Here is a 72,089-nt window from a genome sequence, read left to right as displayed (position 1 = left end):
TGATCATAGATAGATAATTCTTAGATTTAATCATTCATAGTCCAAATTTAACGTAAAATCAATTTGGTGTACTTTACTTGGATGATCAATAGGGTTAAAGTTCATAAACTGACATATGATAGTTAGTCTGATCATGATAAATAGTAACCCCTAATTTGGTAATCAACAAAATTAATCAATTGTCTTAAACTTAACCATAGAAAGTTGGGTGATTCCTATTCTAGTGAGAGTACATCTTATCTATTGTTTTCATTTAAGTTCTTTAGTTTCGTTTGATTAATTGAGTGTTAAAACAAGGTAGTTATATTAAAAAACAAAAACCCCAATTTTACTTTTGTATTACTAACTTAATTAACATTTGAATCATTTGATCTAAACCATTCTAGTTCCCTTTATTCGACACCCTTTCATACCTTCAACTATACTACTTCGTGACTAGGTATACTGCCTATTTGTGTCTAAGACGTTGAGATTTGATAGGACTTTATAAATAAAATAAAAAAACTAGTGCATAAATAAACACATCAAGTGTTTGATGTCGTTGCTGGGGAACCTTTGTGTTTAGTTCGATTTTTTACTTGTTAATTAAAATTTTCTTTTAGTTTAACTTTTATATTATTAATGTTCTAAAAATTGATGCTCTCGATGCTTTATTGATGAAGTAGAATATGAATTAAAGCTTGAAGATGAGGGAGATGAGGGATATGAATTAGAAAAAGATTTAAAGAAGCTAGGAAGACGGTTAGCAAGCATCTAGCCTGATGAACAAGAACAAACTAAGTTACATGACCTAGAGCTAGAAGAGGAGGAATTTAATCCAAAAAAATATTTGGAGGAGCTAGAAAGATTGCTAGCAGAAGGGTCAAACGAAGAACAAGAACAAACTGAATTACAGGAAGCACACCTTGGTGTGATCATTACCATGATGTGGACCCTTGATTTTCTAGATTGTTTTTCGAAGCCATGGGTGATGATTCCATCTTTAGCGAGAGGTCTAATGTATGATCCATTTCTAATGAGTGTCCAACTAGTTTCAAACCTGTTCAATTTTCTGGATTTTATAGATGCTCGCTCGTTTGGTCGATTTTCGAAACAAAAAGTCAGATTTTATGAAGCGGTCCAAATAGAATATTAAATTCAAAGAATGGATTGACATTGGCATTATTAGAAGTTTATTAAGTTGGGATTCCAGCTCAAGACTCGCACAAAAAGAAGCGCTTGTCGGGAGGCAACCCGACATTTAAATTAGTTTGCATTTCCTTTTTAGTTTTCATTTTTAATTTTTCTTTATAGATTTATTTTTGAATAAAAGTGATTTTGATGATTCTTATGTTTTTTGAAAGAGACTTTCAAATAAGAAATTGATGATTGCAAAAATGCAAAAGTGGGGTGGAGTATTAAGAGAAGAGAGCGAGAGGCATGACACATAAATAAGTGTGGGGTGCACATTCGACATGGAGCAAACTAGGGAGTCTAATGGGCCTTCAATGCTACATATTGGAAGAAATTGATACGAGGGACCGGTCGAGAAATTACTACTTATAGACTGGTCGATTAATTTAGTGATGAAGAATTTAGATTTTTCACGAAGACGCGACGCAAGCCTAGCTAACCCATAATGCGATTTACAATTACATTGTGACTGATTTTCCCAACATGTAGAATGTATCACGCCAATTCTCACTGTACGTCATGACGAAGATTTTCTTGCGATTGAAGTTCTAGAAACCACACTATGGTCTATTATTTGCCATGACATGGCAACGCCCCATAGAAACAATATTTTTCGAGCTTTAAAGCTTAGTTGTCCGCCTACTTTTACGAAATGAGTCCACCAATTTCAACAAGGATGTTTAGTTCAAGGAGTGTTCCAACAGATGAATTTAAGCCTAGTATCAACAAGAAACTCACAACAGTCAATCCAATCTCACGACTACATAAACAAGGCGAGTTTGTTCCTTTTCTCCCTCCTTATTTTATAAGCTTGTAATTATTTTTATACAATGAGGGTTATAATTTAAATGTGTGGTAGGGAATTGCAAAAAGGAAAACAACAAGCTAGAATGAAATAATATATGAAATAGCTAGATAAAAGAAACAAAAATAGAATGACTTGAAAAATGGTCTAACTTAGAAAAATCTAGAAAATTTCAAAATTTTGTTGTGTTAGAACTAATTTTTCTATTTTGTGTGGGATAATTTGATGTGAATTAACAGGTTTTGTTTAGCTAATTTATTAGAGTATATTTGTGGTTTCCCAATTCTAGTGAAATCAGGGGACAAAAACGCAAACTTGTGTAGTTTGAGGGACTTATTATGTTTTACATCATGTACTTTAAATATATCCAGGAAATTGGATGTAGTCATTGCACTTTAGACTACTACCTTTTACCAATAAGGGTTAAGGATAATTAATTTGCTAGTATTGTGTGGGATAATTTGATGCAAATTTAAAGGTTTTCTTTAACTAATTTGTTATAGTATATTTTTGGCTACCCAAATCTAGTGAAATTAGGGGACAAAAACGTGAATCTGTGTAGTTTGAGGGACATAATATGTTTTTCATCGTGTACTTGAAATATATGTAGGAAACTTGATGTAGTCATTGCACCTTAGACTAATACCTTTAACCAATAAGAGTTGAGGTTAAGTTCATTTTCTTAAAGCATATGTTTTTCTTTTAGGGTTTTAGCTTGAGAGAAAAAGGTGACTTATGAAAAAATAAGAAAAAATTTGTGAAAAAATAGAAAAAAAAAAGAATTTGTCAAAGGTTTGAATAAAAGCTATCAAAGTATGAAGATCTAGAAGAAGTGAAGACTAAGGCAAATTGCCAAGGGATTTTTGTTATAATTTTTCTATCTAGGTTATTTTATCATATGTATGCTTACGAGCTTAACAAATGTTACCATGAGGTTAAGGAAGTGTTCTAAGGAAGTATTCAGAGGGATGCAGAAATGAGTGTTGTTCAAAATAAGCGAGGAATGTTTATGAAGAATGTGAGTCTTTAGAACTTAGGAAGTATTTAGGATCTTTTAGACACAAATCTATACATTGAGGCGAGACATAATTTGCGATTTCAAATTGGGTTATTCTACATGATGTTGGTTATCAAAGTTTTGATATAACATAATAACAATCTAGTTTGCTTGTGGACAAGCAAAAGATAAGTGTGGGATATTTTGATATGACCATATTTAACTATATATTTTAGGCCATTATCTTAATATATTTGATTAAAATATTATATTTTAACTATATGATACTTAATTTGCTTGAAAATGTTAAATTAAAATTGAAATGGGAGATAGGATGCAAAAGGAGGAGAACAGAGCTGAAAAAGAATGTAATAGCAAAAAGGATGTTGTTGGACAGCTTGACCCCTCATCAGTGTTTTGACAATATCTATTGACTCGTAACTCCGATTGAGGGGATTCAAGATGATCCAGAAACTACACAAAATTTCATGTAACTTTCATGTTTGTGCCAAATTCTGAATCCCAGTTCTCACATCATGGCAAAGCCATTTCCACAACATGGAAAATAAAAAAATGCATGGACGTGAAGATTCCATCTTCAACAGAGTGGAAAGACCTTTTCCATGCCGTGGAGATGTTGAATATATAAAAACACAAGATTCCCAACCCTAACCAGTGTGTAGCCTTTGGCAGCTTGTATATACGAGTTTTACTATGTTTTAAAGTCTAAAAACACTATATGGGGTCGATTTTGAAGCTAGAGCTTCGATTGGAGCAAGGATTTGAAGATTCAAGAGCCATTGTATTGTGATCTCACTTTGGGTTTTCTTGATGATTGTGTTTCACAATCTGTTGGTAATAGTTTACTAATTATGTTGTAAAAACCTGTACTTTTAGTAGATGTAGATGAACCCTTGTTGATATGTTTTGATTTTGTATTTGATGGATTTTTGAAGTTGGTTTTTACTAGTGTTTGATAAATTGTATCCTAGCATGTTAAATTTTCAATCATTATTTCCCTACCTTCAATTTTTGCGTAGTTAAAAGGCAATTGATTGCATGAACTTGTTACGTAGTTGTTTATGATCATTAAATTGCTAGAGCTAGAGATTGACCATATCCTAGTATAGGTGGTAAAGTTAGTTGCTTAACTGTGTTAGAGAGCATTGTCACATCATAATATGTCCTTGATTGTTTTTGGTGATCATAAATAGATAATTCTTTCATTTATGAATTCATATTCCAAATATATCTTAAAATCTATTTGGTGTACTTAACTTGCTTGATCATTGATGTGCACAAAAGTACCCACTAATTTTAATAATTATAACCTAACTAACTCAACTAACTAAAATGCACCTAGGAAGTGTACCAAATTGATTTATAGAAAAGTTGGGTAAATCGGGTGTTGATCTCAGGGAATGGTTTTAACTAATTAATTTATCTACTATTAAATTAACCTAGTTTTAGAACAAGAAGGGGTTTTATCTGATTTTGCAAGACCAGACGAACTTAAATCACAAAATTCAATCAATTAATTAAAAACACTCATGTATAGTTTGAATCCACTTCTTTATTTATGTTTAGCTAATAATTATGGATTATCAAAGTTGGTCACCAATTATTATGTAATTAGCAATTCAAGTCCAAATTTACTAATCTTTTTACCAATTCATGAAATACCTTGTATGGTCACACATAAGCAGAACACAAAATTAGTTATTAATTACAGGTGAGCTATGTAAGATTTATCTAGCAAACACAATTATAGTCATAAATTATGTGCTCTAACACAGCTAAATTAGTTACTTTTATCACTTATCTAAGATTTTGGTCGATCCTAGCTCTAGCAATTCAATGTTCAGTAAATCACTAGGTTTCAAGTTCGTGTAATTTAATGGTTACTAAGCTACATAGAACATGAATTTAAGCAACTAAGAAACTAAAATAACATGCTAGGTAATGATAATTAAACACAAGCAATTTACCAACTAATCAAATTCAATAGTCATTGATCTAAAACATAATTCAGAAGCTTCATCTAGCTAGACAAGAGCTGCTAGATTCAGCTACTCATATAACAAGTAAGCAAAAACAAATCAAATTATCAAACATGTTCATCATTATCAAACTAATTAACTAATTATGAACCTTTACTCCTTTTGATGTTGAAAGGCTTTTCTAGAACTCTTTTTCTGCTCAAAATCGTCTCCAGGTAACCTTCCGATCAGCCAAAAAACTCCCAAGTCGTAATGGGCAATGGAATTTATAGTTTTCTGATTTCCCGAGTTCATGTCGTGAACCATAAGGATTCACGTCGTGAATATTGGATAAGCGTGTTCGAAAAGGACTCTTTCACCCACATGCATATCTTATAGAATTCTCCACTCATGCCGTGAATCATGAATTATTTACGTCGTGAGTACGTCTTTTGCTGATTTTTCCGTTCTTCCTTTCTTCAATCCTCTAAAGTTCCAAATATTGTCAATTCTGGTCCCTCACTTCGAAAATGCCTTACTTTGGCTACAAATTACAATTTATCCTTATAAGTATCATAATTCTATGCAAATAACCATGTTCATCTAGCTAGACAAGAGCTGCTAGATTCAGCTACTCATAGTAACAAGTAAGCAAAAACAAATCAAATTATCAAACATGTTCATCATTATCAAACTAATTAACTAATTATGAACCTTTAATCCTTTTGATGCTGAAAGGCTTTTCTAGAACTCTTTTTCTGCTCAAAATCGTCTCCAGGTAACCTTCCGATCAGCCAAAAAACTGCCAAGTCGTAATGGGCAATGGAATTTATAGTTTTCTGATTTCCCGAGTTCATGTCGTGAACCATAAGGATTCACGTCGTGAATATTGGATAAGCGTGTTCCACAAGGACTCTTTCACCCGCATGCATATCTTATAGAATTCTCCACTCATGCCGTGAATCATGAATTATTTACGTCGTGAGTACGTCTTTTGCTGATTTTTCCGTTCTTCCTTTCTTCAATCCTCTAAAGTTCCAAATATTGTCAATTCTGGTCCCTCACTTCGAAAATGCCTTACTTTGGCTACAAATTACAATTTATCCTTATAAGTATCATAATTCTATGCAAATAACCATGTTCATCTAGCTAGACAAGAGCTGCTAGATTCAGCTACTCATAGTAACAAGTAAGCAAAATCAAATCAAATTATCAAACATGTTCATCATTATCAAACTAATTAACTAATTATGAACCTTTAATCCTTTTGATGCTGAAAGGCTTTTCTAGAACTCTTTTTCTGCTCAAAATCCTCTCCAGGTAACGTTCCGATCAGCCAAAAAACTCCCAAGTCGTAATGGGCAATGGAATTTATAGTTTTCTGATTTCCCGAGTTCACGTCGTGAACCATAAGGATTCACGTCGTGAATATTGGATAAGCGTGTTCGGCAAGGACTCTTTCACCCGCATGCATATCTTATAGAATTCTCCACTCACGCCGTGAATCATGAATTATTTACGTTGTGAGTACGTCTTTTGCTGATTTTTCCGTTCTTCCTTTCTTCAATCCTCTAAAGTTCCAAATATTGTCAATTCTGGTCCCTCACTTCGAAAATGCCTTACTTTGGCTACAAATTACAATTTATCCTTATAAGTATCATAATTCTATGCAAATAACCAAAATATTAATAAAAATGTAAATAAATATTGCCTAAAAATGTGTATAAATATGACAATATCAAAATACCCACACTTGTTCTTTGCTTGCCCTCAAGCAAATCTAATTATTAAATCAAACCTTCATTACCAATATCACATAGAACGATCCAACTCAAGCTTAGCCATTATGCTAAGACCTCAACGCATGCATTTGTGTCTAAATTTTTTCCTAAGTAACCCCCCTCAATTATAAATACTCACAATCCTCATAAACACTCGCCAACTTCATTTGAACAACACTGATTTTATGCAACCCTCCGAATCCATCCTCAGAAAGCTTTCTAACCTCAAGGTATTTTTGCATAGCCACCCAAGCATACATAAAATAGATAATTACAACTTTTTAGAAGATACCACAATATGGAGCTCTTGAATTCATCACTTCTTGATATTTTGATCTTTGATTTCTTTGAATTCACCAATTTTATTGTAATTTTGATATCTTCAACTTTTGAAACTTCAGAATTTTTGATCTTTGATCTTCATACTTTGATACTTTTATGCTCCAAAATTCTTTAATTTCTTTACTTTTGGTAATTTCTCTCTCTTTTTTTTACATGTATCTCACTTTTTTATATCAATCAAAAACCTACATGCTTAAGAGGGGCGCTCAACTTCAACCTTTATTGGTTAAGACATAGCTTTCCTGGATACATTTCAGGTTTAGACTGCTAAACATATTGCATCCCTCAAACTAAGCGAGGTTGTGTTTTTGTCCCATGATTTCACTAGAATAAAGGAGGCCACAAATGCACTATAACGTATATTGGCTTAACTAAACATTTGAATTCTTGTCAGATCATCCTAATGAAAAACTAGCAACTTAATTTTAAATTATTATCACTAGAACTAATTAGATTATTATTGCAAACGTATGAAAATTTTAAAATTTCCTATAATTTCTAGCATTTTACTTTTTCGACCCCCTACCCCACACTTATTACATACAATGCCCTCGTTGTATACATAAACTAAATTAAAAGCAATAAAAGGTAGAAAAAGGAACAGACTCCCCTGGGATAGAAGTGGCAAGATCGAACTCCAAACATGTAGTTGACATGTGCATCTTGAATATGGAACTTCATATAAATAGGAACATGGACTTGAACTTGCGACAAATGTAAGTGAGCCAACAAGCGAAAAAGCAATGAATCGAAACTTCAATCTCCCATAAGAATGGTGTAAGTCTTCAAAATGTATAGAATAATGTGGGAAAGCATACGCTACTTTGTATAGTAGAAGAAATAGCTAGCATGAGCGTCATAAAACCCCAAATATAGTGAAAATAGGAAACTCACGACGTGAGTAATATAGGCTCACGAGATGAGGCCGCATGAATGCGGAATCTGGAATCTATAATAACGCAACTCACGACGTGAATAGTGTATGCTCACGTCGTGAAAACTAGGCGACAGAAAAATGAAACTGCCCATTCTTCTTATTACTTTTGGCATCCCATCCCAATTTCTAAATTGATAAAGACATTGCAGAATGCAGAATTTTTATGATTCCTTGCTAATCTCATCCTCTCTCTCGACTCACCCCACACTTATTTTTAATTGTGGGTCTCGACTCTTAACTCTAGACTTGTAACGACCCTTGACAAGACGATCACGACTCTTGACTTGACCTTACTCCCTTCCCAAGACTCCTTAGCAAGCTGTAATCATACAACCAAAAAGAAAATAAAAGTAACATAATAATCAACCAACAATTGTTCAACAATCCATACAAAGTGTTCAAACCAAACAACTAAAACGAAACAAAATAGAAACTAAAAACTAAAATAAAAAAACAAACTAGCGATTAATCATCTTCTTCTTCATCCCGAGCTCCACTAGTGCCTGCCCCATCTCCTCCTTGGCCTCGATACTCGCTCCACCTCGGGCAAATTGGGTAATGATACCCCAGGTGAGGAGGCTACTCCACATGGAAATGTTGCACCATATTCTCTACCGTCCTTCCAATCAAATTAACACTCAAAGAGAGCTGATCGATATACCCAACCATATCATCCCTAATATGTGATCCTACCATGGGTGCGGGTGGATGCACTAGCTGCCCTCTTTCTCCTCGTCCTCTAGCATTCCGTCTCCGAGGCCTTTGCTATGGTTCGGGTTGTTCACCCGACTGCTCACCACCCTCACCATCTGATGCCAAAATACCCCAGTGAGATCTAAAGTTCCTAACAACTCTCATCGTCTCCAAATACCCCATAGTAAACTCGTTCCCCTCTATGCAAGTCAAAGAACGAGTGATGCCGAGAGAAATGAGACCATAAGACTAGGCCAAGCGTGTAATAAAGTGCCCTCCACAAATAGGGCTCCCAGGACGAGAGCTAGCAGCAGAGTCAGCTAGAAAGCGTGCCAAAAGTAGGGAATGTTGCAACACACTCCCGGCTGCAAAATGCACCATAAAAAGAATAAATTTTGCTTTGTCACCTTGTCCCCATGCCTTCTATGATTGATGGTGAAAGTAATAAATCGGTGGAGTACTCGGTGCATAGGAGATCGAATGCTGCTCTCGGGAGATACTCCGGAGTTGAATGTTCCATAGGCAATACTATGCCAGAAAGCAAACCCAGTAGCACCATATTCATACCCTCTAGTTTCATCCCTCAAAAACATGGAAAAATCGGGAGTCATAGCCTCTTGAAGATTATATATCCCCACCCTGCAAGAAAATTCCATGAGGCTGCATTCCCGATACACACCCCCAAGACCAAATACCAAAGCTTGTTAATAATGGGGGTCGTGGACATTCTCTTGGAATGTAACTGTTGAGAAAAACTCATAGAAAACTCCTTATACACCTGCTCTTGGATGCGAAAAAGGTTGAGCCATCCCGAGCAAGTGAATGAATAACCATTTCCAATAAATATTTTGGTCAGAAACAGGGACATCCTATCTGTGAGTCCAACTTCCCTCAACCGTGTCTAGTTGATGCTAGGTGCGAATGCACTCTCTCAGTTGTAAGGCCACCCCAACCGATTGTTCCATCGCGTATATACATCCCGTGACATATTCGTTGGAAATACGTAAAAGGGGTGGAGACTAGCAACCCCGGTGAAACTTCTCTTCTGGGAGCCATAACTGTAAAAATAAACAAAAAACAAACCAACAAAGACATCTCAAAAGATTAGCATTAAACATAATTTAAAACTGTAAATATTCAGGATTCACGTCGTGAACCCCTAAGGATTCACGTCGTGAGTTCGTAAGCAGAAACCGAAATCGGACATATCAGGACTCAAATCAGGTCAACAATATCAATGGGGTTCACTGCTAAGGTCATTTCAAACTAATTACAAGCACATGCAGTAACGATTTAAACATTTAGGGTATCAATTTTTAATATCTAAAGAAAAGTAAACCCTACCCCTAAATCTAGCAATTATATCAACAATAAACAATGTGAAGAAGATTAAGTTACCTAGGATGATGAATTACGTAAGCACACTAAGAATATTGAGAATGTCGGCCGCAATCGCAAAGAGAGGGGACCAGACAACATGTTCACTTCGTGGGGGAATAATAAATGTTTTGGTCAAAGAGTTCTGTGCTCTGTAATCTGTGGTCCTGAATATTTCAGGATTCACGTCGTAAAACCTAAAAGGTTCACATCGTGAATTCAGTTTGGGCTAAAAAAACTGGTTCATTCCATTTATACCAAAATTGAATTGGACTAAAAAAATGGGCCATTTAATTAAATAGAAAATGGGCTAATTATGATATATTGTCCGTTACATCCTAAACTCGTGTCGTGAATCGTAATAATTCACGTCGTGAATACTGTAAAACTTTTATTAATTCCAACTTTGTTTATTAACTAGATTCTTCATTATAATCACTTAATTTTTGGGGACCTCACACTCAGTGTTTAATTATGCATATAGTGATTCGGATGATATGATCGATTTCCTAAAAACTAAAAATGCAAAAAATGAAAAGAAAGAAAATGCCTACCAAACTCGGGTTGCCTCCCGAGAAGCGCTTCTTTTGGAGGATTTGTGAGCTGGAATCCGTGCCTCCTACGTTGAATCTTCAGATGAGTCCACTATCAGGATCTTCTGCTCCTTGAAACGCCTCTTGTAAGCTTGCCCTCGACGAATATACGCCTTTTTAGAATTCTCCTTTTTAGCCTTGACTTCGTTTCAATCGAGCTTGCGTTTGATCCCTTGAATCTTCAATTTTTCATCATTTTTAAGCTTCATAATATCCTCCTCCTCCTTCACCACTGGGCTAGTCACCTTTGATGTAACCTCCTCTTCATTACTAGACATGTCATCATTTTCCTTACTCACCCAAGATGTTGGTGTTTTATAAGCAAACACCTCGAATACAAGTGGAACAGAAGCTCTTGGCTCGGTGCGCTTGACTTGCTGAATTGTTTAATTTCTTCTTCCATAAGTTTCTTCAATTCTGCAAGCTCATTGTCATCTTCAATATTGAAAACTTCACCTTGAACATCATATCCTTGGAAACCATCTTGTAGTCCAAAAGTTTCTTCTTCATCACCAACCCTCAACGTGAGCTTGGATTCTCAAACATCGACAAGATCCCTAGCAGTATTTTGTAAAGGGGGACCAAAAATGATGGGGACATTCACATCCTCTTTCATGTCAATCACTACAAAGTCAACTAGGAAAACGAATTTCCTAATTTTTACAAGGATGTCTTCTACTATCCCTCTTGGGTGAGTCACTGAACGGTTTGCCATGTGGATTGTCATATTCGTAGCCTTTATCTTCTGAATAATTAATTTTTGATAGAATGAAAATGGCATCAAATTTATGCTAGCCCCAGAATCGGCTAAAGCATATGTCTTCCAGTTACTTCCAAACTCACATGGAAGAGTGAGGCATCCAGGATCTCCCATCTTTTTAGGTATCTCTCCCAATACAACCCTTGAGCTTTGTTCACTTAGAATGACCTTGGAATTCTTCCTTAATTCTTGATGAGTGTCTATTATATCTTGGAGGAACTTCGCGTATTCGATAATTTTGGATAATGAATCAATGAAAGGGGTATTAATAGGAATACCCTTTATTTATTGAATAAACTCCAAATGTTCCCTTTCCAGTGGGCTAAGATGTGCTTGAGAGGGGAATGGCAAAGGCGGGTGATAAGCTGGAACAAATACATAATTCTTCTATTCAGACCGAGTCCACGACATGAGATTAGCGGGATCACGACATGAACTGGGTATTCCAACAGATTCTTTGTTTTTGAGTTTTGTCTTCTTAGGCTTTGGTTCAGATGGCGTTGGCTCCACTTCTAAAGCTTCTAGGAATTCATAAATCGCCTCTTCTTCAGTATCAATGGCCATGACGTGATATTGGGTCTTCTTTTCAGGAATTTGTGGAGACAATCTATTATTTACCAAAGTAGTAAGTTGACCAAGTTGAACTTCAAGGTTATTGATCGAAGCTTGCTGAATTTTTAATAATGATTGTTGGTCAAAGTAGCCTTCATCTTCATCATAGTTCTTTGATCCTCCATTGAAGTATCAGTAGCATCATGCCTTTTTTCTGAAGTTTCCATAAACTTCATTAACATGGTCTCTATATCAACTTTCTTCTCAGCTGGTGGTTGCTCTCTTTGGTACAAGCCCCGACCAGTTTGCCTAAATTTCTCTTCTTTTTGCTTCTTGTATTCATTGTAAGGCAGCCACTCCTTGTTTGATTTTCTCCAATCTTCATCGTATTTGTCCCCACTCGAATAGCAAACTTGAGCTTTCTTGTTTCAATGCTACATATGGGAAGAAATTGATACGAGCAAGTGGTCGAGAAATTAGTTACTTCTAGACTGGTCGATTCATTAAACAATGAAGAATTTATATTTTTCACGAAGACACTATGAGAGCCTAGCTATCCCACAACACGATTTACAATCATATCGCGACTAATTTTCTTAACATGAAGACCGTGACGCTCCATTTCTCACTACACATCATGGAAAATATTTTCTCGTGAATGATGTTCCAGAAACCACACCGTGGTCCATTATTTGCAAAGGCGTGGCAACGGACCAGACAAAAAGTATTTTTCGGGATTTGAAGCTTTGCTTTCCGCCTACTTTTACGAAACGAGTCTACAAATTTCAGGAAGGATGTTTAGTTCCAGGTGTGTTCCAACAGATGAATTCAAACCTAATATCAACAAGCAACCCACACCAGTTAATCCAATCTCGCGACTACACAAACAAGGCGAGTTTGTTCATTTTCTCTCTTTTATATTTTATAAGCTTCTAATTGTTTTTATACAATGAAGGAAGTGTATAATTTAAGTATGGGGTAGGGAATTAAAAAAAAGGAAAACAACATGATAGATTGAAATAAAATATTTAAATGCTAGATAAAATTGGAAATATAAAGACTTGAAAACTGGTCTAACTTAGAAAAATCTAGAAATTTTAAAGTTTTGTTTTCTTAGAACTAAGTTTGCTAATATAGTGTGGGATAATTTGATGTGAATTTAAAGGTTTTACTTAGCTAATTTGTTATAATATATTTGTGGCTTTCCAATTCTAATGAAATCATGGGACTAAAACGCAGAATTGTGTAGTTTGAGGGACATAATATGTTTTCCATCGTGTACTTGAAATATATCCATGAAAATTTATGTAGTCATTGCACTTTGGACTAATACCTGTAACCAATAAGGATTGAGGTTAAACTCCCTTGTGTAAGCATCTGTTTTTTCTTTCAGGTTTTTAGTTTGAGAGAAAAAGGTGAGTTATGAAAAAAACAAAAGAAAAAAAAGTGAAAAAAGTTGTAAAAAAAAGAAGAAAAGTTGTGATATAATAACAATCTAGTTTGTTTGAGGACAAACAAAAGATAAGTTTGGGGTATTTTGATATATATGACCTTGTTTAACTATATATTTTAGTCCATTATATTAATATATTAAAATGTTACATTTTTAGATATATGGTACATAATATGGTTGAAAATGTTTAATTATGGTTAAAATGTGAGCACGTATGCAAAAGGAGGAGAAAGGAGATGAAAAAGACAATGTAATAGCAAAAAGGATGTTGATGGATATCTTGAACACTCGTCAGTGTTTTGACCACATCTAATGACTCGTAACTTCTATTGAGGAGATTCAAGATGATCCAGAAACTAGACAAAATATTTGACGACTTTTGTGTTTATGCCAAATTCTGATTCAAAGTTTCCATGCCGTGGAAAAGCCATTTCCACGGTGAGGAAAAGCCATTTCTACGTCGTGGAAAATCAAAAAATTCGTGGACGTGTAGATTCTATCTTCCACAACCTATCAAGACCGTTACCATGCCGTGGAGCCGTTGAATCTATATAACACAAACTTTCCGACTCTAAATGACGTGTATCCTTTGACAGCCTATACATGCGACTTTTACTTCGTTTTGAAGTCCAAAAACCCTATAGGGGTCGATTTTGAAGCTAGAGATTCGATTGGAGCAAGGATTTAAGGATTCAAGCACTATTGTATTGTGTAAGGTTACAGCTTATGATCTGATGAGTCAAACACACGATACGCTCATAGATCATCTTCAGCGTCTAATACATCAGTAGCACCAATGTATCAAGCTTATCAGCGTCAGCTTACAGTTCAGTTATCAGATTGTAATATTTTATATATTAGGTAATGATACAGATAAGTATAGAATACATCATAGATCTGGTATCCTTGTGATAAGATCAGTTCTTAGTACAAATTAGATGCAATCAATTTAATCAAGGGATATACATGTATAGATTAGTATATATACAACATTAGGGAAAACCCTATGTTGAGTGTGTTGGGTTATGAGCAAAACATCAATCCTATGGTGCACATGTAAACCCTAAAGATTTGGATCTAGGTTTTCTAATGGTACTTGCAATAACCATTCAAAGCTTGTAGACCCTAGATCTAGCATACCAAAATCGAAAAACACATCTAATAAACAAGTTAGAATGTTACCTTTGATTTTATCTTGATAAACTAGAGCTTATGAGAAACTAGCATCCCAAATACGATGCCTATAATGAATCACAAACACCAAAGCAATTGGAGAATCTTAGAGAGAGAGAGAGAGGAGGTAATTTTCGGCTCTTGAATCCTTCTAGGGTTATGGTAGACAAAAAAGTGAAGCCAATGGGTCCTTTATATAGGTAAGCTGCTAGGGTTTCAGTCAAAACCCTAATTAGATTGCTTAGGCATTAAGGAGTCCACATGATCCTTCCAGAAGGCCTCCTATGGAAGATTTCTATGTGGGCTTCCCCCATAATTCATCCATCCCTTCCTTAGGGTTTCTCACCCCATATTACAATTATAACATCATTAAAATATCAGTCCTCTTAATTTAATTAATCTCTTTTGACCACAAAATTAATTCTTGACCAATATAAATTAAAAAAAAAAATATGATTTCTCCTTTCATATAATATATTAATAAACCATAATAACCTCTTTCTCCATTATTCATCCAGTCAAGTTGCTTTGGTGAAGGAACCCAAAGGGACCATGCTACCATTGGGTCAAGTACATACCAAATATAGTTATGGCTTAGACACCTAATCCAACAGTCTCCCACTTGGATAAGTCTAATAACCATAAATGCAAGTATGCCTTCAAAATCCTATTAGCAATCGTAGCTCTTAAAAGCTGTTGTCGAACTTTGATACGTCCTTTAGATAAGGGATCATATAGTACTCTGTTCTCAAGATATCGTGTGGACAATTACGTGGAGCATAGTCATACTTATTGTCCAGCAGTTTGTTTCTCGATCTCTGATCTGTATGACATAGAACTTAATTAAACACATCAATTCATTCCTGATCGGGCCTGGCACATAATTCAACCAAATCATCGAGGGGTTCAAGATATCGCTTTTAACCTCGTAGGATAAAAGGAATAGACAAACTTTAAATTATATTCTTGTATTGTTTACTCATCAAATCATCCATAACAATAACTTTTGATAACATCAAGTTACTAATGCGTATACCATTATCAATGCACAAGTAACTCGTAAACAACAAATCATATATCTATGTTTCAAGACTATATGATATTATTATCTCACAATCACTCGTGATTAAATTCCATGAAGTGACTCATGTGAGCGCGAGTTTAATCCAATACTCAAATCTTATTTCAAGTGCACTCATGAACGTTGCAGCAAACCTGTGTTATGTCTAAATGCTTAGATACTCTACAAGCCAATTCATGACAATCTTCTTTCATACCTACTTCCAACGTATGATCGACTGTTGATAGTTTAAATAAAGTTATTATTTAGGAAGTCAAAACATGCAAAGTGAAACAATAGTAACAATTACACCTTTATTTAATCATCAAATGTTATTTACAGTTTATCTATTACATGTTTCTAAAGCCATCTAATCACTAAAAATAATATTGTCCTTCAGCCCAATGCTCCTAGCATGCTGCAAGTGCTTAACCCTACTTAGTCCCTTCGTAAGGGGATCTGTTGGGTTATCTTATCACTAAAACTAATATTGTCCTTCAGCCCAATGCTCCTAGCATGCTGCAAGTGCTTAACCCTACTTAGTCCCTTCGTAAGGGGATCTGTTGGGTTATCTTCTGACGGTACCCTCTTAAACATGAGGAGTCACTCTTCTACCAGATGTATAATGAAATGATATTTTCTGTCGATATGCCTAGATCAACCATGATCCCTCGGTTCCATATGTACTCTGATTTGCACATTGAATCAGCTACGGTCTCCTTCTTGGAACTTTTCCAAGTCACTATTCCTCCATTTAGGGTAAAGACCCATCCCGACTGAGAGCAGAAATTATCTCAATCGGTCTGAAAATTGGTGTCACTATACCCTCACACCCGCAAGTCATCGCTCCCACCGAGGATAAGGAACAATTCCTTAGTCCTTCGTAGGTACTTGAAAATATTCTTTATTGCGGTCCAATGTGCTCTACCAGGGTTCTCTTGATATCTGCTAACCATGCTCAAAGCGAAGGCCACATCAGGGCGAGTACAACCCATAACATACATGATCGAGCAGATAACTGAAGCATAAGGCACTCGAATCATATCTGCTATCTCGGTTTCGGTACTCGGGCTTTGATTCTTACTCAACTTGGTATTGCTTTGGATTGGTAACTCCCCTTTCTTGGAATTCTCCATGCTAAAAGGTTTTAACACTCTATCCAAGTAAGTACTTTAACTAAGTCTTATTAGTCTTTTACTTCTATTTATCAATATCCTTATCCCAAGAATATAAGTAGCTTCTCTGAGGTCCTTCATAGCGAATCACTTCCCAAGCCAAGACTTAACCTCCATCAGGGTTGGGATGTCGTTTCCTACGAGTAGTATGTCATCCACATACAATACGAGAAAGCTAACTATACTCAAACTGGCTTTGACATACACATATGACTCATCCTCGCTTCTCAAAAAACCAAACTCTTTGACTTTCTCACTGAAACAAAGATTCCATCTGCGAGATGCTTGTTTCAATCCATAAATTGATTTCACAACCTTACACACTCTATTCGGGTACTTTGCATTCACAAAACCCTCTGGATGACTCCTATAAACATCTTCAGCCAACTTCCCATTAAGGAAAGCGGTTTTGACATCCATCTGCCATATTTCATAATCATGAAACGTAGCTATGGCCAGCATAACCCTTATAGATTTAATCTTCTCTACTGGCGAGAAGGTCTCATCATAGTCAACTCCGGGAGTTTGAGTAAAGCCCTTCACAACCAATCGTGCCTTATACGTGTTTACTTTCCCAACCATATCAGTCTTCTTCTTGAAGATCCATTTGCACCCGACCGTCTTACGACCTGGTACATTGTCAACCAAGTTCCAAACATGACAATCATACATGGATTGAATCTCACTGTCCATACCCTCTCTCCATTTCACGGACTCTGGGCCTGCCATGGCTTCCTTGTAGTTGTTAGGTTCATCCAAATTTATCAGTGTACTATCATTAATAAACGTATCACCCTTAGCAGTTATATGGAAACCATATAATATGGGTGGACCGTTAACTCTACTGGAACGTCTAAGAGGTAAGCACTCGTCAATAGGTTCAACAAGAGTTTCATCCTCGGGTTGAGCGCCAGTGTTAGAGGTTCCTTCGTCACTTGACTCTTGAAGCTCTTCAAGATCAATTTGCCTCCCACTGTCTTCTTGGCATACGAGTTCTCACTCTCGGAAAACCCCTCTCCTTGCAACGAAGACAACATTGTCACTCGGTCTATAGAAAAGATATCCAAAGGACTTATGTGGATAGCCGATGAAAATACACCGCTTGCTACAAGGATCGAGCTTGATGTGAGTCTCTCGTCTTACGTAAGCCTCACAACCCCAAACCTTGATATGTGCCATCGAGGGAGCTTTTCCTGCCCACATCTCATGAGGTGTTTTGGCAACCTTTTTAGTCGAGACTAGATTAAGGATATGGTCGGCAGTCTCTAAGGCGTACCCCTAGAATGAGATAGGCAACGAAACTCGACTCATCATGGAACGAACCATGTCAATTAAGGTTCAAATGCTCCTCTCATCCACAACATTCAATTGCGGTGTCCTAGGTGGTGTCAATTGCGAAACAATTCCGCATTCCTTGAGGTAGTCTTGGAATTCGATACTAAGATACTCACAACCTCGATCGGATCGGAGCATCTTTATCTTCCTGCCCAACTGATTCTCCACTTCTTTCTTAAACTCCTTGATAATTTCAAAGGTTTCTGACTTGTGCTTGATTAAGTAGATATACCCATATCTGCTATAATCATTGGTAAAAGTCACATAGTGCGGTTTTCATCCCTTATGGCGGATCTAAAGGGCCCACATACATCGGTATGTATGATATCCAATAATGTGCAGAAAAGACCGATTTTGTTTATGCTTTATAAAAATCAGAGTACCTCTTTTAATAAAAATGTTGCGGAATTTGTTCCCAGTAAAACATGATAAATACGTTATCAAAGCAATTCCGAAGAAAAGTATTTTTATTCATTGAAAAGATTGGGATGTCATCGTCAATACATAAACATAAGCATAAACGGAACTTATATTTATTTACACTAGTGGTCTACATCTCTTTAATCTCTCAGTGTAATGTGACATCATATCAACACCTGTGATATAAATAAACTAAGTGGTTCAGGTTAGGAAACCTGGTGAGTACATAGGGTTTTCAACCCACAATAATATAATTATTATGTTTAAACAATCAAACAATCAAGCAAATTACCCATCCCCATTATCTTCTTTACTCTTAAGGATCTATCCTAAGAGTCATCTATTCGTTTATTCCGAAGTCCCTTGCTTCTAGGGTTATAGGACTGGCACTAAATCCATAGCTTCCAATACTCGTTCGTAAAGCACTAATTCCATAGCTGCTATAGTTTATTCATCAGGTACCAAATCCATAGCTACCGGTGTTTATCTAATAGGTACTAAGTCCATAGCTAGCAATTCCTATCAGGTACTAAGTCCATAGCTACCAGTATTTGTCCAATAGGCACTAAGTCCATAGTTGCCGATGTTTATTAGGCACTAAGTCTATAGCTGCCAATGTTTACTCACATCATCTTTTATCTCTCATCTTTCATCTACCCATGTCATACCAACATATTCGTATATATAAAATACGTATACAGTTTAAATCATTCAAAACATGTATAGAAGTCTTTCACCAACATAGACACCAAGTATTCAGACAATATGCACATATAGCATGTAATTTATATTAAAATACTTCATATCTATGTGTAAGATGAAAAAATTTATGCACTCACTTGTTAAAGTGATGATTCCAAACTCGGGCAGCGCTTCGCTTTTAACGATTCTATTTTCCTTCGACGAAACCTAGTATTATTACCACTAGAGTTTAGTCTATTATTCGCGGAGACTAATTAATAGTCTAGCTATTATTACTATTATATAAGCGTTAAACAATACTTATATAACCCATAATAATAGCCCAATTACTTATTATTAGTTCTTAATAACGTTACTATAATTAAATAAAAGTTATATTAAAAATAGCGTAGGCGTAGCTCACTTGCAGTGGGTTTTGTAGAAAACCGGGCTTTGCTTGGAGCAGCATTCCCGTGTGGAAAAGCTCTTCTTCTCGGAGCCGTCGAGCACTCCGGGGCTTCCACCTCGTGCTAAGGAGGTTCCATAGGCTTTTCGGGGGGTTTCGGGGCTAGAGAGAGGTTCTAGAGAGAGAGTAAAAAGAAGAAAGAATAGGAAAGGTGTGAAGAAAATGAGGGTGAGAGAGGTTCTATTTATAGGGTGAAAATGGCTGAACTTGGTGCCACATGTCACCATCTAGTGGGAAGACTTGGGGAGAAAGCAATGGCCAAGATTGTGCCAGATCACCAATTTTCGCACAGCACACTTCCGACTTCTAAAATCCGTAACTTTCACATACGACCTCCGTTTTTGACGTTCTTTATATCCACGCGTAGGTAAAAATAAGATCTACAACTTTCATTTTGACTCCATCGGCTAATACATGACCAATCTTAAATTTAACAGTACGATGACATTATACTATTAAATGTCTGCGTAAAATTCATAACTTCTACATACGGACTCTGTTTTCGTCTGTCTTTTTACCTTTGAGTTCCTATTAATGAGGTCTTCAATTCTCATTCAGGCCGCGTAGGCCAGAAACCGCTCCATCTAAAATTCGAGTTTCGGGGTGTACACTACTAAGCCAAATCTTAAAAAATTCATAACTTCCTCATACGAAGTCAGATCTGGGCGTTCTTTTTTTTTGTACGTTCTCGGTTTAACAAATACTACAAATTTTGTTTAGATCACTAAGGCTAAAAAGTCCTTTATCTAAAACTCACTATTTACGTCTCCCGGTGTCGTGTTGGTTCCGTCGCGAAACTTCGACGAGTCATAACTTCTTCGTTATAACTCGGATTTTGGCGTTCTTTATATGTAGGGAAACCTTGTAACGTATCCTAAAACTTGGTTAAGATTATTTATTCTAAATAATATTTTGCCGAAAATTCGTTTTCGACCCTTATTATCTCCAAATTGACTAGCCCGGATCTATGGGCGTTACAATTATCTCCCCCTTAGGATGATTACGTCCCGGAATCATCAACGAAACAAGGCTCTCATGGTGACTCCATATGTTATCTCTTCATCCTAAGTCATAACTATGATGTTTCTTCGAACGAGTATCTAACTCTTAAACTCCTTGACTACAGGCGGTGCTTGATCTTGTATCCGCTCTTTATCTCATGTTTGACATCCAATCATGATCTTCATGTTCTTATGTGATTTAGTCACGTCGTAGTACTTCTAACTACAAGTTTCTTACTTTAACAACGATCACAATCCCTTTGACTATCTTCAATCTTCTGGCTTAAGTCGGATGTTACATCGAACTTGGTTCTCTGAACAACGTAACATACTCATCGTAGTCGGACTAAATTAATATGACCTTTAGGGTCGGAATAACAACAATCTTCTTAGTCATTACCGAAACAATGTTAACAACATGCTTGAATAAAACGGTATCAATTACTAGCTTCTTGGTAACCTTATGACTTTTCCTGATCCAAGCGTAAGTCCTGTGCTTCCGGTAATATATGCATCTACTACCTTTCACACCTACTCATACTCGTCCTAAGTATTGTCTCGCAGTTTTCCAAGTCACCGTGCAAGAAAATCACATAACAATTTAACACATTTGATAACAAAACGAAGGCTTTATTATTTTCTTGAAACTATTACATAGGTGTTCAAGTTAACCCTAGACTATGCCTCTAATAGGCTACATCATATGATTCTATCTCTTTGGCTACCTCATAACTCGATCTTCGGGTATGGGTTCCTCGTCCTTGGTTCCTCACGTTGTTTTCCGCTTCGTCGAGGATCATGTGGAATGCCCTTGGCATTGGTGCCTCGTTTTTCTTTAAGCAATTTCTAGACAGGTTCCCCTTGCCTCCACATCCGTAGCATACCTTATCATTATGTGTACAATCCTTGGAATAGTGACCAGTCCTTCCACACTTGTAACAAGTCACTTCTTTTTTACACTTCCCGAAGTGTTTCGTTTTACACTTCTCGCACCACTTAGTTTCACCTCCTCCTCCTCCTTCAGTCTTTGAGAATTTCCTTTCTTTGTTGGATTTTGAAGATCCTTCAAACTTCCGCTTCTCTCCTGCCTTATCTTTTTCTAGACCCTTTTCTCTTAGCTGGGTCTCTACGTTCTTAGCTGCCCTAACAACTGTTTTCAAGGTAGTTGCCATTTTGACCATTGGGCCAAAGTCAGTGGGAAATCCGTTAGCAAACCTATCAATCTAGGAGATTTTAGTAGGAACCAAGTAAGGAAATAGCTTCATCCTCTCAGTGAATGCGGTGGCATACTCATCAACACTCATCTTCCCTTTCTTTAGGTTCTGAAACTCGTTGTTTAGGTCTATCAGATCTATCTCTGAGCAGTACTGCATTTTCAGCTGTTCCAAGAACTCTTCCCATGACATCCTTAGGGATTCTCCTTGTGGCATCGTATCTGCTAATAGCTTCCACCATTTCAAGACTCCAGTTTTCAGCTGCCTTAATGCGAAGACAGTCTTCTGTTTCTCGCTACAACTGCAGCTCTCAAACACCATCTCCATCTCAGAGATCCTATCCATAATCTCAACCGGCTTCGGGCCTCCTAAGAGACCCGGTGATTTCGCACCTAATAAATTCTTGTACATTCCCTCATCCTTGTCGTTTCTCCTCTCCGGGCCATCCCTTCGGTTACCTTGAGTCCCCACTTGACTCACTTGGCGGCTGTAGTTCCCTTCCTCCGATTTCTCGGGAATCAGCTCGGGTTGCTCAATGGGTATAGTAGGTTCGTCCTTATTCGACATCCGCCTCATTTCTTCCCTATGTTCAGCTAACAGAGTCCGAATCATGGCTTGTACTCCAGCCATGGTGATTGGCTCGGGTACATCTTCTACTATGACATGTATTTGCTGAATCACCGGGGGTTGATTCATATTCTCATTTGCATTCACGTTTCAGCTACGGGTCCTTGCCATCTTGATCTGTACACCGAATAAGGTGAATCTAGATCTGTATTTAGGATTGACGTTTAAATCATCCTTATCACTCCGAAACGTTTATATGCTAGTTCTAATATCGTATTCGTACGTTTAGAATCTTAAACACATAAGGTTTCCAGATCCGGTCGGCAACAGACCATAGATCCGATTAAACTATAGCATAACAAATCATTTAGCACGTAAAAGCAATTTAGGCATCATTCCTAATGCTTTGATACCAACTGTGACATCCCCATTTTCACGGCCAGAAAAGACCGATTTTGTTTATGCTTTATAACAATCAGAGTACCTCTTTTAATAAAAATATTGTGGAATTTGTTCCCAGTAAAACATGATAAATAAGCTATCAAAGCATTTCAAAAGAAAAGTATTTTTATTCATTTTAAAACATTGGGATGTCATCGTGAATACAAAAACATAAGCATAAACAGAACTTACATTTATTTACACTAGTGATCTACATCTCTTTAATCTCTCAGTGTAATGTGACTTCATATCAACACTTGTGATATAAATAAACTGAGTGGGTCAGGTTGGGAAACCAGGTGAGTACATAGGGTTTTCAACCCACAATAATATAATTATTATGTTTAAACAATCCAACAATCAACCCAATTACCCATCCCCATTATCTTATTTACTCTTAAGAATCTATCCTAAGAGTCATCTATTCGTTTATTCTGAAGTCCCTTGCTTCCAGGGTTATACGACTGGCACTAAATCCATAGCTGCCAATACTCGTTCGTAAAGCACTAACTCCATAGCTGCTATAGTTTATTCATCAGGTACTAAATCCATAGCTACCAGTGTTTATCTAATAGGTACTAAGTCCGTAGCTACCAATTCCTATCAGGTACTAAGTCCATAGCTACTAGTATTTGTCCAATAGGCACTAAGTCCATAGCTGCCAATGTTTATTAAGCACTAAGTCTATAGCTGCCAATGTTTAGTCACATCATCTTTTATCTCTCATCATTCATCTACCCATGTCATAGACAACATATTCATATGTATAAAATACATATACAATTTAAATCATTTAAAACATGTATAAAAATCTTTCACCAGCATAGACAGTAAGTATTCAGACAATATGCACATATAACACGTAATTTATATTAAAATACTTCATATCTATGTGTAAGATGAAAAAATTTATGCACTCACTTGTTAAAGTGATGATTCCAAACTCGGGCAGCGCTTCGCTTTTAACGATTCTATTTTCCATCGACGAAACCTAGTATTATTACCACTAGAGTTTAGTCTATTATTCATGGAGACTAATTAATAGTCTAGCTATTATTACTATTATATAAGCGTTAAACAATAATTATATAACCCATAATAATAGCCCAATTACTTATTATTAGTTCTTAATAACGTTACTATAATTAAATAAAAGTTATATTAAAAATAACGTAGACATAGCTCACTTAAAGTGGGTTTTATAGAAAACCGGTCTTTGGTTGGCGCAACATTCCCGTGTGGAAAAACTCTTCTTCTCGGAGCCGTCGAGCACTCCGGGGCTTCCGCCTCCTGCTAAGGAGGTCCCATAGGCTTTTCGGGGGGTTTCGGGGCTAGAGAGAGGTTCTAGAGAGAGAGTAAAAAGAAGAAAGAATAGGAAAGGTGTGAAGAAAATGAGGGTGATAGAGGTTCTATTTATAGGGTGAAAATGGCTGAACTTGGTGCCACATGTCACCATCTAGTGGGAAGACTTGGGGAGAAAGCAATGGCCAAAATTGTGCCACATCACCAATTTTCGCACAGCACACTTCCGACTTCTAAAATCTGTAACTTTCACATATGACCTCCGTTTTTGACGTTCTTTATATCCATGCGTAGGTAAAAATATGATCTACAACTTTTATTTTGACTCCGTCGGCTAATTCTTGACCAATCTTAAATTTTCGCACATGCTCCATTAATGACTTGGTAGGGTGCAAAGTATAATTTCATGGAATAATATCATTTTCACATTTATAAAAACATTTGGTTACTTTATAGATCATTATACTTATTAATGAGGAATTAGTTGCCTGATCCTACCCATTCGGCTAATGACCCTCCACTAGTCAAGACTGCGGTGTGTAAGAGTGGATACCCAATAGCGGTCGTTTTATAGGGCACTTCCTTAAACTCCCCTTATAGAACAGCTTTATAAATGAGGTCTACTAACGTAAGACTAACTTTATCTTACACATATATATATAATAATTAATCTTATAATATTATAATAGTATAAGGGTTTAATTTTAAACTTGTAAAATTCTAGGGTTTGGAATTTAAATATTTCAAAATTAAAACTCTTAATTAAAATTTAAATCCCAAAGCTTGAGGGAAAGTTTTGAAACTTTTCAAAACATCTTTTAGATCAGCTTTGAAAAATAATTAAATAATCATATTATTAATCTTTATCACATAATTTGAACTAATCTATTTTCCTTACAAGATAATTCAAATCAAAATACAAATAATTAATCTTTATCAAATAAAACAAGTAATTATCTTATTTATGACAATTATCTTTCAGTTGCATTAGGAAAATCAATACCATATTGAAAAAATCGAATTTTATCAGCCAAAAACGTTTTTGGTAATTATCCTAATTACTTTTCAGTTAAAATCCCGAAAAATCAGCCATCTGACGACCCGACTCGCTGAGTAACTGATTGGACTCGTCGAGTTTCCCTGACCCGTCGAGTTCATCAGGTGACTCGACGAGTTCGTCATGCAGATGGATAATTTTTTGACTTTTCAGCTTTGAACAATTTAGTTATGCATCAAATACAAAAGAAAAATGACCTAGGCTTTGATACCACTGTTGGGTTACGAGTGAAATATCAATCCTATGGTGCACATGGAAACCCTAAAGCTTTGTATCTAGGTTTTCTAATTGTACATGCAATAATCATCCTAAGCTTGTAAACCCTAGAGCTAGCATACCAAAATCAAAAAACATATCTAATAAACAAGTTAGAATGTTACCTTTGATTGTAGCTTGATAATCTTGGGATTATGAGAACCTAGCACCTCAAATGCGATGCCTCTAATGAGTCAAAGAGCAAAACAATTGGAGAATCTTAGAGAGAGAGGGGTTAGAGGTAATTTTCAGCTCTGAATCCTTCTAGGGTTATGGTAACCGAAAAAGTGAAGCCAAGGGGTCCTTTATATAGGTAAGCTGCTAGGGTTTCAGTCCAAACCCTAATTAGATTACTTAGGCTTTAAGCAGTCCACATGATCCTTCCAAAAGGCCTCTTATGGACGATTTCTATGTGGACTTCCCCATATAATTCGTTCATCCATTCTTTAGGGTTCCTCAGCCCATATTGCAATTATCACATAATTACAATATCAGTCCTATTAAATTAATTAATCTCTTTGACCATAAAATTAATTCTAAATTAATTCTTGACCAATATTAATTAAATAAATATGACTTCTCCTTTCATATAATATATATTAATAAACCATAATAACCTCTTTCTCCATTATTCATCCAGTCAAGTTGATTTGGTCGAGGCAACCTAAAAGGACTATGCTACCATCAGGTCATGTAAATACCAAATATAGTTATGACTTAGACACCTAATCCACAGAGTGTGTGTTCGTGGCTTTATGTCAAGCGTCTTTGTAACAAATCCATCTTCTTGGTGAGGATAAAAACTCTTTCTTGGTGAAAGAACAATTTAGAGAACTTCTGTGTTATCTACTTTATGTTTATTATTTTTCTTAGATTCGTTTTACGTTTATTATTCATACATGAAGTGAATGCGATAGATAGAAACCATCAACTGGTATCAGAGTAGGTTTTTTGATACACTCAAGTTATAATGTCGATTTTAGTAAATTCCAAATCCTTTGGTCTCAACAAAATTCCTCCCTTCGATGAACACAACTTCTTTACTAGAAAATCAAGGCCATGGTGGTTCTTGAAACCATTAACTATGAGATAATATACATTGTTGTAAAAGGTCCCTTTCTTCCTATGTACCAACCCATGGTAAACAATGCTCATGTTGCCCCCCTGAAGCAAAAGCCAACAACGAGTTATGATGGCGATGACAAGAGACTACTCATTCTTGATGTGAAAGCCAAGTCTGCTATTTGAAACTCCCTTCTGTACCATGTGTATCATCTCATACATAATTGTGAATCACCCAAGAGATGATGGACACGCTGACAGTGGCTTATGAAGCCACGATGGAAGGCCAGGCTACGACCATCTATAATTTTAATCAGAGATACGATCATTTCTTTTCTTAACAAGGTGAGTCTCTTACCGAAACCTTCAATAGGTTTAACTATTTGGTTAATGATATACGCAGGCTGGGAATTGTCAAGCACTCATCACAGTTGGTTTTGAAGTTTCTCGATTCTCTTGGAAAAAGATAGGAATATCATGATGATGTTCTTAAGAACGGTGATAAGATCGATTCCATGGATCTGAATTCTTTGTTCGGTTATCTGCAAAATTATGAAGAGACCAAAGCTCTTTGTAAGGAAATCATGAAGGACTAAAGCAAGGAAAGTATGTTGCCCTAGTGTCTTGAAAGGAAGAAAAGAAGACCATCAGTGACTTATATATTTCAGATCATGGTGAAGAAGGTGATGAATATCTCACCGATAAGCTTGTTGCGAGCACTGCACTTATAGTCAAATGTTACGAAGAAAGCAGAGCAAATGGGGTTAGAAGAGCTCAATTCAAGGGAAGCATCTCACCGAGAAGATGTACTTTAGAGAAGAAAAGCTCGGGTAATTGATTAAATTGTGGGAGCCTTGATAATAATGCTAGGGACTGCAATGAGAATAAAGACACCCAAAGTCCTGAGAACTATGAAGTCTTGTAAAAAAAACTGGTAGATCACATGAAGAAGGAAAACATCTCTCTTCCTAAAGCCTTCATTGAAAAACAAAAGGATATTGAAGAATGGGTAGAAGAAGAGGAGTCTTCTGAAGATGAGGGGCTGAATGTCAAGGGTCTTAAGGCTGTTATAAATGATTCCCCTGATGGCATATGTGACAACAATGGTTCTGACTCTGGTAAAGGATCAATTCCAAATCTAGGTCAAACTTGGTACCTACATAGTGGAAGCTCTAGACACTTAACCGGTTACATGTCCTTCTTAAAATGGTCCAATATTAACCTTTGGTGACAATAGTGGAAGAGTTGTTACACGCGTTGGAACTTTTGAATGCAATACGATTAAGCTGGAGGACGTGTTCTATGTAGAAGGTCTGAAAGGAAACTTCATTTCCATCAGTCAACTTTGTGATGTTGGTTACAAATTTATATTCAACCGTCATGAGGGAAAAGTGTTTGATTATGAAAATAAAATAGTGCTTTATGCTCTGAGGGAGAACGATATTTATATGGTTTGATTTATCGGTTTAGACACCGATACATTATTTTTGTTTTATACTTGCTACTTTTAAAATTCTGAACATAAATTGCTACACTTTTAATTTATTTTTGGTTTGTTTGCATTAAATATTTCTTTTATTCTTTACCAAAGAAGTATACATTGTACATACACATTTTGCTACTAACATTGCCAAATGTTTGCTCTTCTCTTTCCTCTGTATGTGTCAGGACCTTTCGTTTTTCCTCTCAACATTGATCTTAACCAATTAAGATCATCATGTCACTTCTTGAATGCATCACTCTCCCTGTAAGAGCTAGTTAACGCTAACTCAACATCTTTTCGTCAGCAATTGCCCTCTTAATGACGTTGATGCATACGCTAATTTACATGTTGCTTCATGTTGTTGAGATTAGATGAGGGATAACTGTGCCAACAAGTGTTCTTCTGAACATATATTTCTTCTATCTTGAACAACCTATTTCGGCTGCAATGAGATGAAGTGGAGTTCCAAGGCCTGGCGCGACTAAACTCTAGAGACGTTGTCACTGCAAATCCATCCCCTCAAAGATCCAAAGGAATCTTCAACAACACAGTGATCCCACCTTCTCTTCCCCCAGGGATCTCAATGTATGGAAGCTTTGAGTTTTGTTTTGGTGACTCTCATAACTTATAGGTTACAAAGATTGGATCCTCTAACTTGTTGGTTACAAAGACTGGTTCAAGTTCGTCTTTTGTTTCCTTGTGAACATGAAGTTTGGAATCAATCTGCAGAACCTTAATGACTAAAGGCATTCTCTCTCCTTGTTTACTATGATTTTTTTTGTTTTTGTGTGATATGGTTGATCTTGTTTATTCTCTTGTATATCTGAAATTTCAAGTGGTGAATGTCTTGGAAAATGGAAGTGACTTAATGACTATTCAATTCCAAATATTTGATTGAACGACTCGTTATCTCCTTTCTGAAAAAGCTGCACGCACTTCTTTGTTTAAACTATTTTCTTGTTTGACTAACTTTTTTGTTTGTATTCTTATACTGTTTATCATTTTGTACCATTTTATAAAGGAATCCAATGGTGGAAATTTTGAGCCTAGTATGTATATTTTGACAAATCATCATCCCTAGAAGCATGTTGTTGTATATGACTAAATCTCTCAAAGCTTCTCATCAGCAAAATCATCTGCTGAGAACATTCAGTCCCTCCCTAATGTTGACTGTCTAACACTGGCTAGACTTTGTAAGTGAGATTGCCTGGTCCTAATAAAAAACTGATAAAAAGGTTGGGGTGTTCATTTTTTATTCAGTTATCTCTCACTATCCTTGTCCCCAGAAGCATGCTTGCCATATGCATCAAGTCTCATGTTCTGCTAAAGCATTAAGCCTAACCCAATGGCTTACCCTGATTTCATGGTCATCAAAGTAAGAGACACTTTTCAGGTCCTTAAATGACAAAGGAATGTTCATGTCCCTGGCCTCCTAGTTTGAGGTATGACATGGTACCATTATGAATTAACAGTGAATCTTTGATTCTAGATTGCAACTTACTCTATGATACGGAAGCTTAAACTACTTCTTTTTGACGTGTTAAAATGTTAATGATTCACACTAATTTCACCTCAGCGTGGCAGAAACAATCCATTCTCTCTTTTATCTTCTTAATAGAACTTGATGATTCACTATGTAAAACTGCACACTAATAAAAGTTTGAAAGTTTGTGCCGATGGTTAGTCTATGTACCGTAGACTATTACTTGCACCAATCTATTATTGTCTTTACATTCTTCTTTAAAGTTTTATGATTCAACGTAATGTACCATACTCTGATGAGAGCATGACAAATCTGTGTCGATGTGTATATCATTATCCGTAATATATTACATGCACCTATCCACTCTTACCATTTTTCTTCTAGTAAAAATGATTTATGATTCAGCATACAAAGTCACATGCTGATGAGATCATGCAATACTATGTCAGTAAATGCTAGTTTAAGCCCACACTATCAGGAGACATCACAATCTAACTAGACTGCAAGTTGAAACTATATTCTGCTCGATGTTAGTTGGTGACATCAAAAGGGGGGAGAAAATCTTGTTAAAGCTACAAATCTTGCTACTAGAACTACAAAAAAACACATTCTAAGGGGGAGTCGAGTCAAGTTGATGTCAATGTTCTCAGCTCAGCTCAAGCTCATTATATATTCGTCCGTTGTCTGCTGTAAATTTTTAATGTTTGATAAGTCATTCATCTTCTCAAGGGGAGCATTTGTTAAAATTGCAAGAGTCAAGATTTCATTCGTACTCTTAGGGGGAGAACGAGCCAAAAGCATTCCTCTTACATATAGAAGAAGTTTAGTTTTCACATCATCAGATATAAGGAGAGTGTAAGGTCACACCTTGTGGCACCCATGTCTCCAGGTATGAAGTTAATGATTCATCTATTTTAATTCAAGTAAAAAGGTGGTGGAGGAATCGTGAGTACGTTGGGCAATACATTTGGTATGCACAACCTACTCCTTGCATGCGCATTATCGAGTGATCCCCGGTGTACACTAGGCGTACCCATGCATATGCTGTGCATACTCAAGTAAGGGGAAAACCTTAATTTTTATGTTTTACCCCTATTTAAAGAACTTATGTCCCTCCAGTACGTTACCCTCTCAACCTCCACTGCCCTTTTAGTGTCAATCTCAAACCCCAGTCCTCTTGAGTGCATCTTTGATCTTACCTTGAGTGTTTTGGTGGTTTTGAAGAAAAAGGATGTTTAGGAAGAAGCAAAGGAGAAGAAGGAGCATGTAGATCTAAAGTTTGTGCACCATTTTTAGTCTATTGAAGTTATAACGTTTGAATCTTGATCATTACAATCTTAGATCTAGGTTTAGGGTAGAATATGACATCTTTTGGTCCCATAGCTTGGTTTCTTGTAGTATAAGCAACTCCAGGCCATTTAAGCTATCATTTTGGACACTTGGAAGTGTTTTAAGTCATAAAAATCAGATCTTGGTGGTTAAGATTTAATCATGGAAGTGTTAGTAACCATCCAAGCGAGTTAATGAACTTAATTCATGGTTATAGCCCTATCTGTACATGCAAAAGCATAAAGTTTGCATCTTTATGGCTAAAGACATTCTTTTAAGCTTGGATCTAAGTTTCAGACGTAAAGGCTAAATGTATTAAGACTTGGGAATGAGAATTCGATGTGTAACAATCGGTTCCTAGTACGTAATTAAATTATAAATTTTTGCACTTTTGTTCTGGGACTCGGTGAGTTGGAGGCCCCAACTCATCGAGTAGAGGTTAAAATTGGACGCGGGAAGAAGAACCTACTTGTCGAGTCGGATGCCCTGACTAGACGAGTAGCTATGTCTGGATGAAACCCTACTATTTAGGGTTTATACCCTATTTAAACGCCTTATCTTGTCCCAACCCAACCTCCATCATCCCTCTCAGTCCAGAAAATCCCTAACCCGAAACCCTAAAGCATTTGGAGTGTTCTTGAGCTTTTTTGTGTGTTTTGGTTGTTTTAAGCTTGAAGACAGAAGTATAAACTTGGGGGTTCCAGAAGAAGCAAGTAGATCCAGATGTTTTGCTTCATTTCTAACTCATTCAATGTAAAAAGCTTCAACCTTAACCCATCTATCTCCTAGATCTCTAGTTAGGGTTCATTTCCACATTTTCTAAGCTTTTATAGAGTCATACTCGGGATTTTGTTGTTCTATGAAGGTATGGCTTCAGATCTGGAACCATTGAGGGTTCTTATGGCATAAATGTGCCAACTTTATTGCCATAAGCACCCCATGCATCTTGTAGACTCCATTTTAGGGCCTTTTGAGCCAAAAACCCGATGCATGGACGTCAAGTTTGGAACTTTACGTGTATTATGGACCCTAGGAGGTCAGATCCTTATTTTGAATGCGTCAAGACCCACTGAAATCGAGTGTATATTTTTGGACATAGAGGGACTCGACGAGTCACTCATGTGACTCGGCGAGCCAGGTCAAATTTCCCACCAAATCCCTTCTCATAATGGACCATGAGTTGAGTTCAAAGAACACGCAGTCAATTGGACTCGACGAGTGTATGAACTAACTCAACGAGTTCAAGGCTATGACCCAAGAGTATGAAGTTGAACTCGGTGAGTCAAGGAAGAATTCGACGAGTCCAACACTAAGAGCAGCACCTTACATGAAGATGAACTCGACGAGTTCATGAGGAACTCGACGAGTCAAGGACTAAACGTACCAACTAGCATGAAGATGGGCTCAGCGAGTGTCAATTGCAAAGGGTCCCGACTCTATATCAGGGAACTCGACGAGTTGGTAGACCAACTCGGAGAGTTGATCGAAAGTTGACTTTGACTTTGACTTTGACCTAAGTTGACCATGAAATTGCAACTAAGGAAGATGATTATGTGTAGGATTTGAGAGGAGTTGATCCCGGTAGCAAGGACAGTTCAGATACTTCACGACACTGAGGTGAGTTACCTTCCAGTAAAAGTGGGTCGAAGGCACCAATGTTGGCCTACTAGTAGTAGTTGATTATAGATGAGATGATTGTCTTTGTGATAATTGTCTGGTTTGCTACTACGTGATATGTTTCTTTGCTATTATGATACATTATATGTGATAGTGGTAGTGGGAGGGGAATAGTCCCCAAGTTCGGTTGTTAGGACTGAAGGGTAGGTCGGGCATGCTAGATATGCCTGCCAGTATGTTTATGATATGTTTTTTGTGGTAGTAGTAAGGGGTGAAATAGTCCCCGGAGCCGGTTGGAAAAAACCGGAGGGTAGGTTAGCACCCCATAACTGTCTAACATGGGTAGGTCGGGCACCCCAGAATCACCTGGCAGGGTAGGTCAGCACCCCAGAAATGCTTGACATGGGTAGGGTTGTTCAGTATTTGGATAAAACCGAATCGTCCAATTGGACAATTTGGATTGGACTATTTGGTTCGGATATTTGGATATTTGGATTGGTTTTCGACAAAACCGAATTATTATTTTGGATTTTGGATTGGTTATGGTTTATAAAATAAGAACCGAATAGTCCAAAAAACCGAATAACAGTTTATTATTTATTTATTTTTAATATATATCGATAATTATTTATTAATTTTGTAATTTATTTTTTGAAATAGGTTTGAAAATTTTCACCTAATAAAAAATATTAATATGCATTTTCTCTTAAAAATTTTTTATCTATAAAATATTAAAATATAATATATCTTCTTAATAGTTGTTTACAAAATTTCAAATCGTAACTAAATAATTTGTTTTTGCTTCTTGTGTAAAACTCGGTAATATTATAATTATATGTCATTTTAAAATGTTTTAGTTTTTAAAAACCGAATTATAAAAACCGATCCAACCGAATCGTAATTGGATCGGATCGGATCGGATTTGAATTTAGTTTGGACTATTCGGATTCACATTTTGAAAACCGAAATCAATTTGGATTCACTTGATTGGATTGGATTAAACCAATCCATCCAAAAGAACACCCCTAGACATGGGTAGGTTAGGAACCCTAGAATTGCCCGACATAATGTTTGTTGTATGGTATGTGGTATGATGGGGGAAGTCACTAAGCTTTGTGCATATAAATTTCAGTTTTGTTTTCAGGTACCTCTTCGTCGAAGGAGAAGGAACTGGTACGGTAGCAGCGCATAACACACATGATTTCCGCACTACGATGTTATGGGATTGTACTCTGATATATTATTATTATAAATCCATGACACGTTTTTATGACTTTGATTATGGGTTTATGAATTTATATGTTATCGATGATGTTTTTTAGTAAACAAATTTACAAGAAATGTAATTGAAAACAATTATTTTGGCCATGATTTTTGGGATCTTATAGGATGACAGACCAATATGCTGGGCGTACTCTAGAGTATGATGCACATACTGGGTCAGTGCCCCGAATCTTGATGGTCAGCAACATATGTGTGGTGTACGAGCCATGTACGCCGCACGTATGCAGTCTGTGGGCTTATATGATTTTTGGGCTCAAATAGTGTTGGGCTTTTGGACTTCTTTAGGTTGGGCCTCAGGCCCACCTGTTGTAACAGGACATTTTTGGGCCTAAGACCATGTAAGTTGTTCTTGGGCCATATTGGGCCTTAGAAGCATTATTGTTGGGCTTGGATGCTTTTTTGGACTTTGTATGGTTTTTGGCAATGGAGGGGGCGAGGCCCAATGAGGCAAGGGTAAAGAAGCCATTTTTGCTTAAATCAAGAATTAAGGTTTGGACCTTCGAGTTAGAATGAGGCATAATTTCTAATTAGGATTTTATGCTTTTGCATTAGGAAGATGATTTTGGGAGTCATCCGTTGAGTACGATTTGATATCTTCAGTTTGAGATGAGTCTTCATTCACAATATCTGTGGGTCGAAGGCAACAATGCCAGTCCACTAGTTTATGATGTAGTGTGGTGATTGTCTTTGTGACAATTGTCAGTTATGCCTGTATTTGGTTGATGACACTGTGATTCCTATTATGATATTATGTGGTAGTATTAGGGGTGAAATAGACCCGATATCCATTTAAAATACACCGAAAGGGATTGCAAGCACCCAGATCTGCTTGGTAGTATTCGTTTGAAATAGACCAAAAGGGATTGCAAGCACCCATATATGCTTGGTAGTATCCGGTTGAAATAGACCGAAGGGTAGGCAAGCACACATATATGCTTGATAGTATCCGATTGAAATAGACCGAAAGAGATTGCAAGCACCCTTATACACTTGGTAGTATCCGGTTGAAATAGACCGAAGGGTTAGTTAATCACCCAAATATGCTTGATAGTATCTGGTTGAATTAGACCCAAGGGGTAGGCAAGTAGCCAAATATGCTTGGCGGTATGGTATTTTAGGGGAACACGCTAAGCTTTGTGCTTACATTTTTTAGTTTTTGTTTTAGGTACTGCCAGTTCGAAAAGAAAGGGTCTGATGCTTGAATGCTGCATGCTTTGTGCTTTAGGAAATTTTGTTGGTACTAGCTAACTATTGGATGAAAACGTTGGGTTACATATTATTGTGATTGAATAATTATAGAAGGATAGGTTTAACTCTATTACTTGACTCTTGTTTGAGACCAACCGTTGTAGTGTGGGACCTGTCATTCGAAAATTTTATCTAGTACTAGCAGTATGTAATTGTGTACATGCACTAGTTAGGTAGTATTTGTAGAAGTTCCTTCTGCAACTGATAGTATAGTGAGGTGAGGAAGGGAATCTTAGGGAGTCCCTATGAGATGATTTAGTGTGTAGGACACCTTATATTTTGAGGAATGTATCAGTTTAGAAGAGCGACTTGGAGGAGTCGGGGTAGTCCTTGATGAGGGTATAAATAGGTATGGAAGGTAGTATCGGGATCGTACTACTGAAAGAACAAGGTGTTGGGTAGCATAGCGTAGCATTTTTGATGTATTGTGTCCATTGGGCTCGGTTAATAGTCCATGTTTTGTACTCCGGTTTAGGCCTGTCCAACCGTGAGCTGATAGGGTTTAGCATATAATAATGTGCTTGCATGCATATTAGGTCAACGATTGATAGCAATTATGATAGCTTTACAGATTTTCTTCATCGTTCTTGTAAACCCTAAATCCTCTACAGTAGAAGTTCTTTATCGAGCTCTTCTGAGGATTGTTTATTAATCATTCGACATTTTTTGATCCATTCTTGTGTTCTTGCTGTTTGTTCGTTTATTTCTTTACCTGTTTTATAGATCTAATCGATCTTCAAGTTAGTTTTTAACTTATCAATTGGTATCAGAGCAGGAGGCTGTGTAATCAATACACTTCTTTTATGTGAAAAAGGTTTCGATTAGGGTTATTCCGCATTCATTGATATTTATTGAGCTGTCATCTCATAATTGACGCATCTCGATATTTATTGTTTTGCCCTAATTTGATATATTACAAGTCTGATCTTTGAACAGGTTATTCGATCAATTATGGACGAGTCGCAATCCAATCCCATTAATATTGCGAACAGCATTGGATCAACAACGAAGATTCCCATCCTGTACACCCACGATTATGAAGTCTGGGCGCATCACTTTGAAGATTATGTTATAGGATCAGAGGACAATGGATACCTCATCTGGGAAGCAATCATTTCTGGACCTTTTTCTCATTCAGCAACTTCAAGGATTATTAAAACTCAAAAGGAGTATAATGATCTTCTGAAAGATGTTAAAGATATTGCGCAAGACGAAAAAGATAAATTTTAGTGCAATATCAAAGCGTTAAGATTGATCAGATTCGCTCTTCAATCCGATACTTTTAGGCTGGTGAGTTCATGCACGACTGCAAAAGAGATATGGGACAGGCTACGTGAATTGTACTCTACAGACGAAGATCTTGAACACTCCATTCAAACCTTACTCTTGTCTGAGTTTGGTGAATTCAAGCAAGGAGCCGAAGAAACTGTGACTCAAACGTTTGATCGCTTCAATCATCTTCTTAGCAAGATGATCAAACACGACATCGAAAGGAAGCTTATTGAGCAGAAGGTTACGTTCTTGAATGGACTCAGATCTGAGTGGAGAGCAGTTGTGTCCACAGTTAAAGCACACGAGCAATTCAAATCCTATTCTTTGGCGAAACTGGTGGGCATCCTAAAATCTCAAGAAAAGATCGTGTTACAGGAGAAAAATGTGGTTTCAAGCCTAGGTTCATTGGCCCTCCTGTCCAAAAGCAAAGCAGTGATGGAGGACGAAGACCTCAACTTGGATGACTATGACCTCACTTCTGAGGACTATGCTATGAGGGTGTCAAACCCCAAGAGATTCATCAAGAAGAGATTCCCCACTAACAAAAACCGAAATTGGCAAGGGAGTTACAGTTCTGAAAAGGTCAAAGATGAACCGAAGGCTGAAGAGTCAAAGAAGGAACCGAAGGCTGAAGGAGATTCGGGAGTGAGCTGCTATTATTGTGGAGGAAAGAACCACTATGCAAAAGATTGCGTCCTCAAAAAGATGGCAGAAAAGGATGACGAAAAGGATGAAGAAGCTTTGTTGCAGAAAAAGCTAGATGAAATCAGGAAGAAGAAATCTACTGCTAACCCTCCTATGAATGCGTTAATTGTGCAGGGTGCGGTAGCTGATGATGAGTTCGGTGGCGTGGAGGTCTGGTCAACCGACTCTAAAGATGATGAAGTGAGGAAGCCTTCTCATGGAAAGGCTTATGTGGCGAAAGAAGAGAGCAGTGGAGGAAGATGCTTGATGGTGTCCGACGTATCTCAGATGAGGGGATACAACACTGATGGTGAGAATGATGACACGAAGGAGCAACAGAACTTGTGCTTTACAGCCAAACCGCTCAGGGTGCAGTTCAACGAGCTTGATGAACTGATCAAGAAGGTACAATCAGTTTTTGTCTCATTTAAAGTCCCACAATGTTCATATGAAAAAGAATTAAAAAGTTTTAATTCAAGAATCTCTCATCTAGATAGTAGTTTAACTCAAACTCGAGTCACCAATTCTAACCTAACTGACCAATTAAGCAGGGTGTCTTCGAAGAGTGAGGAACGACGGATGTGGATCGAACTGAAGGAGTCGGAATTAATCAAAATAAAAGATGAAAACATTTATTTGCAAAGAGACAATTTAAAGCTTTTGAAACAGCGAAATGTTTTTTGTTTGATTGCCAAACGTCTTTATACTAATATTACTCAGCTTCATTTGGATTGTGAAATAGGACAAAAGATTCATCGCCTGATTTTACCCTTCCTTGAGTTTAAGGAGGATGAAATTGATGCTAAAGCGTATAATTGTGAGAGTGTTATTTCATCTGAGGATGTTAATCCGACGTATATGTGTGGACTGGACAAAATCGAATCTTTCATTAAGTCCAAGGACCATAAAGACATGCTTAAAAACCTTTTGGATGAAAATGATAAACTGAAACTGAGAACCGAAACCATACAAAAATTTGACTCATTGAATGCCAACTTGAGCTCAGAAAATAAAATTGATGTTGAAAATGCATCTGAGCTTAATGAGGACGACAATATGAGTGAAATTTATGTAGAGGACACAGTTGATTGTTCAGAATTTGTCAAGAGCGAACCCGAGAACCACAAAAATCTCATTTCAGAAAATTCAGTGGAGTTCGCTCGTATGTCTCAACAAAAGTCCCCGATCCTTACAGAGAAGGCAGTCGTATACCAAAAGGTTAGAACCACTCCAAATCAGGTGTACAAGATAACAGGCGTAACCGAACATCAGACTGCTAAACTCACAGCCATTGTAAACGAAGACAATGTTGATGGTTGTGATGAGTTCTTCTGGTCAGCTCCCATTTATAATGCTGATGAAACCGTAGGTTTGTCTGAAAGAACTTCATGGAAAAGCAAAGGCAGATATGTGCCAGAACCTTTGAATAAACCTGATAGCTTCGATGTGCCAAGTACTAGTTGTACGAAAGATGTTCCTCAGGAAAAAGAAATTCCTGCGAAAGAAGTCACATCCCCAAGTGAAACTTCATCAGTTCAGAGTGAACCAGCTAAAGAAAAACAAAAACCGAAAGCTAACATCCATCATCAACCGAAGCAGATGAGAAATCAAAAACGAGAAAGGAATCAGAGATACAGGAAGAATCTCTCTGAAAGAAAACAGTTTTGGCAATCTCAGAATGCTTATTTCTCACATCAAGACAGGAACTTAAAATCAGAGAAAAGTCATGTTGGATCGAAAGAGAGCAACAACAACCGAAAGGAGAGGTTCGGTTCGGAGAAAAACATCAACCGAAAGCAAAGGTTCGGTTCAGAAAATGATTCCAACCGAAAGCAAAGGTTTGGTTCTGAGAATGATTACAACCGAAAGCAGAAGTTCGGTTCAGAGAACTACATCAACCGAAAGCAAAGGTTTGGTTTGGAAATCAAAAGAGATCAAAACTCTAGGGTCGGTCCCACTGATGATCAAAAACAAAAGAGTCACCTAGAATCTTCAACCAAGAAGTCATCTCAATCTAAGCTCTATCATTCTGATTCTTCTAATTCTTCAACCTCTTCTATCTCTTCTCCACCTCGTCCTAAATCCAATTCTGTTCCTTCTCAAAAATCTCAATCATCAGCTGAACAAAAAGGAAAACAGAAGGTTTCAGTGGTTGAACCAGAGTCAAAACCGAATGCATCAAATCCCAATAAAATTAAAGTTTTTACCATCAAAAAGAAAGATGAAACAACACTAATAAAAAGAACATATTTAGTTGACATCTCTCTTACTATTCCTGTTCCTGTGAAAGGCTCACGTGGACCCAAGAAGCTTTGGGTTCCTAAATCTGCTTAATTTTTGCAGGTTATCAGTGACGAGCAGTTTGACGAAGAATGGTACATTGATAGTGGTTGCTTGCATCACATGACATGAAGGAAGGAAGAGCTAAGGGAATACAGGTCTCTTTCAAATGGTGGAAACGTCAAGTTCGGGAACAACTCCTTCGGCACCATAAAAGGCTATGGAATGATTACAAACGGTGATTTCACGATAAGGAAGGTTGCATACGTGGAAGGACTACAACACAACCTCATCAGTGTATCTCAGCTTGTTGGAGGTACCGGTCTCAAAGTCTCATTCGACGATGAGGGATCTGAAATTATTGAGAAGAAGACGAAAAGAGTTATTCTCAAATCGGAGCGTAGAGGCGAAATGTTTCCTTTAAACCTCAAACCCATCAAGGGAAACCCAACTATCTGCCTGTTATCCAAAGCACAATCTGATGAAAGCTGGCTGTGGCACCGAAGACTCTCACATCTCAACTTTAAAGATATCAACAAACTTGTTACTGGAGGTCATGTTCGAGGTCTTCCATTGCTCAAGTACGACAGAGATCATTTGTGTGCTGCATGTGAAATGGGGAAGCAGAGTCGTTAAAGTCATCCATCTATAATAAACACTAAAGTTGTTGAACCACTAGAATTACTTCATATTGATTTGTGTGGTCCATCATCTATCGAAAGCATCGGTGGTAGCAAGTATATTATTGTTATTGTTGATGACTTTTCGCGTTTTACATGGGTGTTCTTTCTGAAGCTTAAATCTGAAGCGACTCACAAGCTAAAAGTGTTCATCAAGCAAATTGAAGTACAGCTGAAGAAGGTCGTTCGCAACATCAGGAGCGACAATGGATTGGAGTTCAAAAATATAGAATTCGAAGAATTCCTGGCAGAAAAGGGAATCAATCACAACTTCTCAGCTCCCTACACACCTCAACAGAACGGAATTGTCGAAAGACAAAACCGATCCTTATGTGAAGCAGCCCATACCATGCTAAGTTTCGCTTCCTTACCTTTGTATTTTTGGGCTGATGCTATTTCTGCTGCTTGTTTTACACAGAACAGGTCGTATCTCAACAAGCGCTTCACTCTCACTCCTTATGAGATCATCAACAACAGGAAGCCAAATGTGAAGTTTTTCCATGTGTTCGGTTCAAGGTGTTTTATCTTCAATTCTAAAGAACACCGCAACAACTTCGACGTCAAAGCCGACGAAAGGATATTTCTGGGCTATTCTCTAACTTCTAAAGCATATAGGGTATTAAACAAGCGTTCGAGGAAAATAGAAGAAACTTACTACGTGACTTTTGATGATAGCTATGTCAAAAAGCTAAAGGCCAACGAAGACACAGCTGGAGAAATCTTTCCTCAAACTGGCCAAGTCACAGCCTCGATCGCTAATCTATTCGAGAAGTTCATGGAGCTTTTTGATGAACCAGAGAAGGCCATTCTTTCTGAAGCTAGTGCAGCAGACAACAGGGTAGATCACTTAAAGCAACTTGTCGACGATGCTGCAAGGAGAATGAATGAAGGAGAATCAGGTTCTAAAGACCCTCCACAACACAACGCTTCAGTCGAGGGGGAGGATCCATCATCATCATCATCCCAGCCGAGCTCACAAGTTGAGGGGGAGCTAAGGTCTCAAACTACTCCTGAAAGCACTTTGCCAACCGAAAGCACTTCGCCAACCGAAAGTGCCTCACCATCCGAAGGTGCATCAACGCCCGAAAGCTCAGCACCACAAGAAACCACTGTAGCTCAAGATTCTCAAGACATTCCTGTAAGATCATCTATCGAGGGGGAGCATGCTGATATGTCTTACGACTATGAAAGCCAGTCCGAACCAGAAGAAATGATAAACACTGAATTATATCCAACCTTTGATCCAAATTACCCTCCTCTCACCAAATGGACCAGAGATCATCCTGTCTCTCAAGTTGTTGGTGATGTATCTGAAAAAGTTCTGACTCGATCACAACTCAAGGCAAAACAGACTTCCTTGTTTTCAAAAGTCGAATTTTGCATGTTTAACTCATTCGTATCAAAAGTTGAACCAAAGACAGTTAACACTGCTCTTGATCACTCCGATTGGGTTCAAGCTATGCAAGACGAACTGAATGAATTTGAAAGGAACAAAGTTTGGCGACTTATTCCAACTCCTCCAGATGCCTCGGTTGTCGGTCTCAAATGGGTCTTCAGGAACAAAATGGACAAGGAAGGGAACGTTATAAGGAACAAAGCACGTCTGGTAGTGAAAGGATACTGTCAGGAGGAAGGCATTGACTATGAAGAGACTTTCGCTCCTGTAGCTAGGCTGGAATCAGTAAGAATATTTCTTGCCTATGCTGCCCACAAAAACTTTGAGGTCTACCAAATGGACGTCAAGTGTGCATTTCTCAATGGAGAACTCGAAGAAACTGTGTATGTGGAGAAACCTCCTGGATTCGTAAATGAAAAGTATCCTAATCATTGTTACATTTTGGATAAAGCCGTGTATGGACTGAAACAAGCTCCGAGAGCCTGGTATGAAACGCTGACTAAATTTTTAAAGATGTCCAAATTCAAACAAGGTTCGGTTGACCCAACCTTCTTTCGTAAAAAGGAAGGTAACCACCTGATGATCGTTCAAATTTACGTCGATGATATCATCTTTGGCTCAACGAATCCTAGCCTGACAGCTGAATTCAGAAAGCTGATGGAGACTAAATTTGAAATGAGCTCAATGGGTCCTATTAACTTTTTCCTTGGTTTAAATATTAGACAGGGACCCGAAGGCATCTTTATTAATCAGGAAGCTTACACAAAGACTCTCTTAGCTAAATTTGGCATGATGGGTGATTCAAAAGTCAAAGTTCCAATGGCGTTCGGCACCAAGCTCACTCCATCCCTGGATAAATCGGCTGTTGATATTACGCTTTATCGTCAAATGATAGGCTCTCTAATGTATCTCACTGCTATCAGGCCTGACATAATGTTTTATGTTTGTTACTGTGCTAGATTTCAGGCAAACCCACGCGAACCTCACATGCTTGCAGTAAAGAACATTTTACGATATCTCAAGCGAACTACCTCTTTAGGTCTATGGTACCCTTCCAACTCAGGATTCTTTGTTCTAGCCTACTCAGATGCAGACCTTGGAGGTTGTGGACTCGACAGGAAAAGCACCACTGGCGGCTGCCAATTCCTTGATGGGAAGTTGGTTAGCTGGCAATCAAAGAAACAAACGTGCGTGTCTTTGTCTACAGCGGAAGCAGAATACATTGCAGCTGCATCCTGTACCTCTCACGTGATTTGGATCCAGAGTCAACTCCGAGACTATGGACTCAATATGAAAAAGATCCCACTATATTGTGACTCAGAAAGTGCAATTAGGATCTGTCATAACCCAGTGCAACACTCCAAGACCAAGCACATAGCATTGAGGTATCACTTCATCAAAGATCATGTGGAAGATGGAAACGTTGAAGTACACTTTGTTAGAACCACTGATCAATTGGCTGATGTCTTTACCAAAGCTCTTCCTGAAGTGTCATTCAACAAAATTCTACAAGGGCTAGGTATGATGGAATCAGAGTCAGTACCACAAACTACCTCTCAACCTCAAACGTCAGAAGCGAAATAGACCGAACGTTCGGGTTCGGTTGAATCATCTTCACTCGCTCATCATTTCAAAGGTAGTTTTCTTGGTTGTAAATTTCATGTAAAAATTTGTTTATCTTATTGTCAAAAGTATTTCCTTTTTGAATGTCTACATTCCTTGGTTTTTCAAAATTTTTCAAAACCGAAACCAACCGAACGCTCGGGTTCGGTTTTTCAAAAATTTTCAAAACCGAAACCAACCGAACGCTCGGGTTCAGTTCCAAAGTTTTTTTTAATCTTTTATTTTCTTTCTTAGTATTATTTTTTTTCTTATTATTTATCATTTTTTATATATTTCAAAACTCCAAAAATATTTAGTTCTTCATTTGCTTTTTGTCTTTATTTTTTATATGTGTGTTCGTTCGTTTATGGGGAAATATTTGATGGATTAGTTAAGTGTCCCTAGAAGCATGCTGCTGTATGTGCCCAAAGCCTCATCAGATTCTGAATAACAGCCTTAATGACTTGGTATACACAAACCTTGTCTTCCCAATTAGGCTATCACATTTATTCTAATCAAGAGCTACCTAACTCTTTTCTCACATGAGATAAGAGTTTTCTGCTTGGTCCTTCTTTTCACACCAGAGGTACTTTTCTTTTTTACACGATCTCCATTACATTTCTCCATTAAATTCGTTTCATCAACGTAACCCTTGAGACTCTCAGAAATTACCACTGAGGTTTATGGTTACTCAAAAACTGTGTTTATGATCTTAGTTTCGTGCCATTACGACCTGAGTGAAACCCAAAATTCAATACCAAATCTGAATTGACAGTGAACAATTAATTTCTCAAGTTTTCACTAATGAATTGACGGACGTATCCTCATGAAATCTCAAGTTTTTCTTTTGTGTGATTCTTATGAAATTGTTAAACACCATAACATTTCTTCCCTTGGGATCCAGTTTTATTTTTTTTGAGATTTTATATTTTCCAAGCCACTTTAAAATCATTTCCTACCTACTTGTTCAATAGACTACACCGGTCTCACAAGTACTTTGTTCACTTTCTATCTTATTTCAAGATTAGGACTGTTGAATCAAAGCTAAAGCCACCCTAAGGGGCCTAATTAAAAGAAGCCTTTCAACACTTCTTAATAAGTGTTTGATCATTATGCAACGGGAAACCACACTAACACTTTAAGGTCTCTCTTGAATTTGAAGGAAGAGATTCGTGCCCGGGATCATTTGTTTCGTGTCATTATTGGCATCACATTTATTCCTAAAAAGATCTGCTTTATTTCTTTTCTTTTTACACCCTTAGAACGAAAATCTTTGATTTTCCAACATTTTGGTACTAATAATTACAGGCTTTTTCTTTGGATCGGTGATTAATTATAAAGATGTGGTCAAAATTAATCCACGTAGGCGTGTTATTCAAAAGATGCCGTTACAAATTAAAGGGATAAGATGAAAAGTTGCTGACTCAGGCGGGCGATTAATTGATCTGATTTCAAACGGCGGAACAGGGAAAGCGTGTGAATTCGAAGCGTGTAATCTCTGACTGACGTCGCAGACGCGTGTGCGAATTTGAAACGGTTCCTCTCTGGCACAGAAAGGCGTGTGTGGATTTGAAACGGTTTTGCTCAAATGGCGCTTGATAGGCGGCATATTCCAAGGAATCTGACATACTCTCTCATGCGTGATCATCGCTTACCTTAACCATCACGCATCAGTCAAATTCCGGGGAAAACTCTTCGTATTTCGATAGAAGATTTGGGAAGATATTTCTCTCTCCTTAAACCCCAGTATAAAAGGGCGTTAGCATCCACCATTTACCTCTTTACTGCATCAAAATTCCCAAGAGAGCAAAAATTCCCTGAAACCTAACTGTTCATCATCTTCTTCCCATCTTCAACAATGGCAGATTCATCCTCAGTTCACGCTACTTCTCACATCCTTCCCATTCGCCCTCAACAGTGTCTCGTAATCGATTTAACCCCTCACGCATATGACTCCTACATGTTCCCAATCATCGAGTGCTTGAAGTATTCGCCAATAGCACCTGCACTTTCGAGGGTGGAATCAGTGCCCATGGAGCTTTTATCGCAGATTTATGCGACTGCACACTATGATAAAGTGGTCGATAGGATCTTCTTCGAGGTTTCTGATCACAAAGCCTCTATTTCCAAGAAACGATTTGGCTCACTGCTAGGGTTTGAAGCTGACCCTTCAAGGGTTAATCCGGAGACTACTCTGTTAGGGAATCTCTTCAACATGTTCTTTAATATGGGGTACACGGAGGTGCTAACCTCCGTCACAAAGTTCAAAAAGTCATGTTTACCGCCACAGTGGAACGGACTGTTCACTGTCCTTTTCAAGGGTCTCTCAGAAAGGAGCTCAGGTTCAGATGGCTCCAGTCAACTATTCATGTCCATTCTGTATGGAGTTTACAACGGCGTCAACGTCGACTATGGGTTGGTTCTCTGGCAACAACTCATCCAGAGTTTATCTTCTTCTTCACGACATTCTGAGGTGTCGTATGCCAGGTTTTGGACCTTGATCACTAAGTGGGCGATGGATAAGAACAATGTCCCCACTGTTTCCGGCACATCGATGTCTTCGATTGGTACATTCCATACCACGAAGATCATCGTCTCAGATGCATCGAAATTCCCTTTCATTGGTTCCATTCCGGAAACCATGTACGCTGACGTTCCAGCTGACAGCAGGATCATCCGGGCCTACAAAGAGTTCAGGCAGTCTGGTCCGAGGAATCTCACGCCGGAGATGCTCAAGTCTATTCACGATGCTGATAAGCCTGTTCATAGAGGCAAAAAGGCAGACAAAGGGAAGCAAGTGGCGAAAGGGGGTAAAGGCCCTTCTCCTAAAAAGAGGAAAGCTACTAAAGCTGCTCAGTCCCCACAGCAGAAGAGGCGAAAGACTCAACCAAAGCGAAAGCTCATGATCGCTTCCTCTTCAAGTGAGTCGGAGGGTGAGAGTTCGGATTCGGATGACTCTCCAAGAGGCAACACACCTCCAAGGGGTGATACACCACCCAGATCACCTACCCCTGATATGCAAATCCATACCTCTCCACCTCCCTCTCCTCCTCAAACAATTCCTACTTCCATTCCCACCATAAACCCCTTTACCAACATTCCAAATACCTCAATCCCTATACCACCACCCATTTTCACCGATGCAACAACAACATCTACTGCAAAGGTTACAACCAACGTATCTGATACGGGGGTTCATACCAATGCAACCGAACCACCGCCAGCAACCGAACCCATACACACAACCGAAACCCAACAACCACCCGAACCTACCCCCACTCAAACACCACCCGAACCTACCCCTGCTCAAACTCAACCTGAACCTACTCATACCACAATACCACCAGCTTCACCACCACCACCATCTCCCGGTCATGCCTCTGACGAAGATAACCCTTTCCTTGGCGGCGAGAACATGACATTTGATTCGGTCTATTAAAGTCCGTTTCAGGTGCAAAGTGACGATGATGAGGATGCTCCAGTAACAAAGAAGCACCTTAAGGAGTTGCATGAGAAGGTCGACTTGCTCATTGCTTCCTCCTCCAATTCTCAATCATCTCTCTCTGAAGCTGCTCTTCAGAAGATTGTTGATGCCTTCTCCAGGGCTCAGCAAGATTCGGTCACTTCTGCCACCGCCGCCATAGATGCATCGACGAAAGCTTATGAAGCTGCGACCGAAAAAGTCGATAAACTATTCTCTGAAGCCTCTACCCTGTTACAATCTTTGCAGGAGAGTGCCACTGCTACCAAGACAACGTTGGAACCAATTGTTCAACAGTTGGCCACGTTTGTCTCCACGGAGTTAAAGTCATTTTCCACACTTCGCCAATCACTCAGAGACGATAACTCGGCCCTTCGTGCCTCTATCGACGAGCGCCTCTCTAAACTCCAAGAGGATCTGGCCGCTGAAAACTCGTTGATGGACGTTCTAGTACAGAAGACTACCGCCCTCAAGGTCAAGAATGCTCAGCTTTCCAACTCTCAGCAACAAATTGACGCTCTTCGATCCGAATGGGAGGTCATCAATACGTGTGCTTCGGATGTACACTCAGCTATATCCAAGATACTTGAAGCGCACGATCCGATCCTGAACCATTCTATGAGGCGTATCCTTGAAGAGAAACTCGCTCCTGCCCTGGATCTGCTAAGTAAAATTGAAGGGCTACCCAGTTTCGTGTCCACTCCGAAACAAGGGGGAGAAAAGGAGTCTGGATCGCAACCACCTCATTCCTCAAAGGCAACTCACACAACCGAACCCCCTCTTACAGGCCAAGCCTCTGGTTCGGGTGTGAAGGACAAAGGCAAGAAAATTGCTGAGGAAGAAGAGGAAGAAGACAACGAAACCATTGCCGACTTGCTGAAACGCAAAAGTCGACGCAATGTTGAAGACGATAATGTTCATGTGGCGCGAGAAGCTGAAGAAGCTGAACGCAAACAGAAAGAAGCCCACGACCTCCTCGAGAGTAGGAAGACTCTTTTCCCTGCTTGGAATCGAGAGAGGATGATACAGGAGGCAATCGATAATCCGAGTATCATATGGCTTGAACCGGTAATCTCCTTTGACTGCTACAACTCCGTTGACTCTCAGTTCGACATGCCCTTAACCCGAAAGGCGTTCATCTTTCACGCCTTCGCCAACATTGTTGAGGTCCCTCATCCTCATCCGGAAGTTGATCGGGAATTGATTGAGTTCTATCTGAAGGCCGCTCAACCCCAGTACCAAACCTGGAGTGCTCAGAAGATCATCAACGTTCGGGTTCTGAAGCCATATACTGAAGGGAGATTTATCAATGTTCGGTTCAAAGTGCTCAGAGGGTCTGCAAAAATCGAACATGTCATCTCTTTAGTAGATCTACCGAACCTCAACCCCCATGACTGGATCGTTCTGCACAACATCCTTCTGACTAATGAAGCTGAATATGGTCCGATCATTGACCATCTCAAGAGGATGTTGGTGTGTTACATCATGGAGGTCGCCCTGATGGATCAGGAGATTGAAAATGTCTTCAAGAAGAAACCGAAGATCTCTCTTGTTGGCTCAGCCAGTGATCTAAACCAGATGAAGATGGGAAAAATTGACCCGAGACGTAATTCGGTCATGTTCACTAGGAGTGAAGGACAAAAATGTCTCTTTGCCTTAGTTGATAAACATCTTTATACCACTGCTTGTCTTGAGCATGTGCTGGGGATCATCCACAGGTGTAAAGAAAATACAGCGGATGATATCAAATATTTTGATGATATGATACAGTGGTACATCCGATTCAGACAAACAATCCTCGCTCTCATCTCTCGTTTGTTTGAGACTGTAAAGAAGAAGGTTCCTACTGCTGCTGCTGGCCCAAGTAAGAAGACAAAGTGATCTCGCTCCAATTTGACACAAAGGGGGAGATTGTTGGGTAGCATAGCGTAGCATTTTTGATGTATTGCGTCCATTGGGCTCGGTTAATAGTCCATGTTTTGTACTCCGGTTTGGGCCTGTCCAACCGTGAGCTGATAAGGTTTAGTATATAATAATGTGATTGCATGCATATTTGGTCAACGATTGATAGCAATTACGATAGCTTTACAGATTTTCTTCATCGTTCTTGTAAACCCTAAATCCTCTACAGTAGAAGTTCTTTATCGAGCTCTTCTGAGGATTGTTTATTAATCATTCGACATCTTTTGATCCATTCTTGTGTTCTTGCTGTTTGTTCGTTTATTTCTTTACCTGTTTTATAGATCTAATCGATCTTCAAGTTAGTTTTTAACTTATCACAAGGCTTATACCCAAGACTAGGAAGACGAAGATGAATCTAGGGAACTAGAGAGTGTGAACCATCTCGTGTTTTTGCTAATCATTTATATGGTTATGTTTTAGTATCGTGGTGACATGTCACAAAGTAGGGGGTTTAGGATCTGAATTTGGTTCGGGCACGGGCACCAAACCAATTGATGAGGGATTACGTGAGTTCATTGCATGAAAGATTACTGAAGGACCCCTTGATGCGACCCTGGTGATGTTCGGGTTGATCAAGGAGAGTATCATGGAGCTGATGGAGGATCGCATTCGGATCTTCAAGGTCGATTTGGCCGGTAGTTGGTTGGGGACGCGCACACTCTCCATCAAGAATTTCAGGGGATATGGGGCACTAGATATCTTTGGGGTGAAGGACCCCATCGTAGCCAGACGTTGGATAGCCGACATCGAGTGTGCTCAGATGACGAGCTTCTGCCCCGAGGGGTCGAAGGTCAGGTTTGCTGTCGGACGTTTGAAGGAGCGAGCCTGAGATTGGTAGGAGTAGGTTGGCTATGCTTTGGGAGCTCCAACTTTTGAGGCCATAAGCTGTCCAAATTTAGTGGCCCGATTTTAAGCAGACTTTGCACCAGTTAGCCAGGGAGTTTCTTGACATGAGGTAGACGATTGGGACTATGGCGAAGATGAACACCAAGTTCAAAGAGAAGGCATTGTTGGTACCCTAGAATGCAGCTAATGAGGAGATGAGGAAGACATGGTATGATGATATGCTGACATCTAACATCAAGGAGTCTGTTAGTTTTCCGACTGTCTGAATTTGGATGACATTATATCTAGGTCACGGGAGCGAGAGATTGATTTTGGAGCATATAAGGAAGAGGAAGGCGGACTCTGGGCAGACAGTTGGGGTTTCAGCGAAGAAACCCAAGGTTTTCTACTCTAGGTCGAAGGGCCAGTAGGGCTTGAGCCGCTGTGGCAAATGTGGTAGGTCACATGACGGGGTTTGTAGAGCGGGTAATTTCGACTGCTACAAGTGCGGCAAGACAGGGCACTTTAGCAAGGATTGCACTGTTGTTATTAGCACCACCTAGACATCAGATCTAATTTGATTTCTTTGTAATAAGAGAGACCACAAGAAGGCCAACTGCCCGATTTTAGCGCCAGGAGGAATAGTGCTAGCACTTGCCCCAACGACTTTATAGATTACTTATGGCCACTAGGACAAGGCGGATGCACTTGTTGTGAGGAGCAGGGCATTTCAGCTGAGTGTCGAGGAGGCGAGTGTTGCACCAGATGTGGTGACGACTATGTATCTTCTCCTTAACTCTTTATATTTGTGTGTTTTGTTTTAGGATCGTTCCTTTTGAACGAAACCTCTTCTTGGATATTATTTGATTCGGGGGATACCCGATCTTTCATGTCTCTTGTGCTCAACAAAAGGTTTGTTGGGGCTCTGAGTGAGCTAGATCGTCTATTAAAGGTTGAGATTACGGATGATCAATCTGTCCGAGTATCGAGGGCTCATTGATATTGCATTCTTGAGATGTTTAGCGAGCGTTATTCGATCGACTTGATTCCCATTCCTTTGCTTAGGAACAAGGTTATAGTGGGGATGGATTAGTTGAGCCCAAATGGTATGGTGATTGATTATGAGCACCAGAAGGAACGTGTTGAAACCCCAAGTGGGGGAGAGTTGGTGGTCCATGGAAAGGTCGCTTAGCACCGACCGGTCCTATGCTCAGTCGTTAAGGCCAGACGCTATCTTCATCAGGGTTGTTCCGGTATCGTTGCGTATGTAATGGATACCAGGAGAATGGTAAGACGTCGATTGATGATGTGTCGATTGTATAGGAGTACCCATATGTGTTTCCGAAGTATTTTCTTGGGGTGCCTCCAGACAGGCAGGTGGAGTTCCAGATTTACTTGGTTCCTGGTGCTGCTCCGATAGCTAAAGCACCATATCGATTAGCTCCACCAGAGATACAGGAGTTGCTACACAACTGCAGGAGTTGTTAGACAAGAGATTCAACTGACCGAGTAGCTCACCATGGCGTGCAAAGATCTTGTTTATGAAGAAGAAGGATGGGTCGCATCGGAGGTGTATTGACTACCGGTAGCTGAATAAGCTAACATTGAAGAACCATTATCCACTCCCGAGGATTGATGACTTATTTGACCAGTTTCAGGGTGTGTATTGCTTTTCCAAGATTGATCTACATTCGTCTTATCATCAGATGAGGTTCAGATAGGACGATGTGCAAAAGACGACCTTCCAAACTCGTTATGGTCATTATGAGTTCGTGGTGATGCCTTTTGGGCTCACCAATGCTCTTGTCATGTTCATAGACCTCATGAACCGAGTGTGCTGAATGTGTTTGGACCCCAATCGGGGGAGAGTTGGTGGTCCATGGAAAGGGTGCTTAGCGCCGGCCGGTCCTATGCTTAGTCGTTAAGGCTAGACGCTATATTCATCAGGGTTGTTCCGGTATCGTTGCGTATGTTATGGATACTGGGATAATGGTAAGACGTCGATTGATGATGTGTCGATTGTACAGGAGTACCCATATGTGTTTCCAAATTATTTTCCAGGGGTGCCTCCAGATAGGCAGGTGGAGTTCTGGATTTACTTGGTTCCTAGTGCGGCTTCGTTAGATAAAGTACCATATCGATTAGCACCACCAGAGATGCAGGAGTTGCTACACAACTGTAGGACCTGCTAGATAAAAGATTCAACCGACCGAGTAGCTCACCATGGCGTGCAAAGATTTTGTTTATGAAGAAGAAGGATGGGTCGTATCAGATGTGTATTGACTATCGGGAGCTGAATAAGCTAACAACGAAGAGCCGCTATCCACTCCTGAGGATTCATGACTTATTTGACCAGTTTCAGGGTGTGTGTTGCTTTTCCAAGATTGATCTACATTCGGTTTATCATCAGATGAGGGTCAGAGAGGACGATGTGCAGAAGACAACCTTCCAGACTCGTTATCGTCATTACGAGTTCGTGGTGATGCCTTTTGGGCTCACTAATGCTCCTGTCATGTTCATGGACCTCATGAATCGTGTGTGCCGACTGATGTTGGGTCGGACTGTGATTGTATTCATCGACGACATCCTGGTCTATTCCAAGACCCAGGAGCATCCTGAGGAGCACTTGCAAGAGGTGTTAGAGACCCTGAGGAAGGAGAGACTTTATGCTAAGTTCACCAAGTGCGAGTTTTGGTTGCGTAAGGTGCCTTTTTGGGGCAACTTGTCAACCAAAATTGTATTCTAGTCGATCTGGCCAAGGTGGAGGCGGTAATGAGGTTGGAGGTTCCGTGGTCTCCATTTGAGATTCGAAGTTTCCTTGGATTGACTGGATATTACCGGAGCTTCATTCATGATTACTCCAAGATAGTAGTTCTCCTGACCCGACTGATGAAGAAGACTGCCACTTTTCGCTGGGGGTCTGACCAGAAGGCAGCGTATGAGACCCTGAGAGAGAGATTATGCGTGGCACCGATTCTGACACTGCTCGAGGGAGTTGAGGATTTTGTGAATTATTGTGACATGTCTATCACGGTATTGGGCACAGTCTTGATGTAAAGGGGTCGTGTTATTGCATAAGCTTCGAGGCAGCTGAAGCCTCAAGAGGATAACTATCTGACGCATGATTTGGAGCTAGGATATGTGGTTTTCTCCTTCAAAATTTAGCAACATTACCACAATGGGGTCCGCTATACTATTTACACAAATCACAAGAGCGTGAGGTACTTGATGGATTTACCATATCTGACTATGAAGTAGTGTTGGTGGTTGGACGTAGTAAAGGATTATGATTGTGAGATCCTTTACCATCTGGGGAAGTCTAATGTGGTGGCCGAAGCTCTTAGCCACAAGGCGGTCGTGGCTCGAATCAGAGATACTTATCTGATGATGACAATGATTACTCCGCATTTGGAGCATATTCGAGAGGCATATATTGAGGCTATGTAGGAAGGGCACCAAAAGAGTGATCGTATAGCAGGTCAGGTGGCTTCCTTTGATTATCATAGATGAGGGTTATTGAATCTACATCAGAGAGTATGGGTTGCGTATTAGGTGGTGTGAAATAGATTCCGATGGAGGAGGCGTACAAGTCGAGATTCTCCATTCATCCTAGGGTAAAAAAGATGTATAGAGATCTTCGTCCTGATTATTGGTGGACCTGAATGAAGTAGGATGTAGCTTGGTACGTAGAGAGGTGCTTGACTTGCTGGAATTTCATGGCCGAGCATCAACGACCTCACAAGAAGATGCAACCATTAGATATCCTCGTTTGGAAATGGGAGGAGATTACCATGGGCTTCATTATGAAGTTTCCTTGGACTATACGCGGTGTGGATTATATTTGGATCATCGTGGATTGATTGACCAAGAGAGTGTATTTAATCCCGATTTAGAAGAGTATCTCTGCAGAGAAGTTGGTTGAGGTATACATCAAGGAGATCGTAGCACAACATGGGGTGCCATTTTATGAGGTTTCTAACATGGACGTACGGTTTACTTCCCGATTTACGAAGAGGTTCCATGATTATTTGGGTACTCGTCTTCATTTTAATAGGGCTTTCCATTCGTAGAATAATAGTAAGAGCGAGTGGACTATTCAGACCTAAAAGGATATGCTTTGGGTGTGTCTTTTGGATTTTGGTGGGAGTTGGGACACGTATCTCCCTTTGGCAGAGTTTTCATATAACAAAAATTATTACAACGACATTGATCGACCTCCTTTTGAGATGCTCTATGCATGGGAGGAAATGTAGGACCCCGACATGTTGGGGCGAGATCGGTGAGGAAGTCATGGGGTGCACCGAGACGATACTCAAGACCACCGAGTTAATTTAGCAGGTTGTTACAAACTTCAGACAACTTAGAGTCGGCAAAAAAGCTATGATAACAAGCATCGATCGGACCTTGACTTTCAGGTTGGGGATATGGTTCTCCTGAATGTGTCACCATGTAAATGTGTCATTCGATTCAGGAAGCGGGGCAAGCTAGACCCAAGGTATAGTGCTCCTTTTAAGGTTATAGCTCGGGTGGGAAGGGTAGCATATGGATTGGATATTCTGGAGGAGCTCAATCATATTCAGAATACTTTTCATGTCTCGCAGCTGCAGAAATGTTAGGCTGATGATTCTATATTGGTTCGGTTAGAGGACATTCAGGTGGACGACCGCATGTACTACATTGAGAGACTTGTAGCAATACTCGACAGGAAGGCAAAGACCATGAGGAACATGGTAGTTGAGTTGATTAAGGTGCAGTGGCAACACCGAAAGGGTTCAGAGTGGATGTGGGAGTCGGAGGACGAGACCAGGGAGCATTAACAAGAGTTATTTTATGGCAACGGACTTCGAGGACGAAGTCTAATTCAAGTGGGGAATTTGTAACATACATGTTAATAACCTTCTTCAGTTATCGTGTTTTGTATGTTTGTTAATTTAAAATCTAATATTATCAAAGAATATATGGTTTTGAGCGTTGAGTTCTAACAAGATGGTTTTATGAGATTTGAAGAAAAATTATGTTCAGAATCATTCGGAAAGTTTTGGAAGTGATGGGAAGTCTTATGTAATTCCAATCAACAGGTCAACTATCGTCATTAAAGAAAATATAACATTTAAGTTGGAAATAAGTAAAACTGATATGATTGAAAGTTGTAAATTATCTCGTTAGAAACGTATAGGTGTAAACCTCATCGAAAACGGAGTTCCGAGCGAAAAGTTATGACCTATCAAAGTTTCGCGACAGAACCAGCACGACACTATACGATGTAAAAGTGAGTTTACATAAGCGATCTAAATGAGATTCGTAGTATACGTTAAACCGAGAGCTTGCATAAAAAGAACGTCCAAATTTGACTTCGTATGAGGAAGTTATGATTTTTCTAAAGATTCGGCATAGTTGTATACAACCGGAAATTCGATTATGGATCGAGCCATTTTTTATAACAGCCCGGATTCCCAGGTATTATTTATTCTTATAAATTTTGGTGATTTGTGAGGAGACTCGGCGAGTTGGAGCTCAAACTCGCCGAGTATGATCGCAGTTTGGGCACGGGTTCGCGTCCGGACTCGGCGAGTCCAAAAGGTGGACTCGGCGAGTCCACACTGTTTAATGAAACCCCAATTTCTAGGGTATGAGACCTATTTAAAGGGGCTTATGGCCGTCATTTGCGGCCACCAACCCCAGAGAGAACCCTAAAGAGTCTTTGAGCGTTTTGTGAGAGAGAAGAGGAAGATCCTTGACTATTTGTGGGTGTTTTTGCATATAGAAGAGGATCAAGGCAAGAGGAGACCAAAGAAGGTGCTAATCCAGTGATTCCTGAGCTCAGAGACTTCATTTAAGGTATCCATTCATTCCTTTCTCAGTCCTTGGTGTAAATCTTAGAGTTAGGGCTTCTTTGTGGAATGATCCATGGAGTAATTGGCCTCTTCTTGTGTTGGTGCTTTAGATCTGGACCCAAAGAGGTCCAGAGACTCTTTTCCCTCAAGCTTTATGAGTGTTAATGGAGGCCATGAGCTTAGAATAGCATTCTAGAAACCATATCATCAAATAAGGCCTTTAAACCTTTGCATGAGCACCAAGATAGTAACTTTACGTGATGTATGTGCTTGGAAGGACTGGATCTATGAGTTATTGGAACGGATCTGACCTCAGGAGTGAGTTTGATTTTATGCATGGTATAGACTCGCCGAGTCTGAAGAACAGACTCGGCGAGTAGCATGAAGATTGTCCATAACCACTCAGCGAGTGGTCTTGCCGAGTTAAGTGGTTGACTCAGTAAGTTAGGGAGAGTCAGAGAGGGTTGACAGGTGGACTGAGTCAAGCTGGAACTCGTCGAGTTGTTCTTGAGACTCGGCGAGTTGAGTCGTGGTGGCCCAGGGAATCAGTGGATGCGTATAGACTCACCGAGTCGCTATAGTGCACTCGTCGAGTCCAGTCAAAGTTGACCATTGACCATTGACCAGTGTTGACTTGATAGGGGTAGTCAACCTTAGTTGTGAAAGTGTTAATTAGAGATGTATTGTGTTATAGGAGGATTATAGCTCGAGGGGATCAAGCGCGAGTGATTTCCGGGATTTTCGAGTTATCGAGATACACGAGGTGAGTCTTCTCACTATACTTTACCTAGTATGGTAACAGAGTTAAGAGACAGAGTATTATAGAGTTATATGCCTGTGTGATTGCATGTTATTATGTGTTATGATTTATTATGATATGTGATATGCATGATTCAGAGTTACAGAGTTGGGACTTTCGAGTCCCTAGAGTTAGGACCAGAAGGCCCACAGAGAGTTGGGGCTGGAGGGCCCCACTGAGACACATTGACCAGAGGGTCAACAGATTTACAGCCTCGAGTGGCTATTATGTGATTATTGTGGTATTTTGGGGAAACTCACTAAGCTTATGCTTACAGTGTTCAGTGTTATGTGTTTCAGGTACCAGTGATGACCGCCGGAAGGCGCCGACTTGATTCGTACACACATATGGGAATTGGATGTATTTTGATCTTGGGAGACATTGTGATTTGAAAACTTGATGTTATGACGTTTTGTGAACGGATTGTTTACTTAAAAATGTGTTTTCAAAAGTGAAAAATTGTTTTAATTTTTACGGTGTTACATTTTTAGCCGACACAACCTAAACGAGAATCGAAGGTCTCGTCAATAGTAATCCAACGGTAAAAAGACAGATGAAAACGAATGTCGGATGAAGAAGTTATGAATTTTTAATGGACTCTTCCTGTCCCTGCCTATTAAAAACATAACTTTAAAAATAAAGTCGAAATTAGCCGATGGAGTCTAAAAAAAAGTTGTAGAGCACGGTCTGACCTACGCGTGGATATAAAGAATGTCAAAAATGGAGCTCATACGAAATATATCATTTTTGGAAGTTCAGAGCACAAACTTTGAGATCTAACAAAGCTCACGACGTGAGAAAGTATAACTCACGACGTGAGGTATTCCATCGACATCTCTCAAGCCTAAAACACACGCGGCAAGCCTACGAGCAGATCAGGATAAACTCACGACATGAGCTTATATGGCTAACGATGTGAGAGTAGAATTTTCGACCTATAAATAGAGGACCAACCCTCTTGTTTTCGTTTACACAAAACGCAACCCTCTCTCCCGTATTGCTGATTTTGAGCCATTTTCCCGAGCCGACGATCGTTAAATGCTGACAGTGTCTAGTCAGATTCTACCGGCAAAACGCAATTAAGGGGTAGTTTCATCGCAACATTTGGTTATTTCACGGTGAGTTCAATATAGGGATAATTGTATGTTATATGTTATATGTGCAATGTGCTTTCCTGTGTTATTGTTTTAAGTGGCTATTACTTATTGGATTTTGTGTCTTTCTCCATGTAGAGCATGACTCATATCACTTTGGTATTGGCTTTATGCCTTTGACCATGTAGAGCATGATTCGTATCACTTTGGTATTGACATCGACCTAGGTAAGGCTGAAAGCCTGTATATTCAAGCAATATGGTAAGCACAAATTGTATTTTCAATGCCACTTGGGTTGGAATTTTTATGATGAATATCATGTTTATGATCCTAAATTGTTGTATTTCATTTATTGTAAACCTTTGAATCAAATCATTGGTTGTTATGGAAAGCCTGTCATATGATACACATATGCCTTTGTTGTCCTTTTTTTCTTTTGTTTCTGTTATATTGTTATATATATGACATAACATTATATTGTATCTATTATTGAACTCACTAAGCAATACCCGCTTATCCCTCTTATTGTTTAACTATTTTAGGTGATAACCATCCAGAGTAAATGTTATTAGAGCGGTAGTTTAAGTGAACTAAATACCATGGACTGGTATTTAGACTTAAACCGTCGGAAGTTCAATATATGAACGGATTCATTGTGAGTATATGGATACAAACCATTGGAAAGACTTAAGTGGGGTGTTGGGTAATGATAAGTTCCTATATTTTAATGTGCCACGTTACTCCAAATTTGCAGGGCAATGGCTGAGTAGGAGTGTAGCCATACACCAGAAGTGGGTGGAGATCCTTATCCTGATGAAGCAGATACTCTAATATGCCCTCATGAGGAGCGACTCTTGGATAAACATCCTGGTGTTATTCGAATGACTCTTGAAGAACACAAAAAGGATAGTGATAAGGGTAAATAGAAAGCCACCGGAGAATCTCCAAGAGAGAAGGCGAAACGTCCCTCATTCAAAACTTTCAAGATTAGTGGTGCTACGAAGTTTTCAGGTGTCCTTAATCCCATTATTGTTCTTACCTGGATCCGGAACATAGAAAAAGTATGTTGTATCTCTCATGTGGTTAATGAAGACAAGGTTAATTATGGTTTTGCAATGCTCATCAGAGAAGCCTTGGTCTGGTGGGATGCAACATTTGAAGCTCTCAACGAGTATGACTAGGAGAATTTATCTTGGGAGATGTTCAAAACTCGCTTGCTAGGAAATTATTGTCCTCTAGACATGAGGAGAAGATTAGAGAAAGAGTTCCTCAAGCTTAAACAGGGAGGAATGACCGTGAATGAATATGAAACTCAGTTCAATCAAAGAGCACGTTTTGCTGCAAAGTATATTCCAACTGAAGACGATAAAATTAAGTTATTCATAGAAGGATTACGGTTTGAAATCCACAGTTTTGTGATCAATCGAGATCTTCTGTCATTTGATAAATCTGTTGAGTATGCCCGAAAGCATGAGCATGACTTACAGATACGTGGTGCTACTCTTTCTGTTTCGATGCATACAAGTGTCGATCGAACTGTTCATGTTCATTCTATTCTATCGGTTCAATCCGCTCGATCTAATCCTAGTAGACAAGTACAATCTCATAATACCTCTCATGGCTGCGGTAGATCACAATCTTTTTCTCTTCAATCACCGTCGTGTCGAAAATGTGGAAAGAGTCACCAGGGTCAATGCAAAAAAAAAAGGATCGGTGATCTGTTATGGATGTGGAGAAACGAGTCACATGAAGCCCGTTTTCCCGATGAAGAATGTTACATGCTATGCTTGTGGTGTTACTGGCCACAGGAAGCGTTTCTGCCCTACTCTTACTAGCCTAATGGCGGGAAGTCAAGCTTCTGTTCAACAACCGGTAGATATTTAAACTAAAAAGGAGAAGGTGCCAAAAGCTAAAGGTCGCGCTTTCAGATTACCACATAGGAGGCACACAAAGACCTGAATGTTGTGACCAGTACATTTCTCCTCAATTCTAGTCCTAGTCACGTCTTATTTGATTCTAGTTCCTCAGATTCTTTTGTGTCTGATGAATTTGCGCGTTCTTTTAAAACTTCTTGCTATGCACTCGCCCAACCATTTTATATAGATAAAACGAGTAGTGTGTCATTACTTGCTTATAAATTCTATAGAGATTGTGTCATAAAAATTGAAGGTTACAATTTTCTTGCTAACCTGATTCCTATCTCCTTGCCCAACTTTGATATCATTCTTGACATGGATTGGTTGTCAAAGAACTGTGCAGAACTCTTGTGTTATGAAAACATGGTATGCATTCCTATTGAAGGGGAGAATCCTATTTATGTCTACGGTGAACAAAGACTTAAAATCTTAAAAATAATATCTTTCCTAAAAGCTCATAAATTTATATCGAAGGGGTGCTCTACTTATCTAGCCTATACAGTTGATATCTCAAAAGAGGGGAAGAAAACTATAAATGATGTTCCCATTGTTAATGAATATCCTGATGTTTTCCCTGATGATTTTCCTGGACTTCCTCTGGATAGGCAAGTAGAATTCCGAATTGACCTTATGCCTGGTGCTACTCCCATTGCAAAGACACCTTATCATCTTGCACCAGCTGAGATGAAGGAACTGATGATTCAAATGCAGGAATTACTTGAAAAGGTCTTTATTCGCCCAAGTACCTCTCCTTGGGGTGCTCTAGTATTGTTTGTCAAGAAGAAGGACGGGTCGATGCAAATGTGTATTGATTACCGCGAGCTAAATAAGGTAACTATCAAAAACAAGTATCCACTACCTCGCATATACGATATGTTTGATCAACTTCAGGGTGTTAGCTATTTCTCGAAGATTGATTTGAGGTCTGGCTATCATCAGTTGGAGGTTCACGAGCAGGATATACCAAAGACTGCTTTCCGTACTCGTTATGGGAATTTCTAATTCTATGTCATGCCCTTCGGTTTGACAAATGATCCTGATGAATTCATGGATATGATGAATCCTGTATGTCGTCCAATGCTCGATAAAGATGTCACCATATTCATTAATGATATTCTAATCTATTCCAAGTCTGAAGCTGATCATGCCATTCATATTGGTGAAATAGTAGAGCTTCTTCGAAAGGAGAAACTATATGCTAAATTCTCAAAATGTGAATTTTGGCTTCGCCAAATTCAATTTCTCAGCCATGTGATTTCTGGTGATGGTATATCAGTAGATCCTGCCAAAATTGAAGCCATTCGGAATCGGGAAGCTCCCCAAAATGCTTCTAAAATTTGCAGTTTCTTGGGTCTCTCAAGGTATTACCGTAGATTCATTAAATATTTTTCATGTATAGATGTACCTCTCACAAGTCTTACACAAAAGGAAGAAAAGTTCGAATGGGGTGACGCCCAATAAAAAGCTTTCTCAACTTTAAAAGATCTTTTGACTCATGTTTTGATATTATCACTCCCAGAAGGTGATAATGATTTTGTCGTGTATAGAGATGCTTCAAGGTTGGGACTTAGTTGTGTGTTGATGCAGCGTGGTAGAGTAATAGTCTATGCCTCAAGACAACTGAAAGATTATGAAAAGAATTTTCCCACTTATGACCTCGAACTTGCTGCAATAGTATTTTCCCTAAAGCTTTGAAGGCATTATCTTTTTGGTATAAAATGCCAATTATTTACTGACCACAAAAGTCTCAAGTATATGCTTAGTCAGCAAACTTTGAATATGAGACAACAATGAGCCATGGAGCTGATCAAAGATTATGACTGGGAAATCCTCTATCATCCTGGAAAGGTCAATGTAGTTGCAGATGCACTTAGCAGAAAGGTTTCTCATAATAGTGTGTGTTATGTTATTACTCACACTACAGTAAATTTCACTATTCTTGATGAGCTAGAAAAATGACAAATAGAGGCCTTAAAGCTAGAAAATGTGAAGAAGGAAGGGATGGTACATTATGCTGATATTTTACTTGTTGATCCTTGCGGATTGAAAGGATTTAAGAATCGGATATGGATTCCAAATATTGGTGCTTATTAAGTCACCGAGGCCCAAATTATACTTGTGAAAATAAGAATGAGATAAGAGCAAAATATCCCCATTTGTTTAAATCTTTGTGATTTCGGGGACGAAATCCTCAAAAGGAGGAGGTATTTGTAACATACACGTTAATAACCTTGTTCAGTTATCGTGTTTGTATGTTTGTTAGTTTAAAATCAAATATTATTAAATAATATATGGTTTTGAGCGTTGAGTTCTAACAAGATATTTTATGATAATTGAAGTAAAACTATGTTTAAAATCATTTGGAAAGTATTGGAAGTGATGGGAAGTCTTATTTGATTCCAATCAAAAGGTCAACTATCGACATTAACGAAATGTAACATTTATGTTGGAAATAACTAAAACTGATATTATTGAAATTTGTAAATTATCTCGTTCGAAATGTATAGGTGAAAACCTTATTGTAAACAGATTTCCGAGCGAAAAGTTCTTACCTATCAAAGTTTCGCGACAGAACCAGCACGACACTATACGACGTAAAAACTGAGTTTACAATAAAATACTTTTTAGCCTAAGTGATCTAAATGAGATTCATAGTATACGTTAAACCGAGAGCTTGCATAAAAAGAACGTCCAAATGTTACTTCGTATGAGGAAGTTATGAGTTTTCTAAAAGATTTGGCATAGTAGTATACAACCTGAAATTCGATTATGGATCGAGCCATTTTTAGCCGACACAACCTAAACAAGAATCTAAGGTCTTGTCAATAGTAATCCAACGGTAAAAGGACAGATGAAAACGGATTTCGGATGAAGAAGTTATGAATTTTTAATGGACTTTTCCTGTCCTGGCCTATTAAAAATATAACTTTAAAAATAAAGTCGAAATTAGTTGACGGAGTCGAAACGAAAAATGTAGAGCACGGTCTGAACTACGCGTGGATGTAAAGAACGTCAAAAATGGAGCTCGTATGCGAAATATATGAATTTTTGAAGTTCGAAGCACAAACTTTGAGATCTAACAAAGCTCACGACGTGAGGTAATCCATCGACATTTCTCAAGCGTAGAACATACATAGAAAGCCTACGAGGTGATCCGGATAAACTCACGACGTGAGCTTATATGGCTCATGATGTGAGAGTCGAATTTTCGACCTATAAATAGATGACCATCCCTCTTGTTTCCGTTTACACAAAAACGCAACCCTCTCTCCCGTATTGCTGATTTTGAGCCATTTTCCCGAGCCGACGATCGTTAACTGTTGACAGTGTCTAGTCAGATTCTACTGGCAAAACAAACTTAAGGGGTAATTTCATCGCAACATTCGGTTATTTCATGGTGAGTTCAATAATGGGACAATTTTATGTTATGTGTTATATGTTCAATGTGCTTTCCTCTGTTATTGGTTTAAGTGGCTATTACTTATTGGATTTTGTGCCTTTGGTCATGTAGAGCATGACTCGTATCACTTTGGTATTGGCTTTGTGCCTTTGGCCATGTAGACCATGACTCGTATCACTTTGGCATTGGCAACGGGCTAGGTAAGGGTGAAAGCTTGTATACTCTAGCAATATGATAAGCATAAATTGTATTTTCAGTGCCACTTGGTTTGTAATTTTTATGATGAATATCATGTTTATGATCCAAAATTGTTGTATCTTATTGATTGTAAACCCTTGAATCAAATCATTGGTTGTAATGGAAAGTCTGTCATATGATACACATATGCCTTTGTTTTCCTTTGTTTCTTTTGTTCCTGTCATATTGTTATATATATGACATAGTGTTATATTGTATCTATTGTTGAACTCACTAAGCGTCACCCGCTTATCCCTCTTTGTGTTTAACTATTTCAGGTGATAAGCATCCAGAGTAAATATGTTTTGTTGGAAGACTTAGAATAGTTAACACTACTATGTTTATATATATATATGTGTGTGTGTGTGTGTGTGTGTGTTATAAAATCTTGGGTAGTTATGTTGTTTATGAAACTTTGTAACAACCTTATTAGTCGGTTTGTATCCAGGCTTTTGTAATTAGACCACTAATGTTAATTATAATTACGAATATGCATGTAGCATGTTTTGACTTTATGTTAATATTAAGTGTGAAATTGGTCTTTCAGGAAGATTTGTAGCATTCGAGTCGCCAGGGTTGAAGTTAGTGATTCATTCAATTTTAAGTCAAATAAAAAGGTGGTGGATGACTCGTGAGGACGTTGGGCATATATTTGGTACGCACGACGTACTCCTTGCATGTACATCTAGTCAACGGAAAACCCTAATTTTTAGGGTTGACATCCTATTTAAAGAACTCATGTCCCTCAAGTCCGTTACCCTCTCAGCCTCCATTTCCCTTTTAGTGTCAATCTCGAACCCTAGCCTTCTTGAGTGCATCTTTTAGCTTACCTTGAGTGTATTGGTGTTCTTTGGTGGTTTTGAAAAACAAAGAGGTTTGGGAAAAGAAAAGGAGAAGAATAAGGTTATAGATCTTGAGTTTGTGCACCATTTATAACCTTTTGAACGTATAAAGTTTGAACCTTGATCATTACAAGTTAGATCTAGGTTTAGGGTAGAATATGGGATGTTTTGGTCCCACAGCTTGGTTTCTTGGAATATGAGCATTCCGAGCAATGTAATTTGTCCTTTTGGACTCTTGGAAGTGTTTTGAGTCATAAAAAGTAGATCTTGGTGTTTAAGATTCAACCATGCAAGTGTTAGTAACCATCTAAGTGAGCTAATTGACTTAATTCATGGTTTGAGCCCCATCCATTCACACATGCAAAAGCATAAACTTTGCAACTTTATGGCTTAATTAAGATGTTATTTTAAGCTTGGATCTCTGTTTTGGACGTAAAGGATGAATGGATTAAGACTTGAGAATGAGAATGGGATGACTAGTTAGTATGCTTGGCATACTCTAGAGTATACTGCACGTATTGTGTCGGTGCCCCGACTCCGGATGGTCATCAGCGTACGCTAGGCGTGCGAGCTGTGTTAGTCGTGCATACACAGCTTGTGGGCTTAGATGCTTTTTGGGCTCGATTAGAGGTGGGCTTTTAGACTTATTTAGGTTGGGCCTCAAGACCACCTGTTGTAATAGGATATTTTTAGGCCTAAGGCCATGTTAGGTGTTCTTGGGCCATATTGGGCCTTAGAGGCATTATAGTTGGGCTCGGATGCCTTTTTGGACTTTGTATGGTTTTGGGTCTTGGAGGGAGGGAGGCCTAATGAGGCAAGGGTAAAGAAGCCCTTTTTGCCTTAAGTGAAGAATTAGGGTTTGGGCCTTCGAGTTAGAATGAGGCCTAATTTCTAATTAGGGTTTTATGCTTGTGCGTTAGGAATAGGATTTCATGAGTTATCCGCCAAGTACGATTTGATATCTTCAGTTTGAAGTGAGTCTTCCTTTGTAGTATCTGTGGGTCGAAGGCAACCATGTCAGCCCACTACTTTATTATGTAGTGTGGTGATTTTCTTTGTGGCAATTGTCAGTTATGACTGTATTTGCTTAATGACTTTGTGTTTCCTATTATGATATTATGTGGTAGTAATAAGGGATGAAATAGACCCGATATCCGGTTGATATTGACCAAAGGGGACTGCAAGCACCCATATATGCTTGGTAGTGTTCGGTTAAAATAGACCGAAGGGGATTGAAAGCACCCATATAAGCTTGGTTGTATCCGGTTGAAAATAGACCGAATGGGTAGGCAAGAACCCAGTTATGCTTGATAGTATCCGGTTGAAATAGACCGAAGGGTAAGCAAGCACTCATATATGCTTGGCAGTATGTTTGTTTAGTATGTGGTATTTTGGGGAAACTCACAATGCTTTGTGCTTATAGTTTTCAGTTTCTATTTCAATTACTTCCAGTTCGAAAGGGAAGGGCCTGACCTGATCGCACCGCATCTGTAACCTCCAAAAAATATGACCCACAAATTGCATATTTGATTTAAGTAAAAATAGTATTCCAAAACATTGTTCATACAACCCAGAAAAATAAGTATATAAACCATCATAAAATTCAGAGTGTGTCAAACAAACAGAATCCATATGGTGTGTGCGATGTAGTGAACACGATCTCTTCCCCTTGTAATCAAAAGTACCTGAAACATAAACTAAAAACCGTCAGCGCAAAACTTAGTGAGTTCCCCAAGATACAACATACCATACATTCATAGCATATAACGAGCCCCACCCAAATAGTATAACGGGCCCCACCCTAACTCGCATAACGGTCCCCGCCCAATGATTATAATGGACCCTGCCCTAACTTGAATAAAGGGCCTCACACAATTAGTATAACGGGCCCCGACCTAGCTCGGATTACGGGCCCCGCCCACTTACAAATCATATAGCAACTAATAACATACAGGATAAACATCGGGCCCCGCCCAAATAACATACAAACACATACACATACTAGTGTTACACAGAGAATGAGTATTCTAACTGATCATGTCATGGGTCGACATTGGTACCTTCGACCCACTATACATGGTGAGGAAGCTCACCTCGAATGTTGAATCTCAATGAAGATCCCTAACTGCTTTCCTGAGGACTCCCTAAGCTATCACTACAAAATAACACCCAAATAACATTTGGTTTGTAAACTATATCCAATAATCCATATTTAGGGTAAAATGACCATTTTACTCATGATCTAGTTTACCCCAAAACTAAGGCCCAAATTTGTAATCTAAAAGGCCCAAAACCAAATAATCCTTTATGGCTTATTTATGGCCCAATTTTTCGAATTGGGGCCAACCCTTTCATGGGACTTCCCTATGCCCAATAATTTTTCCAAGTGTAAGACACTTGCTCTCAAAAGGCCCAATAAGAGCTCATAAACCCAAGCTCAATAGGAGTCCCAAACCCTCAGTCTAACTCGCAAAAATCCCTCTAACTGAGTATGTGGGGAGTAATCAGTTGTACGCTAAGCGTACTTGCTGCTTGGTTTGTACGTTGTGTGTATGAGCTTGTATGCCTAGTATACTCATCCATAAAGCAAAATTTTCCATTAAGCTCTGATTGCTTAAGTCCAATGGTCCAAACCACGGATCTAAGTCATAATCAACGTCTAGAACCATAAAGTCACTTACTTGGTGACTTTGCATGCCCCAAATGAATGCAAACTTGAAATATAACATTCTACTTCCACTAAATGAACTCAAATCCATTCATGGGTGAGTTCTAACCCAAAAGGTGCTACCTTTAAGACTTATAAACCTCAAAAACGTCAAGTGGGGCAACTCATAACTTCTAGTGTTGCATCAAGCCACCAAAACTCACTCATGGGACCAGAAGTTAACCAAAATCAAGCTAAAACTAGATCTAAGCTATGAGATATCAAGTCCAAAACTTTATACCTCCAAAGAGTGCCAAATAAAGATGATGTTTCGGATCCACAAGCTCTCACTCTTTCAATGAAGCTTTAAGATTATCCCCTTCCTTCAAAAGCACCAAAATACACCCAAAATAGCCTTCTAAGCTCAAGAACAGTCAACAATGGAGTTAGGGTTTCATGGAGGCTGATTAGGGACAAGAGGGAGGCTGATAGGAAAGATCCTTGGGACATATGTTCTTTAAATAGTGCTCAAACCCTAAATATTAGGCTTTTAGGTCTGTACACGTACGTCATGCATACCAACTTGTACGTTGTGCGTACGTGCATGGCATCCAGGACTTACTTACTTGTGTATGCCCAGCGTACGACACCCCCCCTCAATTCCAAAAGATTAAGTCTAATATCTTCAAAGCCGAAAACAAAGTTAAATGAGAAACCAAATTAAATAAATAAATACCTAGATATACTAGGCGTTACAATTCTCACCCACTTGAATCAGACTTCGCCCTTGAAATCCGCTGCCTCTCATCTCATCCTCGAGCTCACAAGTCTACTCTGACCCCTTGCTGTGCAGGCACTGCACTTTCACTAGCTCTACAACCTTGTTCCTCAAGGTCTTCGTCTTCCTATCCAAAATCGCCACTGGTCTCTCAATATAATTCATGCGGTCATCCACCTGAATTTCTTTTAATGGTACAATTGCGGAATCATCCACCAAACACTTCCACAGCTGAGTCATGAAACGTGCTATGAATTTGACCGAGCTCTACTGGAATATCGAAAAGATAAGCAACCCAGCCCACCCGAGCCAAAACCCTGAAGGGACCAATGTACCTGAGACCCGGCTTGCCCCACTTTTTGAACCGGATGACACCTTTCAAAGGTAACACCTTTAGGAGAACCAAATCTCCCACCTGGAATTCTAAATGAAACCGGTGCCTGTCGGCATAACTCTTCTGCTGACTCTGAGCTGTTTGGAGCCTGCTCTGAACCTGCTGAATCAGCTCAGTGATCTTGAGTACCAGCTCGGTACTCCTCATAACCCGCTGACCGACCTCACCCCAATAAATCAGGGTCCTACATTTCCTCTTGTAGAGCATCTAAAAAGGAGGTAGAAAAATGCTAGCGTGATAACCGTTGTTATAGGAAAAACCCGCTAATGGAACATATGTATCCCAATTCCCACCAAAATCCAACACGCGCGCATGCAACAGATCCTCAAAGTTCTAGATAGTCTGTTCACTCTGACCATTGGTCTGTGGATGAAAAGTCATATTGAAAAGAAGACGGGTGCCCAACTCGCCATTGAATCTCCTCCAAAACCTGGAGGTGAATCGAACATCCCTGTCAAACACCACTGATACCGGCACCCCATGACATGCCACCACCTCTCTGATATCAATCTCGGCTAACTTCTCTACAGAAATACTCTCTTGAATCGGAATGAAATGCACACTCTTGGTCCAACGAACCACGGTAACCCATATCGAATCCACTCCGCATGCAGTCTTGGGAAGCTTTGTGATATAATCCATGGTGATGTCTTCCCGTTTTCCTATAGGAATATTTAACGGTTGCATCTTGCCATGAATTCGTTGATGCTCGGTCTTGACTTTCCTACAAGTCCAGCACCGCTCCACATACCATGCCACATCCCACTTCATGCAAGGCCACTAATAATCAGGACGAAGATCCCTCTACATCTTATATTCCCCAGGATGAATGGAGAACCTTGACTTGTGAGCCTCTTCCATCAGAACTTGGCGTACACCGTCCAAATAAAGAGCCCAAACTTGTCGATGCAGGGTCAACAATCAACGACTATCATGAAGGAAGCCACCTGAACCATAATATGGTCGCTTTTTCGACGCTCTTCCTTCATAGCCTCGATTTGTACCTCCCGAATTTGATCCAACAGTGGAGTAATCACAATCATTCTCAAACATAAACCCTTGATCGGAGCTGCAACCACCTTGCGGCTAAGAGCATCGGCCACCACATTGGCCTTCCCGAGGTGATAAAGGATCTTGAAATCATAATCCTTCACCACATCCAACCATCGACGCTGCCTCATATTTAGATTTGGATGATCCATCAAGTACCTTAGGCTCTTATGATCCGTGTAGATGGAAAACTGGATTCCCATAGAGGTAATGTCCCCAAATCTTGAGGGCGAACACTACAACACCAAACTCTAAATCATGCGCCAAATAATTCACCTCGTGAGGCCTCAGCTGCCTCGAGGCGTAAGCTATCACGCAACCCCTCTACATCAACACTGCCCCCAAACCGGAGAATGAAGTATCACAATAAACCACAAAATCATGAACACCCTCTGGCAGGGTCAAAATCTGCACTACACACAACCGCTGCCAAAGAGTCTCAAAAGCTGCTTGCTACTCAAGCGCCCATATAAAAGTCAGCGACTTATTGGTCAGTCGGGTCAAAGGAACATCGATCTTGGAGAAATCCTGGATGAATCTCATATAATAACCAACCAAATCAAGAAAGCTCCGAATCTCAAATGGAGACCTCGGAACCTCCCTCTGCATCACGGTCTCAACCTTGGCCGAATCGACCAGAACACCCTTCTGGTTGACAAAGTGCCCCAAAAACTGCACCTCGCATATCCACAACTCGTACCTAGAGAAATTTGTGAAAAGTATCTACCTCCGCAATGTCTCCAGCACTTCCCTCAAGTGATACTCATGTTGCTCCTGAGTCTTGGAATAAAACAAGATATCATCAATAAATACAATCATAGACCGATCCAACACAAGTTTGCAGACACAGTTCATTATACCTATGAACTCGGCTGGATCATTGGTGAGCCCAAAAGGCATCACCACAACTCATAATGATCACATCGAGTCCGGAAAGCTATCTTATGTACATCCTCATCCCTGACCTACATCTGATGATAGCCCGATCGCAAATCAATCTTGGAGAACCAAGATGCCCCCTGAAGCTGGTCAAATCGATCATACAATGAGACCCATCCTTCTTCTTCACAAACAGAATCGGTGCTCCCCAAGGCAAACTACTCGGTCGAATAAATCCCTTGTCAAATAGCTCTTGTAGTTGTGTAGATAACTCCTGCATCTCGGGAGGATCCAATCGATACAGTGCTTTGGCTATCGGAGTTGCAGTTGGAACCAGATCAATCCGGAACCCAATGTGCCTCTCCAGAGGCACCCAAGCAAATCCTTGGGGAATACATCTGGATAATCTTGCACAATTAGCACATCATCCATAGTCTCCTTACCCTTATCCCGGGTATCCATGACATAGGCGACAAAATACGAGCAACCCGGATGAAGATATCATCTGCACCTCACTGTAGAACACATAATCGGCTCATGCTGCGGTCTATTCCCATGAATCACCAACTCTCCCCCACTTCGGGTTCAAACCTTAACTAACTGTTGCTCATAGTCGATCACTGCCTCATTAGGGCTCAACCAATCCATGTCCACTATAACCTTGTTGACACCCAGAGGAATGGGAACCAAGTCAATTGGATACTGCTCGCTGAAAATCTAGATAGTACAATCCCAATGAAGACCCCCCCCCCCCCGGTAACCCGAACAGACATGTCATCATCAATATTGACATCTAGAGGACAATCCAGCTCCCCCAGAGCTCTGGCAAATCTCTTGCTTTGCGCAAGATATACAAACGATCGGGTAGCCCCCGAAGCAAATAACACCAGGGCAGAAATGCCGTTAACAAGGAACAAACCTAAAAATAAATATACCAACATAAGAAAGAAATTCAATATACATAAAGAGATAAGGAGAAGATTCATACCTGTCACCACAACGGGAGCTGCATACGCCTCCTCGGCTATCAACTGGAAAGCGTCGCTCTTTGCCACAGGCACGTCTACCCGTCCATGGTGGCCGTCAGTAATCCAACGAGTTGCAGAAGCGGGTGATGACACTGTTTCTTTTGCAGTCAAACTTGGACAATTGGCCTTCTTGTGGCCCCTCTGATTGCACTGAAAGCAAACCAGATCAGATATCGAGGTGATGGTGGGGGTAGTAGTACAATCGTTTGTGCGACCTACAACACTTTCCGTAGCGGCCTCAGCCCTAATGTCCCTTCCTCATCGTATCTACAACCTTAGTCCTATTTCTTGAACCTTCCGATACCTAAGTCTCATCCGACTTCCTCTTCCTCTCCATCTCCAAATCAATCTCTATCTCTCTAGCCCTCTCTATCATGTCTTCTAGCATCTTGGAACTTAATCGTCTCACAAACTGTCGAATGCCACTCCTCAACATCTCATGGTATCGAGCCTTCTTTATTTCCTCATCCACCACATAATGTGGAAGCAGAAGTGCCCACTCCCTGAACATAGCAGTGATCTTAGCCACCGTCTCAATAGTATTGTGGAGGTCCTAAAACTCTCGCACCAGCTACTGCACCTCAATCACCGGTGCAATATCAGCTTGGAAGCTGGTCGAGAAATCATCCCAGGTCATCACATAAATTACATCATCACCCACCACACATCCTATCTCCTCCCACCAATCCCGTGCCCTGTCCTTCAGAAGGAAGGAAGCCAGTCTAACCTTGTCTAGCTCGGGATAATGGTTGGTTTGGAAGGAGTTAGCAACATCTGCTAACCACCTCCTGCTCGCAATCGGGTCCCTCCACCTGTGATAATTCGGAGCTCCTCATGCTTAGAACTTCATGAAGGTCCACGAACGTGTACCAACCAAAGCCACTATCTCTACGTGAAAGGCGCTCAAACGCTCATCAAGAATCTCCAGGATACCCTCCTTGACTATGCCAAAGATCACAGGATTCTGCTCGATGATACGGTGTATAATCTCAGATGAGATGAAATCCTTCGTCTACTCATCAAGCTGTCGGAATCTGAACCTAAACCGAACCCTCACTAGTAACAGAACTGCCAATAGGTCTACCTCATAATGTGACCATACTGAAAATAGACCAGATAAACCATCAGAATGTACATCAAATATATATATATATATATATATATATATATATATATATATATATATATATATATATATATATATATATATATATCAGGGAATTACAACTCCACAAGCTCCCTGGCTTTATCGCAACCCTCCTTGAATCGAGTACAGATCCTCAGCTTCTAGCAGTATGGGCCTATACTACCTTCCATATTTATCCGTACTTTCATCAAGGATTTCCTTGACTCTACCAAGTCACTTTATAACCATACAAGTCCCCTCATAGATAAGGTTACCAGTGCTAGATCTCATCCTAGGTTTTCCTAGGGCAAACTCCATACCACTCCCCGCCATCAGTTGTGGAAGGAACTCCCGCTAACTTCCTCTGACTAGCTCATGAATTCAATTACATATTACAAAAACTAGATAATTCTTTGAATGAGAGGTCTCTCACTACGACAGTTGGACTCAAACAAGAGCTACACACTAGAGTTAAAACCTAACCTTCTAAAATGATCTAGCTCCCATAATATGTAACTTAACATATGCGCTTACTAGTTAGCTAATGTTAGTTAGAACTACCAAAAGCACAAAGAAGGAAGCATTTGGGCATCAATTAATTAGAACCAAGCATTACCTAACCAGACCATCCAATCACCGACTAATCAGCATTAACATGCAATTCTACAAGTTCACACAATAGGCATACAAATGCATCTCTCCTAGCATTCTATCATGCATAACTCTGCAGATCCTTACCCCTAACTACCATGTGATTCACAGATTCATTGATAAAAGCATACATAATA

The sequence above is a fragment of the Lactuca serriola genome, chromosome 4 (genome assembly GCF_051521515.1).
Source record: "Lactuca serriola cultivar US96UC23 chromosome 4, Lser_US96UC23_V15, whole genome shotgun sequence".
In the NCBI taxonomy this organism is placed as follows: domain Eukaryota; kingdom Viridiplantae; phylum Streptophyta; class Magnoliopsida; order Asterales; family Asteraceae; genus Lactuca; species Lactuca serriola.
Note: the sequence above shows the minus strand (reverse complement) of the source record.